Raw genomic sequence first — 72,089 nt, 5'->3', positions numbered from 1 at the left:
CATAAAAATCAGATGACATGTAAGGGGTGACAGAAACTGGTGTATGCCCCCACCCCTTTAAACATGTCCCAGTTCACTGTTTGTATATTGTTGTGTTTACTATGCCAATACAAGTGTGGCTGTGTATTTATATATTACCTTTGTGTATATGAAGTTGTAGGGAAAGTGCAGTTCTAAATTTAGCCACCATATGGGGGCACAGAGATCATTGCACTGAAGACAATATAGTACTAGCATGTAAATAGTTAATTATACGAGGGGCACGGTGGATAAGGCAGGAAGGACTTCCTGATAGATCTCAGTCGGGGCTGGGTGCCCGTAGAGAACAGAAGGACTCCTTTGCCCTTGGTTAACGCCGTGCCACATAACGTTATGAAGGTCAAGGCCTGGCCATCTATTATCTAGTAGAACAGCAGCAGTGGAAGCAGTGCAGAATAAGTGGGTCTGCAGTTGCCGCCAGAAGACTAAGCAGTACGGGCAAGTCATCCAGGATGTGGCAGCATATCGCATGGGCGGATTCCCTCAGGAATGATGCGAAGCGGCCGTGGGGGCCTTCAAACGGATTAAGCCTGCACAGGGTAGACACTGAGGATACGGAAGGTACGGTCCGTCCTGGAAGCGAGCTTACTGACAGGAACAGAAACGCAGGGAAAGAGACAAAAATTGTGCACTGTGGATCCTGATGTAACCATCGTAAAGAATATGGATGTGCTGCGTACAGGAATAAGAAAAGGTTCTAATCCCACCTTTGACAACATCTGCAAGGAGTTTGTATGTTCTCCCCTTGTTTGCATGGGTTTCCTCTGGGTAATCCGGTTTACTCCCACATTCCAAAGACATACTGATAGGGAATTTAGATTGTGAGCCCCAACGGGGACAGTGATGATAATGTGTGCAAAACTGTAAAGCGCTGCGGAATAGGTTAGCGCTATTTAAAAATAAAGATTATTATTATTATTATAAAGCTGTTGTTGTTATGGTTGAGCTGGACTGTGTAGCTCTTTGTGCAATACCGTCTTCAAGGAACCTATGGAAGCACAGAGTGGACCCTGAAGGTGCAGAGACACAGGACGCAGGTACGCAGCAGAATGGACACAATTGTATTGTGAGGGGAGGCCAGGGTGCGATCCAGAAATTGCCCTCAGCCATGACTACCTCTCTGGCCCAACCTTACAGACACTCGGATTTTTTGCGATCCGGTTAAAAATATATACGCTCATCTGCATGAGCCCTTATAGAGATAGTCCAGCACTATGCTGGAATAAGAGACAGGCACTAGATACACCTTAAAGGGAACTTGGGACCATAAACAAAATTAATTATTTATCCAAAGGATGGGTGATGAATGCTTGAGATCTCAGGTCATGATCCCCCAATCATACATTTACCATATACCCAGTTTCTAGATGCTCATCGCATAACCTCTTTCCTCCTAAAGAAAAGACTTATACACCCTCTCCCTCTTGGATTAGTTGTATTCCCCATGAATGATATCTCACCGTTTCTCGATCTGTACTAGTTAAGCTACATAAGGAGAAGTCCACTCTAATAATTGGGACGTGCTCCTTGATTCAAGGCTGGAAAACACCAGAGCGATTAGTGACATCCACGGGAATCATTTCCTCTTGTTGCCTGCCAGGAAGAAAGTACACAGTATTTGCTGGAATCGCTTACCTTACGCAGGAAAAAACGTGGCTGCCAACAAATTAATTTTTCAAATTAACGACGTCTATTCGTAATATATTGAGACAACTGGGGACTTGACAAGGATCCATCTATCTACCGGGTGTCCTCGGGTTAAGTCTGATGTGTTTTGGTACCTGCAGACCAAAAAACACTCTCATAGTTGAGAGCCTGCACCACTTTCCCAACAAAACGAAATGACTAGTTTGTCACGTCACGAAATCTCATATTCCCGCTGCGGTCGCCCTCATTTGGAGAGCATCAATGAAGATGAAATACATTCTTGCCTGTGGATATGTTTACACATTGCATACATTAAGGGTAACATAGTAAGGTAGAGCTAGAGGAAACTCAGCTTTTAATTCAATCCATTTCCACAGAGCTATGTGCCAAAAAGAGCTACAGTCATAACACAGAAACATTCTTGTGTTGTTGTTACTGCATTTTCTATGGAGACAAAGGGACCACCATAAACATCCGTCACCACTGAAAGTGGTAGATGGTGGACAATAAGGGTTGGGCAGAAATTAAGCATTTATAAAATGGATAAATTTTGGGTGCAGGATGAAATTGTGATTGTTCTTGTGGGAGACAATGTTACATTGACTAAAGCACCACCATAACCATCCATTACTACTGAAGGTGGTAGATGGTGGACAATAAGGGTTGAACAGGGAGGAACCATTTATAAAATGGATGAATTGCGGATCCAAGATGAAATTGTGGTTGTTCTTGTGGGAGATTATGCAGCGCCCCAGAGTCCTGGTCATTGCAGTAATGTCGCTCTGCCACTAAGGGGAGTGATGTTATGTCTGATTGCACTAAAGGAGTTCACCTGACCAGGTATCACAAGCACACATTACACTTCACACTCCGGCCACCAGGGGGAGCAAAAGGCACTATGTATTAGGCCACTCCTCACACTGGTAAAACTGGGGTCGGATAGGGAGTTAGGACAGAACGCAGCCTGGGAGAGCTCCAGGGAGGACCTGTCAGGGGTGGGTTCCTGACATCACCTAAGCAGACATAGGGGGCAAGCGTGGAGAGGGGCTTCTCTAGGGTCCCAGAATAGCTCCGAGCCTTCCCGTCAAACGGGTGCATCCTATCCAGATAAACTTGGGGGACGGAGAGAGAGAGAGAGAAAGAACGAACACGAGAGTTGTGAGGACTATCCCGAATGCTCAGCAAGGAAGAACTACAACTCACAGGCGCTAGTGGTAGGCACTGATTTCCACCTGCAAAGGGAACTCTGGATATGCCTTCGGACCGGCCGAACTCAGCCAGCCCTGTTAACAGTGCTCTGGATTGAGGAACCCGAAGTCTTCAGTAAAAGGTAAAGAGACTGCAACCCTGTGTCCTCGTTATTAACTGCGCCTCACATCATCGCCACCTACACTACTGGGAAGCCCTGGGGACACACTTCACCTGTGGGAAGGTATACCATCTGGTTGCCATTCCATCACCCCAGCGGACCCCTAAGCAGCGTCGGTCACCCTGACCGAATACCACAGGTGGGGTCACGAACCCTTGACAAACTATCATCACCCCTTGCATTGGACGCCCCTTAGCAGGGTCACGGACCGGGTCCAGCCACCATGACAACCCCAGCACCGAGAAAGAGAGGACCGGTACTGAGTAACCTGTGGCCCTGTGTCTGGGGGCGCTCCAACTTGGCGTCACGAACAGGATGTACTTAAGCCTGAAGAATCAGGTCATGTGTGCCTTGGAACTGTGATTGAATTGTGCTTGAACTGTGATTTATTGCAAAGTCTGTGTATTGCTATTTGCTGCCAAAATTCCCGCCAAAACCGCCGCCATTGCCGTGCCACGAGGAGCGCAGGAGAAGAAGAAGGGCGTGAAGTTGTGGGCGTGAACGAACTGAGAAGCGCGAAAAGTAATGACCGCCCAGTCTAAATATTTCTGTACCTTGAGGACGTGTCTGTCAGCAGCTGAAATCCGCCTCCTGATCCTCAATGGTGGGCGGAGACCAAAGAAACAAAACCGCCCACGAAGGAGAGAGCGGGAAAAGGACAAGGAGGGAAAAGAAGTGAGCCACGTGGGAGACGCCATGGCCAGCCGCCCGGGATCGGAGCGTGGGGTCGGAGCCGAGGACTCCCCCAGCTACCCAGAGAGATACCGCGGCCAGGCGTCACCTGTTGGCCCCGACTTCCTGCAGGCCGGAGTGGACGAGCTCAGCGATCAACTCCGGCGGACGCAGCTGAGCACTGAGGTAGGGTGGAAGGAGACCGTCATCGGGGGCCTCACCAGACGTCTGTCGGCAGCCTCGTCTGGTCCGGAGCAAGAAAGAAGTTCCAGCGCTCCAAAGCCAGAAAGCAGGGCCCTGCGGAAAAGCGAGATACTGCAAACAGAGATGACAACGCCACAGCGCAAGGCCCCGCAGTCAGCATTCCAGATCCGAGCGGAGACGGAGCAGGCCGGCACCGGAGGGACCGCATCTGAAGCAGGTGTCATGCCGCTGCTGCCGCCGCCTCTCCCCACTGCAGCTCGCCGGGTGCGCGCGCGCGTCGCATTCAGCTCTGCGCGTGCGCACATCTGATTCCTCTGTTGGCGCTCTTTCCTGTCCTCTCTGTCATCCTGGAGGACTGTAACCCGGAAGTAGCTTCAACGCTGCTATGTAAACTGCTTCCTGCTGCTCCTCTGTGCCTGATGTTTATTTGTGTTTACAAGTGCTTCTGGTCGCCTGTGGTCTCTGCGCGTTCCTAGCTCTCTGATCTTGGGTCTCCTCCTCTCTCTGCAGTGCCTGCCTGTTTCCTGTGTTCCTGCCCTGTTCCTTCAGTTCCTTTTCCTCTGCGGTACCTGCCCGGCTCCTATATCCTCTCCTTGCTCCCATCAGCCTCATTGTCTCCATATTGTCCTGCCAGCCTCCGTATCTCCGTAGCGTTCCCATCTTCTCCTTCGTCTCAGTAGTTCCTTTCTGTTCCCTCTGTCCCTTTTTGCCTACAGTGTACCCGTCTTTCTCAGTCGATCCTCCAGCTTCCGTGGCGATAGTCCCTCACGGGCCTGCCCCTAACTCTCCCTGTATAGGGGGCGGTCCACCTGGTCAGCTCGTCCGAGAGGGGTTCGTCGTCACGGTCCAGAGGGTCCACTCTCCCTTTTCCCTGTTTGAATCTACACACTCAAATAGGACTGCACTCGGGTGACATCCGAGTGCAGCCAGATTCTTACAGCATCACAGCAGGTATGAAGAACGACCCTGCCCCAGTGACAGAAGACCTACTGGTAGACCCCGTAGCAGCGCCACCCGCTGCCATGACTAAGACTAACTCTGAACTGACAAATCCTAATACTACTACCACAGTGGGCATTATTGCCGCTACTGAACCTACTACCAAAATTGACATTCGAACCCAGATTATACCTGAAAAACCGATTAGTGACATTGATACCGCATCGGATGAGAAGTCGAACACAGATCTTCCCAGGCCAGGAAGTGTTCACTACCAACTGATGCCTTGCAACATACCATCGCAGAAATAAACCTCAAAACCCCAACAAATGTCAATAGTTAACTGTTTGTTTCCTGCTCTTTTGATGCTTAGACCCGTTTAAGGGTTAACTCTTTGGGATCCCTTTGTTGACCCGGGATCCCTATTGTTTCAAGTTTTGCTATTTTTCTACTAAAGACTGCCGAATCATGGATGGTGAATGATTCACAAACTGCTTTTGTAAATAGTTTGCACCTTCTTAAAGGTGCTCCCTACTGGTTTTACAAAGGAAGAAGACTTTGCGAAGAAACTGTTCCTGATAACGACGTGAAAGTTTCTCTTGTCTTAAAAGTTTATGAGTGACTTGTTGATTGATTGCACTACCTCAGAAAAGACTGATTTTTCCTCTTAAAGGGAATGTTTACTTGTTGCACTTGATAATGTTACCTTAAGTAGAAAGATAGTAATAATGTTTACATGTAGCTAGAGAGCTAGTAAGTGAACCCGTAGGGGTTAGTCAGTCCTCCTGAGAGCCATAGAGAGATGGTTTGCCGTGGACCTAGAAGAAGGGATGCAGTAGGCCCAGACGAGTAGCTAGGCAGGCCTGCATATGTGAAGCCGAAGACGTAAAGAGAATGTTAGCTTTGTACCATAGTGTTTTGTAGTAAGCCTTAGTGGGTTCAGCCTATACGCCCTTAAAGGAGAAGTTAAATTATTGTTCAACGATTTGCACTTAGTAGAATACCTGGCTGGGTAATAGGAAAATTATTGATAGTCAATAGATTAGAAAGTTATTTAAAATGTTTCAATATGTTTATGTTTGTAACCTTCAAGTGACCTCACCTCCCATAAAGGGAAGCATTGTTATATTTACTCATTCATAGCAATTCAAAATTTTGTATGTCTTTTTCCTAACATGTATTGCTGTTCTTCTTTTCCCAGTCCGGGAGTACTGGATTTAACCGGGGGGGAGTGCAGTGCCCCAGAGTCCTGGTCGTTGCAGTAATGTCGCTCTGCCACTAAGGGGAGTGATGTTATGTCTGATTGCACTACAGGAGTTCACCTGACCAGGTATCACAAGTACACATTACACTTCACACTCCGGCCACCAGGGGGAGCAAAAGGCATTATGTATTAGGCCACTCCTCACACTGGTAAAACTGGGGGTCGGATAGGAAGTTAGGACAGAACGCAGCCTGGGAGAGCTCCAGGGAGGACTTGTCAGGGGTGGGTTCCTGACAGGGGCCTAGCAGAAAGGATAGAGAGTGACGGAACCGCACCTGCACTACCTTGCGGCGGTATCCCAAGGAAGGACACGAAGAGAAGGATATTGTGGAAAAGTGAGAAACGAGATCAAAGCACAAAGGAGAGTCAGTAGGAGTCGTGCCCCGAGAACGGCAACATCCTACTGAGGCACGTAGCCGGTGACCGGGACACCGAGGGAGTAACTGACTTCAAGCATTACTTCAAATACTGCAGGACAATTTATTATAGGTTGGCTGTCTACCTTACATCACCTAAGCAGACATAGGGGGCAAGCGTGGAGAGAGGCGTCTCTGTTGTGAATTCTGCTCCTGGGCTCCCTCCGGTGGTTGTAAGTGGCACTTTTGTGAGTTCTGCTCTTGTGCTCCCTCTTGTGGGTTCAAATGGTATGGCTGCTGCTTGGAGTTAGCTGTATTCAGCTGCCTCCACTTATCGTCTCCTCTCTCGCCTATTTAAGCCTGGTTGTTCCTTCAGCTAGTGCCACTTGTAAATGGTTCCTGGTTGGATTCACATCTCTTTGGAGTTCCCTGTTATCCTGACCAGTTCAGCAAAGCTAAGTTTTTGCTTACTTTTTCTGTCCATAGTTTGTGGACTTATCCATTCTGTGCTTTCTTTGTTTGTCCAGCATTTTCAGTTTGAATTATTTTCTGCCTTGCTGGAAGTTCTGGGAAGCAGAGTGACCTTCCACACCTTTAGTCAGGTGTGGAGATTTTTTGTTTACTCTGCGTGGATTTTTGTAGTGTTTTATACTGACCGCACAGAGTTCCATCCTGTCCTATCTATCAAGCTAGACTGGCCTCCTGTGCTCATCCTGGTTTCATTCTGTGTATGTCTGTTTCCTCTCCACTCACAGTCATTTTTTGTGGGGGGCTAATCTATCCTTTGGGGATTTTCTCTGAGGCAAGATAGTTTTCCTGTTTCTATCTTTAGGGGTAGTTAGCTCTTAGGCTGTGACGAGATGCCTAGGGAGAGTTAGGAGCATTCCACGGCTGCTTCTAGTGTTGTGTTGAGCTTAGGGTCTGCGGTCAGTACAGTTACCACTTCCCTCAGAGCTCGTTCCATGTTGCTCCTAGACCACCGCATCATAACAGTACAAGTGGCCAAAAATGAATTAATTGCATCTCAAAAGAAGGAAAAGAAAGTTCTGAACCATTTTTTTTTCTGTGCTCTAGTTTGTCCTTTTTTTTTCCCTCTTGATATCTGGGTGGTTCAGGATATATGCTTTGGCATGGATGTTCAAGGTTTGTTTTCTCGTGTGGATCAACTTGCTGCAAGAGTACAGAGCATCCAGGACTATGTTGTCCAGACTCCGGCTTTAAAGCCTAGAATTCCTACTCCTGATTTGTTTTTTAGGGACAGATCCAAGTTTTTGATCTTTAAAAATAACTGCAGATTGTTTTTTGCTTTGAAACCCCATTCTTCTGGTGATCCCATTCAACAGGTAAAAATCATCATATCCTTGCTGCGGGGTGATCCTCAAGACTGGGCTTTTTCTCTTGAAGCAGGGGATCCAGCATTATTGAATGTTGATGCATTTTTTCAAGCGCTCGGATTATTGTACGACGAACCTAATTCTGTGGATCATGCAGAAAAAACCATGTTAGCCCTGTGTCAAGGTCAGGAAGAGGCAGAATTATACTGCCAGAAATATAGGAAATGGTCTGTGCTCACTAAATGGAATGAAGAGGCTCTGGCTGCTATTTTCAGGATGGGTCTTTCTGAAGCCCTTAAAGATGTTATGGTGGGCTTTCCTACGCCTGCCGGTTTGAGCGAATCTATGTCTCTAGCCATTCAGATCGATCGACGTCTGCGCAAGCGCAAAGCTGTGCACCATATGGCAGTATCCTCTGAGCAAAGTCCTGAACCTATAGGATAGGATTTTGACTAGAATAGAACGGCAGGAATTCAGACGTCAGAATAGGCTGTGTTTCTACTGTGGTGATTCTGCTCATGTTATCTCTGATTGCCCTAAGCGTACTAAGAGAGTCGCTAGGTCTGTTACCATTAGTACTATGCAGCCTAAATTTCTCTTATCTGTAACCCTGATTTGCTCATTGTCGTCCTTTTCTGTCATGGCATTTGTAGATTCAGGCGCTGCCCTGAACTTAATGGACTTAGAATTCGCCAGGCGCTGTGGTCTTCCCTTACAGCCTTTGCAAAGCCCTATTCCCTTGAGGGGTATTGATGCTACACCCCTGGCCAAGAATAAACCTCAGTACTGGACACAGATGACTATGTACATGGCTCCAGCACATCAGGAAGATTGCCATTTTCTGGTGTTGCATAACCTGTATGATGTTGTTGTACTAGGTTTCCCATGGTTACAGGAACATAATCCGGTGCTGGATTGGAAAACTATGTCGGTGACTAGTTGGGGTTGTCAAGGGGTACATAGTGACGTTCCTTTGATGTCAATTTCCTCTTCCCCCTCTCCTGAGGTTCCTGAGTTTTTGTCAGATTTCCTGGATGTATTTGATGAGCCCAAGTCCAGTTCCCTTCCTCCGCACAGGGACTGTGATTGTGCTATTAACTTGATTCCTGGTTGCAAGTTCCCTAAGGGCCGACTTTTCAATCTGTCTGTGCCGGAGCATGCCGCCATGCGGAGTTATGTTAAGGAGTATTTGGAGAAGGGGCATATTCGGCCCTCTTCGTCACCTTTGGGAGCGGGTTTCTTTTTTGTTGCTAAGAAGGATGGCTCCTTGAGACCCTGTATTGATTATCGTCTTCTTAATAAAATCACGATCAAATTCCAATACCCCTTGCCCTTGCTTACGGATTTGTTTGCTCAGATTAAGGGGGCTAGGTGGTTTACTGAGATTGACCTCCGAGGGGCATATAATCTTGTTCGTATTAAACAGGGTGACGAATGGAAAACTGCATTTAATACGCCCGAAGGCCATTTTGAATATCTTGTGATGCCATTTGGGCTTTCTAATGCTCCATCTGTGTTCCAGTCTTTCATGCATGATATTTTCCACAATTATCTTGATAAATTCATGGTCGTATATTTGGATGATATTTTGATTTTTTCCGATGATTGGGAGTCTCATGTGAAGCAGGTCAGGATGGTGTTCCAGATCCTTCGTGATAATGCTTTATTTGTGAAGGGGTCTAAGTGCCTATTCGGAGTTCAGAAGGTCTCTTTTTTGGGTTTTATTTTTTCTCCCTCGTCTATAGAAATGGATCCTGTTAAGGTCCAAGCTATTCATGAGTGGATCAAACCCACATCTGTGAAGGGCCTTCAAAAATTTTTGGGCTTTGCTAATTTTTATCGCCGTTTCATTGCCAACTTTTCCAGTGTGGTTAAGCCCCTTACTGATTTGACGAAGAAAGGCGCTGATGTAACGAATTGGTCCTCAGTGGCTGTTGAGGCCTTTCAGGAGCTTAAACGCCGATTTACTTCTGCCCCTGTGTTGCGTCAGCCGGATGTTTCTCTTCCTTTTCAGGTTGAGCTCGACGCTTCTGAGATTGGGGCCGGGGCTGTTTTGCCTCAGAGGGAATCTAATGGTTCTTTGATGAAACCGTGTGCTTTTTTTCCAGAAAGTTTTTGCCTGCGGAACGCAATTATGATGTCGGCAATCGGGAGTTGTTGGCTATGAAGTGGGCGTTTGAGGAGTGGCGACATTGGCTTGAGGGTGCTAAACACCGCGTTGTGGTCCTGACCAATCATAAGAATCTGATTTACCTCGAGTCGGCCAAGCGGCTGAATCCTAGACAGGCTCGATGGTCCCTGTTTTTCTCCCGTTTTGATTTTGTGGTCTCGTATCTTCCGGGATCTAAGAATGTTAAGGCTGATGCCCTCTCTAGGAGTTTTTCGCCTGATTCTCCTGGAGTCCTTGAGCCGGTTGGCATTCTTAACGAGGGGGTGATTCTTTCTGCTATCTTCCCTGATTTGCGGCGTGTGCTTCAGGAATTTCAGGCTGATAGGCCTGACCGCTGTCCAGTGGGGAAGCTGTTCGTTCCTGATAGATGGACAAGTAAGGTTATTTCTGAGGTTCATTGTTCAGTGTTGGCTGGTCATCCTGGGATTTTTGGTACCAGAGATTTGGTTGCTAGGTCCTTTTGGTGGCCTTCCTTGTCGCGCGATGTGCGTGCTTTTGTGCAGTCCTGTGGGACTTGCGCCCGGGCCAAGCCTTGCTGTTCCCGCGCTAGTGGGTTGCTTTTGCCTTTGCCGGTCCCTGAGAGGCCCTGGACGCATATTTCAATGGATTTTATTTCGGATCTTCCTGTTTCCCAGAAGATGTCTGTTATCTGGGTTGTTTGTGACCGGTTCTCTAAAATGGTCCATCTGGTACCTTTGCCTAAGTTGCCTTCCTCCTCGGATCTGGTTCCATTATTTTTTCAGCATGTGGTTCGTTTGCATGGCATTCCGGAGAATATTGTCTCTGACAGAGGTTCTCAGTTTGTCTCTAGATTTTGGCGGGCCTTTTGTGCTAGGATGGGCATTGATTTGTCTTTTTCTTCGGCATTTCATCCTCAGACTAATGGCCAAACTGAGCGAACTAATCAGACCTTGGAGACCTATTTGAGATGCTTTGTGTCTGCTGATCAGGATGATTGGGTGGCCTTCTTGCCGTTGGCCGAGTTTGCCCTTAATAATCGGGCTAGTTCAGCTACTTTGGTTTCACCTTTCTTTTGTAATTTTGGTTTTCATCCTCGTTTTTCTTCTGGGCAGGTTGAGCCTTCTGATTGTCCTGGTGTTGATTCTGTGGTGGACAGGCTGCAGCAGATTTGGACTCATGTGGTGGACAATTTGACGTTGTCTCAGGAAAGGGCTCAACGTTTTGCTAACCGCCGTCGGTGTGTTGGTCCCCGGCTTCGTGTGGGGGATTTGGTTTGGTTGTCTTCTCGTCATGTTCCTATGAAGGTTTCCTCCCCTAAGTTTAAGCCTCGGTTTATTGGTCCTTATAAAATTTCTGAAATTATTAATCCGGTGTCTTTTCGTTTGGCTCTTCCAGCCTCTTTTGCCATTTATAATGTTTTCCATAGATCTTTGTTACGGAGATATGTGGTGCCCGTTGTTCCCTCGGTTGACCCTCCTGCCCCGGTGTTGGTTGAGGGGGAGTTGGAATATGAGGTTGAGAAGATTTTGGATTCTCGTTTTTCGAGGCGGAGGCTTCAGTATCTTGTCAAGTGGAAGGGGAATGGCCAGGAGGATAATTCTTGGGTTGTTGCCTCCGATGTCCATGCCACCGATTTGGTTCGTGCTTTTCATTTGGCTCGTCCTGATCGGCCTGGGGGCTCTGGTGAGGGTTCGGTGACCCCTCCTCAAGGGGGGGCTACTGTTGTGAATTCTGCTCCTGGGCTCCCTCCGGTGGTTGTAAATGGCACTTTTGTGAGTTCTGCTCTTGGGCTCCCTCTTGTGGTTTCAAGTGGTATGGCTGCTCCTTGGAGTTAGCTGTATTCAGCTGCCTCCACTTATCGTCTCCTCTCTCGCCTATTTAAGCCTGGCTGTTCCTTCAGCTAGTGCCACTTGTAAATGGTTCCTGGTTGGATTCACATCTCTTTGGAGTTCCCTGTTATCCTGACCAGTTCACCGCACACTCTATGTGTATATTTGCAAGGTGATGGAAAGTTTATTAACAAGTATAATTATAGTACAAGGAAAGCGACCAGAAGTAACTATGACGTTTCGGCCCAACCAGGGCCTTAATCTTTGAAAATTATTTCCTCTTTGAGGATACTTACTATGCCCAAGTTTGCGGGACCGCTATGGGCTCGAACGTGGCTCCGGCCTACGCCAATGCATACATGGATTACTTTGAAACCCAGCACGTCTATACACATGAGTTTTTTACCCAACATGTCCTTGACTATTGTAGGTACATAGACGATATTTTTTTGATATGGACAGGGCCATCCAGCACCCTCAATATATTCTACTCCACCCTTAACTCCACTTTCCAAGAGCTTAAGTTTACCATTCACACCCACGAAGCCCAAATAGCCTTCTTGGATACACTAATACTGAAGGATGCTAGTGGATTCCTTAAAACGGATCTCTACACTAAACCAACAGACTGCAACAGTTTGTTACTATATTCTAGCTGCCACCCAACCACTACCAAAAACAGTTTGCCGAGGTCTCAATTCAAAAGAGTCTCCCGCATCGTCACGGACCCAGGGACGCGACAAATTCGACTCAAAACTATGGCACAAAAGTTCAGCGACAGGAACTACCCCTCGACCCTCTTAACACAAGAGCTTAATAGGTCCTCCAGTCCGCCCACGAGTCCTACACCACGTCAATCCCTGGAAAGGATACCGTTTGTACACACTCATCATCCTTTCATGACCAAGGTGTACTCTGTAATAAAAAAGCACTGGCCCCTCCTTGGCAGAGCCCATCCAGAAATCCCATCCTTCAGAGCACCAGCACTCATGAGCATGAGGAGACCTCCCAATATTCGTGACCAAATAGTCAGGGCAGATATGGGTAGCACACTTCGTGTACCAACTCAGCAATTTTTAAGCTCACGCCGCAATGGAACTTTCCCATGCTTGAATTGTGCCGCCTGCTCCAATGTGATAAAATCGGATAATGTAACACACCCAAGGACAGGGAAATCCTACCCCATTCGTGGCTTTTTTACGTGCAGCTCTAATTTTGTTATCTATGTCATTAAGTGCCCCTGCGGACTACTTTACGTCGGCGAGACCACACAGCACATACGGGATAGAATCGCAAGCCACAAGTCTACCATCAGGTGCAATAAAATCTGGCTCCCCCTGCCTGACCACTTTATGAAAGCCAGACACACAGTGGCTCAACTTAAATTTCAGGTTCTTGAACATGTACCCCGTCCTAGACGAGGCGGTAACCACATCAAATGTCTAAAATCCAGGGAAACCTGGTGGATATACACGTTGGACACCCTTGCACCTAGGGGCTTAAATAGGGAAATAGATTGGTCGGTTTAATCTAGTTCTCTAATTTCTTCCTTTTCCTTACAGATCCGTTGAGTCTCCAGGCGAGTTCCTTAGAGGTACACTACCCATTAATTTCTTAATACCTACACCACACACATCACCTACAGTGGTATCCTCTCCCCAGCCCCTTCTTTTCTCCTATGGCTACTTTAACCAGAGTCAGTCTACCACCTAGCTCCCTCTAGGCTACATTTCAAGGTTTCCCTACATTAGCCCTTTCCCCACCCGTACTTCCCATGCCTTCTCAGACAGCCTCAGTATTCTTTTTATTAATATACGCCGCCTTATTTTGTCAACAGCCACTGACACGCATTAAATTAGCACCCTAACATCTTTAATATGACGTTATACACCTATAACATATTACCCTGTTATCTTCCATATTATATTCGCCAACATGCCCCCCGTGGCTTTTTTCTGGCTTTTTTCTGGCACTTTAGACAGTATTTACCCCCACCCCTGGTTGCCCACATGGACACAGATACCCCGCAGCAGCCGCTGACATGTAAGGCGCTCTGGTCTCTTAGCAACCGGATTCTCACTGAATCGCCGGCTGCGCATGCGCAGTTGCACTCCCGGACCGCCCGCGTCACTTCCGGTGCCGCAGGTCCTACTTCCGGTTTGCGCTTATAAATCATTACAGCGCCGGCCACGCTACATACCGGCAGCAGGGCGCGGGAGCGCCGCTTAATACCACTATACACCAGGTAACCTACACCCCTATACATTGCCAACCGGCACTGCTATATTACTTCAACTATAATAGATTTATGTCCCTTACACATGCCCATCTCCTGTGTCTCCATAGCATCCACCCAAGGGCTGATATTGCGTTATTACACGCACCACTATCTGGCATTCCAGGTACATCTCATATCCTCTCACACACCTTATCCTCTATGTACCTCCCCTATCTCATGTGTCTATATCCTTTTTCCTGCAGTGTGTAGCTTCGTCCACAAGGACCTTCTCCTCCCCTACTATAAACATAGTAAAGGTAATGTTTTTTTACTCTGTACCCTCGATATTGATTGTCATAAGGTCTGGTTTCCGGATACCTTAGTCTAGCCTTGTGAAAAAGCTTTCTCTTCCCCTTTCTGTTTGGGGAACATATGTGGTGTTTCTATATATGCATGTAACATGCTATGTCACTGCTATTGTAATTTTCTCCATTTGGAGTTTACCCATTCTCCTATTTATGCATTCCAATGTCTCTTTTTTCCAGGCTGGGAACATTATTGGTTTTTTTGTTTTGTTCTGCAATATGATTTATTGTATATATCTTATGTTTATTTTGTTTTTTTGTTTTATTTTCTTTAGCGATTATATGATTAAGGCCCTGGTTGGGCCGAAACGTCATAGTTACTTCTGGTCGCTTTCCTTGTACTATAATTATACTTGTTAATAAACTTTCCATCACCTTGCAAATATACACATAGAGTGTGCGGTGTACTATATTTTATCATATACGTAGGGCTTGCACAGCCCACTATACCAGCACCTCGCTCCCCCATTAAACCGAGTGCGCGCCAATTTTTGTTTATATCCTGACCAGTTCAGCAAAGCTAAGTTTTTGCTTACTTTTTCTGTCCATAGTTTGTGGACTTATCCATTCTGTGCTTTCTTTGTTTGTCCAGGATTTTCAGTTTGAATTATTTTCTGCCTTGCTGGAAGCTCTGGGAAGCAGAGTGACCCTCCACACCTTTAGTCAGGTGTGGAGATTTTTTGTTAACTCTGCGTGGATTTTTGTAGTGTTTTATACTGACCGCACAGAGTTCCATCCTGTCCTATCTATCAAGCTAGACTGGCCTCCTGTGCTCATCCTGGTTTCATTCTGTGTATGTCTTTTTCCTCTCCACTCACAGTCATTTTTTGTGGGGGGCTAATCTATCCTTTGGGGATTTTCTCTGAGGCAAGATAGTTTTCCTGCTTCTGTCTTCAGGGGTAGTTAGCTCTTAGGCTGTGACGAGATGCCTAGGGAGAGTTAGGAGCATTCCACGGCTGCTTCTAGTGTTGTGTTGAGCTTAGGGTCTGCGGTCAGTACAGTTACCACTTCCCTCAGAGCTCGTTCCATGGTGCTCCTAGACCACCGCATCATAACACATCTCTAGGGTTCCAGAATAGCTCCGAGCCTTCCCGTCAAATGGGTGCGTCCTATCCAGATAAACTTGGGGGACGGAGAGAGAGAGAAAGAACGAACACGAGAGTTGTGAGGACTATCCCGAATGCTCAGCAGGGAAGAACTACAACACACGGGCGCTATTGGTAGGCACTGATTTCCACCTGCAAAGGGAACTCTGGATGTGCCTTCGGACTGGCCGGACTCAGCCAGCCCTGTTAACAGTGCTCTGGATTGAGGATCCCGAAGTCATCAGTAAAGAGGTAAAGAGACTGCAACCCTGTGTCCTCGTTATTAACTGCGCCTCACATCATCGCCACCTACACTACTGGAAAGCCCTGGGGACACACTTCACCTGTGGGAAGGTATACCATCTGGCTGCCATTCCATCACCCCAACGGACCCCTAAGCAGCGTCGGTCACCCTGACTGAATACCACAGGTGGGGTCACGAACCCTTGACAAACTATCATCACCCCTTGCATTGGAAGCCCCTTAGCAGGGTCACGGACCGGGTCCAGCCACCGTAACAACCCCAGCACCGAGAAAGAGAGGACCGGTACCGAGTAACCTGTGGCCCTGTGTCTGGGGGCGCTCCAATTATATTACATTGACGAAAGAACCACCATAACCATCCATCACTACAGAAGGTGGTAGATAGTGGACAATAAGCGTTGAACAGGGAGGACATTGATAAAATGGTTGTATTGTGGGTGCAGAGCAAAATTTAGTTTTTCTCATGGTAGATTATAAAATGGTGACATAGAAACCACCACTACAGTGGGTCACCACTAAAGGTGGTAGATGTTTATGATGGACAATAAGGGTTGGACAGATAGGAACCAGTGATAAAATAGTGACAGACATGATGGACAAAAAGTATATATGATGACATAATAGAGGATATACTGTATACAGGCTAACACGCAAGAGGCATATTACTGAGGATTTGATGAGTTGAAAACAGGCAAATAAATTATATGTCAGTCATTTATATGGTCACAATTCAGACCTCATAGACTGCCATGTGGTCATACAATTTTTCCCATTACTTCATATGGTGGTTTTCATCCCTCACTAGAGTACAGACCCGCAGGGACCTTGTGTGCTTCCACAGAGGGTAGGTATAGTACACCATGAAGTCCTATGCATATTTGCCATCTTCTAGATCCTGAAGTGTTCTTTATTCTTAAGAGAACCTGTCACTTGCCATAAATATGTTGTTGTTTTCTTTACCTGACGTAAATGCTGCTGTTCTCCTGAATCTAATGTTAATATTTTGTGCCTGTGTCTCTCCATTCCTGAGATAGAGCCCCTTCCTTCTTGCATGTGGAGCGCCCCCAAGGGCTAGTGGTACTCGGCACCTGGTCCTTCGGTTCTCAAGGGGGGTGTCACAGTGGCTGACCCGGTCCGTGGCCCTCGGGACGTCCGTGTATAAAGGGGTAAAGGTCTTTAAAGGGATATGTTCGTGACGCCACCTGTGGTATTCGGTCAGGGTGACCGACGCTGCTTTACGGGGTCCACTGGGGTGATGTTATGGCAGCTAGATGGTATACCTTCCCACAGGTGAAGTATGTCCCCAAGGCTTCCCAGTGTGTAAATGGTGGGTGGTGTGAGGGGCAGTGAAGAACGAGGACACAAGGTTGCAGCCTCTTTACCTTTACTGAAGGCTTCAGCATCCACAGTCCAGAGCACCAGATCACAGGGCAGGCAGAGTCCGGCCGGTTTGGAGGCAAATCCAGATACCCCTTATCCAGGTGGAAATCAGTAGCCTTCCTCTAGCACCTGGGTGTTGTAGTACCTTATTGCTGAGCCTCTCATAAGGTCCTCACAACTGTTCTAGATGTTCTAGATGTTATGTCTCTTTCTCTGTCCCCGGATGGATAGGACAACCCGTATGACTGGTAGCCTGAGGCTTTTTACAGGGACTCTAGCATGCCCCGGCCTCTGAGGGGTGCCACCATGCCTCCTGGGTATGGGGTGGATCAGTAACGTGAAATTAGCTGTCCTGCCGGTCTCTGGAGCAAGGCATAAAGGACTGTTGCTCCCTCAGTGTTCCGGCTACCAGATCCTGCGCCTCAGAAGGAGGCAGCCTGTGCAGGGCAGAACTCCTTCTGGTTTCCACTCCTTTTGCTTTGACTTCGTTTCTCACCCTCTACAATACAGTTCTCTGATCGTGTCCTCTCTTAGGATGCTGCCGCACGTGGGGCAGGTGCAGCTCTGTGTCCTTCTGTCTAGGCCTCTGACAGGATCCCACCCCTGTCATGGACCCACTACCTGAGCGGAGCTCAGATAGCAGCTGCCTGAGTGAAGCTCAGCCAGCATCTGCCTAACTTCCTATCCAGACCACCAGTTTTACCTCATTGTGAAGAGTGCCCTAATAAATAGGAGCATAGCTCCCCCTGGTGGACTGGAGTATGAAATGTGTTGCATGTTTGTGATACCTAGCAAAGAGATCTCCTTTATTGCCTCCAAACGTAACATCACTCCCCCCTAGAGGAGAATGATATTACTGCAACGACCAGGACCATGGGGCGATGCACATGTAAATCTAGTATTTTAGCCTACTGGAAGTGGTCCTCAAGAATACACTGAAGAGTTAATAAACACACCCACTTGTCTAAAAAGAATCGATTTTTGTAACCAGAAGAGGAGACCATGTTTCATCGTTGCAAAGGAGCCTGAACAAAAAATGAAAACACTGGAGAGCCTGGAAAAAAAAAATCTACATACATAGCTCCCAACCGTCCCAGATTCAGCGGGACTGGACAGATTTGAGGGGTCATTCCTGCCACATTAGGGTTTATCCCGGCTTCTATTACTCAACTCTCTTCTCTCCGACGTCTTCATCGTACCTCCTCCTCCACAGGGGGCAAGGCCGTATCTCTGCTCCTACATAAGTTAAGCTGTTCCCCTTCTTCTCAGGTCTCCTTGAGACTCAAACTCACCACTCCAGCTTTAGCCTACGAGCAGAGACAGACTGCTATATTTCTTGTGCGAGAATCGCATCATAACCTCGTACTGGCTGTTGGCTCTCCTGACCTGTGCTTGACAGCTGCATAGAAATACATCATACTGTCTTGCTCAGGTCAGGAGAGGTGCCGGGCCAGTCCATGCAATGCGATGCGATTCTCACACGAGATATACGGCAGTCTGGCTCTACCCTACCTAAAATGATACAGATAGGATAATTTGGTAATCTTGAGCCGTATTGCAGGAAATGAACCCAGAAGCAGCTTATACAGGTACATACAGATACATTGTACATAACAGTGTATTTCTATGTCCTTTGTATACTAGAGGAGAAGAATAAGTCACATTCTTTTGTTCCTATAAGACTACTAAAATTATAAAAAACAATTACAAAAATGTCAATTTCTCTTTATTTGAGTCTCCCCAGATCTTGAACCCACAACTTATGTAATTGTAGGCAGGCGCTAAAGCTACTGAGCCACAGACTCCAGTAATTCCTCGTCATTCCTGCTCCCCCGTGCCGTGATTATGCTACTATCACCGTAAGTGTCTTTAATAAAGGATTTGGACACGCTACCTTCGGTGAGTGCTGCCGCATTTTCTTCTGTGTACCATTTAGGAGTTAGCGCTTGTGTGTTTTTCCTATGAACGTAAAAAACTGCAGCTGCTTTATTAAGTGCAGAATTAAAACTTTTCTGTACTTTAAAACCACATTCAAAAACGCTGCTTCACATCTGCACCAAAAATGCATCAAAGAAGAGAGAAAATGAATTAAAAATTGCAGCAAAGATGCAATAATTAGAGAAGATTGTTATTGTGTAGTTTGGTGCGAATCTTGCAGAAAACAAAAAACACCGTATTTCTGCTAGGTGTGAACATGGCCTTACAGACACAAAATAGCCGGATATCGTATAGTGACGCTACATAAAAATGAGAACAAAAACTAAATCAAGAGGTCCCAACCAGAGATGAGCAGGATGCACAGATGATGTCGCTACGGCCCTGGGTGATCAAAAGCCGCGGCGGGGATGCCGGAACGTTGGAGATCCGCGGCCTTCCGTCCAGCCGCTAGGTATCACTAACCTGCACTGGACTCCCGTGAATTGATCCATTCATCTCTAGTTCCAACTGTCCCGAATACAGCGGACAGTCCCAGATTTGGGTGTACGCCCTGCAGTCTTGGGCATCTGCTGAATGTCCCTTTCTGCTACCGCCCCTCTGACATCTCCTCCTGCCGGGGGAGAAAGAAATGGTAAATGGGCGAGGATTAGGATGTGGCCAAAATTTGTTCCTCTTTCTGTTTTTCAAAAGGTGGGAGGTCTGTAATTGCGGCAAGGGACAGGTCCTTTATCAAACACCATTTCAGTGGTAAAGATTGAGCAGTTTGTATTTGTATTTGTGGCAAATGTGACACACTCTCTATCGTTATCTAAATGGACATTTCTTCGTAATCCGCCTCATCATCAGTATTTTGTTTTCTATTTCTTTAATCCAGCATTACGTAGAACTAGAAGTTGACCTGCAATGCCCTCACCTACATTACTACCAAATAAAGATGTCTTCTCAAAGCGGCAACATGAGTCAGACTAATTAAAACTTCCTGTTGTCAAAGATCCTCCAAGCACAAGAGGTGTTTCAGGATGTGCCGTATCACTCCGGAGGGCAATCTTCTGTATTGTTCTGTAAGGTTATAACAGCCGCAAAGTGCAATGTCTATTTACATCTCCATGGCCTCTTCCTCTCAGGATGATCATTCCAATGTCCAGCCAAGATCCTTCAACCAAAAGTGGCAGTACTGTCCAAGGGTGGAAATACTGATAATATTTTACACTGCGTTACTCCTCTACTTCTGCCCTAAATACCTATGCTTAGGATGCAAGGACACAAGTTGGCCAATTTATCTGCCACAACAATGGGCACACCATGGTAGATGGGACCAATCTTACCTCTTCTGGACCAAAGCCTACATATTTAAAGGGCAGGTAGGATCCAACACTAATTAAAAACAGCCTTGGTTGCATTTACACATCAGTTTTTTTTCCATAAGAGAAAAAAACAGACCAAGTTTCATCCGTGATTTTCATCAGCGTTTGGTCCAATTTTCAACATTTTTTGAATGTATGTGAAAAAACTGTCACCACCTTCTAGCAGTCTGTGAAATCGGACAGCACAGAGATGTCAACAGAGTGCTGTCTGACTTTTTTACATGGACCTATAGACTTGCTTTATAGGGGTACGAATGCAGTTCATGAAAAACAAAGATAGCACTCATACACAGAAAAGTGATGGGTAAATGAGGCCTAGGAGCGCAGTCAGATGGCTGATGGTGAATTATGAGCTGTATCACTGCTATATAGACACGATTTGCTGTTGTACTTCATCTTTGGTATATAATTGCAGTCACAGCAGCTCGCACCTGTTCACATTTGACTAATTTTGCCAGTAAGTACAGAGTCAGTTTTTTTTTTTTTTGTAAGATAAAATTTTTTCCTTTTGCTAAAACTTTTTAAATGGTAAGGCAGGACTTCAGCAATTTATAGAAAAGTAAAAAACAGCTACTTCCTCCCACAACAGCACCACACTTGTCTGTAGGTCATGTGTGGTATTACAGCTCAGTCCTATTCCGTTCAATAGCCCTGAGTTGCAATATTAGGCAAAAACCTGTAGATGAGTTTCTGTTTCCTGGAAGACATGTTTTTCTAATCCCGTTAAACCCTTTGAAAGGGTCTTGTAAATCCCCTTTCGGCTGCCCACAAACATTATATTATTTTTAGGCAGATCAAATAATAAAGTAAAACTTTACAATCAATAAAAACTAAGAAAAATGTTAAAGCTTGAATGATGAATGCTATGGGTATTGATACAAATCCTAAACAATTACTCAGGCCACTAACGTCAATTTTTAGAGCCATGGTCATTTCTAAAGGGACAAGTTAACGAGAATGCAAGCTCCATACAGCGGCATAAATCTGAGGTTCCTTTATTGTTTAGGGTGGAAATACAAATTTGCTGCCTGTTACACTTTTTCTTGAAGACAAAGCTGAATTTCACATCGCAAAACTTTAACAATCCCATCTGATAATGATGAAATCCATCAAAGCAATTTCATGCCGTTGGTTGATAACAGACCGTGCCGCTATGTACAATATGCAGCTGCTGGAAATCATTTCCAGACTTTATTTGGGTCTAATCCTGGTTAGTAATGCTCCGCAATCATAAAGTACAAATCCTGCTGTCATTATCAAAATTTCATAATCTACTATATAATTGTATAAGGGTCACTTCCGTCTGTCTGTCTTTTCTGTCTGTCACCGATATGGATTGGTCGCGGCCTCTGTCTGTCATGGAAATCCAAGTCGCTGATTGGTCGTGGCAAAACGCCCACGACCATTGCCACGACCAATCAGTGACGGCCACAGTCCGGCGGCAATATGGCCGCTCTTTCCTCCCCGCAGTCAGTGCCCGATCCGTACTCCCCTCCAGTCATCCAGTCAGCCCTCACACAGGGATAATGCTAGCGTTACCGGAGCTCCGGTTACGCAGCTATTAACTTTGTGTGACCAACGTTTTACTATTGATGCTGCGTATGCAGCATCAATAGTAAAACGATCTAATGTTAAAAATAATAAAAAGAATAAAAAATCATTATATACTCACCTTCCGCTGCCTTTCCCGCTCCTCGCGACGCTCTGGTGACTGCTCCATGCAAGCGGCAGGTTCCGGTGGCAAGGATGGTATGCGAGAAGGACCTGCCATGACGTCACGGTCATGTGACCGCGACGTCATCACAGGTCCTGCGAGAAGGATCTTCCGTGACGTCACGGTCATGTGACTGCGACGTCATCACAGGTCCTGCCCTCATACCAATCCTGGGACCGGAATCTGCCGCGTGCACTGCAGACAGGCGTCAGGACTACAAGGGACCCTCAGGACTACAAGGGGCCCTCGGAAGGTGAGTATATGTTTCTTTTTTATTGTTTAACATGTTACATATGTGGCTGGGCAATATACTACATAGCTGGGCAATATACTACGTGACTGGGCAATATACTACGTGTCTGTGCTGTATACTACATGGCTCTGTGCTGTATACTACGTGGCTCTGTGCTGTATACTACATCGCTGTGCAATATACTACATGACTGGGCAATATACTACGTGGCTGGGCAATATACTACATGGCTGGGCAATATACTATGTGGGCTGTGCAATATACTATGTGGACATACATATTCTAGAATATCCGATGCATTAGAATCGGGCCACCATCTAGTAGAAATACAAACACTTAAAGTGGATCTGTCACCAAATCTGACAATACAAACTACAATGTATATATAGTACAGTACTTGAATAAATAGATCTGGTCAATGTATTTACTTGGAAAATCCACATCAGTATGGCCTCCTTGTCCTGATATTAAGATGAGCATTTTACGAGTCTCTTTAAAGAGTGATCTAATGAGTACAAGTGAATTATTCGCTACACACCTATTGTGCTAACAGCAGCAGACTGTACTGAGCAGTGTGAGATCTCAGCAGCAAGAGGGAAGAGGGACACTGAGAAATGGCCAGTCAGGCTGGGTGAGCAGGGATTTAGCCAGAGGCGTATCTAAGGGGGTTAGGTGGAGTATATGCCCTGGTTTCAGCCGGCAGGGGGGGGCACCATGTTGCCCCAGTGGCTGCACTTTTCCACCCCCATAGTGAGAGTTGGCCACTCTCTCAGAGTGCAGCACAGCAGTTCCCAGTGATCAATTGTACTCGCGTCTGAGCTGTGGCTGTGAAAAGTCATCATGGAGTCTGTACAAGATGAAGAAGAAAAAAAAAGACAACAACTCCAATTAGAGACAACCTTGGTGTAAATATTTTTGTGATACTCACTGATTTTCATATTTTTATTGGTTAGCGGCATTAAATGGGTGGTCCAAATTTGTAATGAGTCTGCAGTCATGTGACTGCAGACTTCTGAATTCTCTCAGTGCGTACTGCTTGATGTCAGGATTCTCTGGTGATGGCGATTTGCATACATGTGGTCACGTGCCGACTAGACATGCGCTGCCTCACTCAATGAAAATGAATTGAGTAAAGCCAGACACGTCTAGTCGGAATGTGGTCAGAGGTATACAAATCTCATACTTGTGCTGACATGACCATCCACTTTTGCCACTGGCAAGGGGGAATCCTAAAAGTGTGCAGTACATGTGCTGTGAGAATTCAGAAGCCTGCAGTCACATACAGTGACTGCAAACTTTCATCTCAAACCTAGACGAGCCCTTTAATTATAAAATGAAGCCCTGTAGCAATCCAATCCTAACAATGTGTAATATGCTCACTGACAGGATTCAGCTCAGCTTGCAGGTTTCAGCAGTCATCGCATGGCTGATTTTAACACTTAAGGTCACTGCTTCTCTCAGTTTTTCACTAAAAACTCAGGCTCAGTGAGATTGATCAGTAATATGAAGTAGCTAGCAATTGAGTTGCAATTACAATTTTTTTTCTTTATTTTTAATGCACTAGAAAGTAGCTCCAAGACAGTACAATATTTTTTGAAAAAAAAAATTAAATCAATGGCAGTTAGAGATGTGTATTTGCTAGTCACAAGCAAATGTACTGCATTTTTCTTGTACAATTTTATTCTATGAAGGGAAAAATAATTGATTTTTAACCACAGGGTGGCGCTCATAGCAATCTGGCATCAACAACTATAGAGGTCTTCAGGAGACCTCTGGTTGTAATGCTGATGCACCGATGACCCCCAATCCCGTGATGGGGGTCAGCAGTGCGTGTATTTCCGGCCTGATGGTCGGAGGCGCTTGTTAAATGCCGCTATCAGACATACCTGTCTGTCCCTAGTTGTTATTGTCTGTTCTCCAAGTACCCTCACTTGTCTTCCCTTCGTTTGAGGTCCATGCTGTCAGACTCTACATCCCCTTCTCCATGAGAGTGGCGGTGGTGTATCGTCCTCCCGGCCCCTCTCATCAGTTCCTGGATCACTTTGCCACCTGGATTCCACACTTTCTCTCTTGTGACACCCCCACCCTCATCATGGGTGATTTCAATATCCCCATTGCTTCTCCCCTCTCCCCATCTGCTTCTCACCTTTTATCTCTAACCACCTCTTTCGGCCTCTCGCAGCATACTAACTCTCCAACACATGAGGATAGAAACTCCCTTGACTTGGTATTCTCCCGGCTTTGCTCACTTGACAATTTCACAAACTCCCCTCTCCCGATCTCTGACCACAACCTTCTTTCATTCTCTATCAAGAACTGCCATCCCGCTCAGGTCACCCCTACTTTCCACACTTATAGAAACATTCAGGCCATTAACACCCAGAAACTTATGAAGACCTTGCAATCCTCATTGGCCCCAATCTCCTCCATCTCATGTCCTGATTCAGCTCTGAAGCATTACAATGAAACCCTGCAAAGTGCCCTGGATGAAGCTGCACCTCCTATACATAGAACAACTCAGCACAGATGGCGACAACCATGGCACATGCTGCAAACACGTTTCCTGCAGCGGTGCTCCAGGTGCGCAGAAAGTCTGTGGAGAAAATCTAATCTGCCCGAAGATTTAATTCATTATAAGTTCACGCTAAAAACATACAATTCTGCCCTTCACCTCTCCAAACAAACCTATTTCAATACCCTCATCACCTCCCTGTCCAATAACCCTAAACGTCTCTTTGACACGTTCCAGTCCCTACTCAACCCAAGAGTGCAGGCCCCAAACACGGATCTCCGCGCTGACGATCTGGCCAATTACTTCAAAGAAAAAATTGACCACATTCGACAGGAAATAATCTCCCAATCTCTTCATACCATGCACTGTCCTCCCTCCCCCACTGCATCTAGTTCACTCTCTGATTTTGAACCAGTTATAGAAGAAGAAGTAATCAGGCTCCTTGCATCTTCTCGCCCAACCACTTGCACCAGTGACCCCATTCCATCACATCTCCTCCAGTCCCTTTCCCCGGCTGTCACCTCTCACCTAACAAAAATATTCAACCTTTCTCTCACTTACGGTATTTTTCCTTCCTCATTTAAGCATGCCATCATACATCCATTACTTAAAAAAACAACTGTGCCGCTAATTATAGACATGTCTCTAATCTTCCCTTCATCTCCAAACTCCTCAAACGCCTGGTCCACTCCCGTCTTACCCGCTCTCTCTCAAATAACTCTCTTCTCGACCCTCTTCAATCTGGTTTCTGCTCTTTACACTCTACTGAAACTGCCCTCACTAAAGTCTCCAATGACCTACTAACAGCTAAATCTAATGGTCACTACTCCATGCTAATTCTCTTGGATCTCTCCGCAGCATTCGACACTGTGGATCATCAGATCCTCCTCAATATGCTCCGCTCCATTGGCCTCAAGGACACCGTTCTCTCCTGGTTCTCCTCCTATCTCTCTGACCGATCCTTCACTGTATGTTTTGCTGGTTCCTCCTCCTCTCACCTTCCCCTTACTGTTGGGGTTCCTCAAGGATCAGTCCTAGGCCCCCTCCTCTTCTCTTTGTATACTGCCCCTATTGGACAAACAATCAGTAGATTTGGGTTCCATTACCATCTCTATGCTGACGACACCCAATTATACACCTCTTCTCCTGTTATCACGCCAACCTTTTTAGAAAACACCAGTGATTGTCTTACCGCTGTCTCTAACATCATGTCCTCCCTCTATTTGAAACTTAACCTGTCAAAAACTGAACTCCTCGTGTTCTCTCCCTCTACTAACCTACCTTTGCCTGACATTGCCATCTCCGTGTGCGGTTCCACCATTACTCCAAAGCAACATGCCTGCTGCCTTGGGGTCATACTTGATTCCAAGCTCCAAAGCAACATGCCTGCTGCCTTGGGGTCATACTTGATTCCAAACTTTCATTCACCCCCCACATCCGATCACTGGCTCGCTCTTCTTATCTGCATCTCAAAAACATTTCTAGAATTCGCCCTTTTCTTACTTTCGACTCTGCAAAAACTCTTACGGTTTCACTTATTCATTCTCGTCTGGACTATTGTAACTCTCTACTAATTGGCCTCCTTCTCACCAAACTCTCCCCGCTCCAATCTGTCCTGAATGCTGCTGCCAGGATCATATTCCTCACCAACCGTTACACCGATGCCTCTACCTTGTGCCAGTCATTACACTGGCTACCCATCCACTACAGAATCCAGTACAACACTATTACCCTCATCCACAAAGCACTCCATGGCTCAGCACCACCCTACATCTCCTCTCTGGTCTCAGCCTACCACCCTACCCGTGCCCTCCGCTCCGCTAATGACCTCAGGTTAGCATCCTCAATAATCAGAACCTCCCACTCCCGTCTCCAAGATTTTACACGTGCTGCGCTGACTCTTTGGAATGCACTACCCAGGTTAATACGATTAATCCCCAATCCCCACAGTTTTAAGCGTGCCCTAAAAACTCATTTGCTCAGTTTGGCCTACCGCCTCAATGCTTTAACCTAACTATCCCTGTGTGGCCCATTCAAAACAAACAAAAAAAAAAAACATAATCAGGTTCCTTAGATCATGTTCTCATACACTTCATGCAGTTAATAGCTCTCTGTGTCTGTACTGCTACATACTTAGGCCGTTAACTGGTTCATGCAGCTTTACATGAACACCTGAGCCTTACACTATGGCTGGTCCGACTAACTAAAGCAATTTTTCCCATCCACCTCTCGTGTCTCCCCTTTTCCTCATAGTTTGTAAGCTTGCGAGCAGGGCCCTCATTCCTCTTGGTATCCATTTTGAACTGTGATTTCTGTTATGCTGTAATGTCTATTGTCTGTAAAAATCCCCTCTATAATGTAAAGTGCTGCGGAATATGTTGGCGCTATATAAATAAAATTATTATTATTATTATTATTCTTCTCTGGTGCTCCCTGTCATCTCACCATCCGACCCTTTGTCTATTCAGTCGACCCACCCCCTCGTATCGGCTGTCGTGGTATTTAACCCTCTTGGGCCTGCGCCTAAGACTCCCTGTATAGGGAGTGGTTTCACTAGGTCTGCTCATTCAGGGGTGGTCTGGTATCACGACCCAGAGGGTCCACTCAAGGAAGCGTTACACTAGAGGCAGCTACCTGTTGGAACAAACAAGGGTTAGGGTCCCCATTGCATCTGCATAAGCTATCTCTGTAGTACTCTTATTTATTATTGATTTGCATAGATCAAAAGATTAGGCAACATAAATACATAAATGCATTTTTTAAACCTTCAGATTAATAAATATAAAATTATTATTTTTCATTTTTTTTTACCACATTGAAAAATGGATCGAGGAACGTGCATATCTGCACCGTTTTCACTGTGAGAAAAAAAATGTTTTACCGCTCCGTGTTGACTTTGATATAAGACTCTATTGAGGCACAGATGATAAAACTTGTAAACGTGAGTCAGTAAATTATAATCACCGTCCACATGAGCTTTTACAAGATACGATGCAGAATCATTGTTCTGGAAATTTATGGAGGCCTCTGGAGAAGAACGCGTTTGGTTCCTACACAAAATGATCATTGTACTGAATCATAAATTAGAATTTGTAGAGAATTTTGGGAAATAAGGAAATTGCTAGGATGATATAATAATCAAATCCCATTGAAATCTAAGTTGCAAACAGACTAGGCGAGTACAGATTGAATAGTATTAGCCTTATAGTATTTGTTAGCGTTGGTGCTAATTGATTTGTATGACCCGTTCCATCAGCCATGACAGTTGACTGTAACTGCTGTGCGGGAGTTGTGACAACTGCCTGTCACCTGACAGCATCCGGGGATTTTCTTTTGATTAGTCGGCCTGGAGTGACATCACAAGTGAATGATGCTGTAACGATAATGTCATGCCAGGCCGGCTGATGAAAAGAAGAGCGCAGATGCTGTCAGATAACAGACAGTTCTCACGCCTACCATCCAGTGATCACAGATTATTGATGCGGTCAATGACCATGCCCTGCAAAGTGATTTGCACCAACTCTAGTATTTTTGTCTTCTTTGTCTTTGGACAGCAGAGGGCGGTGGCCACAGAGGAAGGTGGTGACATCCTGCTGAATGAAGGCAGATGCATAACAATGTTGAACTTATTCACACCTTTTATTCTGGTTGGTTATCTAAAACTTATGTCCGTGATTGTAGTATTGTCTAAGAACAGTGTGACATCAAGGATCAAGGCTGAGGTTCACATCAGGGGGCATGGCTGAGCTTCACACCAGGGTACATGGCTGAGCTTCACTTCAGGGTACATGGCTGAGGTTCACATCAGGGGGCAAGGCAGAGGTTCACATCAGGGGGCAAGGCTGAGGTTCACATCAGGGGGCAAGGCTGAGGTTCACATTAGGGGGCATGGCTGAGCTTCACATCAGGGGGCATGGCTGAGGTTCACATCAGGGTGCATGGCTGAGCTTCACATCAGGGGGCATGGCTGAGGTTCACATCAGGGTGCATGGCTGAGCTTCACATCAGGGGGCATGGCTGAGGTTCACATCAAGGTACATGGCTGAGCTTCACATCAGGGGGCATGGCTGAGGTTCACATCAGGGTACATGGCTGAGGTTCACATTAGGGTGCATGGCTGAGCTTCACATCAGGGTACATGGCAGAGGTTCACATCAGGGGGCATGGCTGAGGTTCACATTAGGGTGCATGGCTGAGCTTCACATCAGGGTACATGGCTGAGGTTCACATCAGGGGGCATGGCTGAGGTTCACATCAGGGGGCATGGGTGAGGTTCACATCAGGGTGCATGACTGAAGTTCACATCAGGGGGCATGGCTGAGGTTCACATCAGGGGCCATGGCTGAGGTTCACATCAGGGGGCATGGCTGAGGTTCACATCAAGGGGCATGGCTGAGGTTCACATCAGGGGGCATGGCTGAGGCTCACATCAGGGTACATGGCTGAGGTTCACATCAGGGGGCATGGCTGAGGTTCACATCAGGGGGCATGGCTGAGGTTCACATCAGGGTACATGGCTGAGGTTCACATCAGGGGGCATGGGTGAGGTTCACATCAGGGGGCATGGGTGAGGTTCACATCAGGGGGCATGGCTGAGCTTCACATCAGGGTACATGGCTGAGCTTCACTTCAGGGTACATGGCTGAGGTTCACATCAGGGGGCAAGGCTGAGGTTCACATTAGGGGGCATGGCTGAGCTTCACATCAGGGGGCATGGCTGAGCTTCACATCAGGGTGCATGGCTGAGCTTCACATCAGGGGGCATGGCTGAGGTTCACATCAGGTTACAGGGCTGAGGTTCACATCAGAGGGCATGGCTGAGGTTCACATCAGGGTACATGGCTGAGGTTCACATCAGGATACATGGCTGAAGTTCACATCAGGGGGCATGGCTGAGGTTCACATCAGGGGGCATGGCTGAGGTTCACATCAGGGTACATGGCTGAGGTTCACATCAGGGTACATGGCTGAAGTTCACGTCAGGGGGAATGGCTGAGGTTCACATCAGGGGCCATGGCTGAGGTTCACATCAAGGGGCATGGCTGAGGTTCACATCAGGGTGCATGGCTGAGGCTCACATCAGGGTACATGGCTGAGGTTCACATCAGGGGGCATGGCTGAGGTTCACATCAGGGTACATGGCTGAGGTTCACATCAGGGGGCATGGGTGAGGTTCACATCAGGGGGCATGGCTGAGGTTCACATCAGGGTAGATGACTAAGGTTCACATCAGGGGGCATGGCTGAGGTTCACATCAGGAGGCATGGCTGAGGTTCACATCAGGGGGCATGGCTGAGCTTCACATCAGGGTACATGGCTGAGGTTCACATCAGGGGTCATGGCTGAGTTTCACATCAGGGGGCATGGCTGAGGTTCACATCAGGGTAGATGACTAAAGTTCACATCAGGGGGCATGGCTGAGGTTCACATCAGGAGGCATGGCTAAGGTTCACATCAGGGGGCATGGCTGAGCTTCACATCAGTGTACATGGCTGAGGTTCACATCAGGGGGCAAGGCTGAGGTTCACATCAAGGGGCATGGCTGAGGTTCACATCAGGGAGCATGGCTGAGGTTCACATCAGGGTACATGGCTGAGGTTCACATCAGGGGGCATGGCTGAGGTTCACATCAGGGGGCATGGCTAAGGTTCACATCAGGGGGCATGGCTGAGCTTCACATCAGTGTACATGGCTGAGGTTCACATCAGGGGGCATGGCTGAGGTTCACATCAAGGGGCATGGCTGAGGTTCACATCAGGGAGCATTGCTGAGGTTCACATCAGGGTACATGGCTGAGGTTCACATCAGGGGGCATGGCTGAGGTTCACATCAGGGTACATGGCTGAGGTTCACATCAGGGGGCATGGGTGAGGTTCACATCAGGGGGCATGGCTGAGGTTCACATCAGGGGGCATGGCTGAGGTTCACATCAGGGTAGATGACTAAGGTTCACATCAGGGGGCATGGCTGAGCTTCACATCAGGGTACATGGCTGAGGTTCACATCAGGGGGCATGGCTGAGGTTCACATCAGGGTAGATGACTAAGGTTCACATCAGGGGGCATGGCTGAGGTTCACATCAGGAGGCAGGGCTGATGTTCACATCAGGGGGCATGGCTGAGGTTCACATCAGGCGGCATGGCTGAGGTTCACATCAGGGGCCATGGCTGAGCTTCACATCAGGGGGCATGGCTGAGGCTCACATCAGGGGGCATGGCTGAGGTTCACATCAGGGGGCATGGCTGAGATTCACATCAGGGTAGATGACTAAGGTTCACATCAGGGGGCATGGCTGAGCTTCACATCAGGGTGCATAGCTGAGGTTCACATTAGGGTACATGGCTGAGGTTCACATCAGGGGCATAGCTGAGGTTCACATTAGGGGGCATGGCTGAGATTCCCATCAGGGGCCATGGCTGAGGTTCACATCAGGGTACATGGCTGAGGCTCACATCAGGGGGCATGGCTGAGGTTCACATCAGGGGGCATGGCTGAGGCTCACATCAGGGGTCATGGCTGAGGTTCACATCAGGGGTCATGGCTGAGGTTCACATCAGGGTACATGGCTGAGCTTCACATCAGGGTACATGGCTGAGGTTCACATCAGGGGGCATGGCTGAGGTTCACATCAGGGGGCATGGCTGAGTCTCACATCAGGGGTCATGACTGAGATTCACATCAGGGTACATGGCTGAGCTTCACATCAGGGTACATGGCTGAGGTTCACATCAGGGGGCAAGGCTGAGGTTCACATTAGGGGGCATGGCTGTGCTTCACATCAGGGGGCATGGCTGAGCTTCAAATCAGGGTGCATGGCTGAGCTTCACATCAGGGGGCATGGCTGAGGTTCACATCAGGTTACATGGCTTAGGTTCACATCAGAGGGCATGGCTGAGGTTCACATCAGGGGGCATGGCTGAGCTTCACATCAGGGGGCATGGCTGAGGTTCACATCAGGGGGCATGGCTGAGCTTCACATCAGGGTGCATGGCTGAGCTTCACATCAAGGGGCATGGCTGAGGTTCACATCAGGGTACATGGCTGAGGTTCACATCAGGGTACATGGCTGAAGTTCACATCAGGGGGCATGGCTGAGGTTCACATCAGGGGCCATGGCTGAGGTTCACATCAGGGGGCATGGCTGAGGTTCACATCAAGGGGCATGGCTGAGGTTCACATCAGGGTGCATGGCTGAGGCTCACATCAGGGTACATGTCTGAGGTTCACATCAGGGGGTATGGCTGAGGTTCACATCAGGGTACATGGCTGAGGTTCACATCAGGGGGCATGGGTGAGGTTCACATCAGGGGGCATGGCTGAGGTTCACATCAGGGGGCATGGCTGAGGTTCACATCAGGGTAGATGACTAAGGTTCACATCAGGGGGCATGGCTGAGGTTCACATCAGGAGGTTTGGCTGAGGTTCACATCAGGGGGCATGGCTGAGCTTCACATCAGGGTACATGGCTGAGGTTCACATCAGGGGTCATGGCTGAGCTTCACATCAGGGGGCATGGCTGAGGTTCACATCAGGGTAGATGACTAAGGTTCACATCAGGGGGCATGGCTGAGGTTCACATCAGGAGGCATGGCTGAGGTTCACATCAGGGGGCATGGCTGAGCTTCACATCAGGGTACATGGCTGAGGTTCACATCAGGGGGCATGGCTGAGGTTCACATCAAGGGGCATGGCTGAGGTTCACATCAGGGAGCATGGCTGACGTTCACATCAGGGTACATGGCTGAGGTTCACATCAGGGGGCATGGCTGAGGTTCACATCAGGGTACATGGCTGAGGTTCACATCAGGGGGCATGGGTGAGGTTCACATCAGGGGGCATGGCTGAGCTTCACATCAGGGTACATGGCTGAGGTTCACATCAGGGGGCATGGCTGAGGTTCACATCAGGGGGCATGGCTGAGGTTCACATCAGGGTAGATGACTAAGGTTCACATCAGGGGGCATGGCTGAGGTTCACATCAGGGGGCATGGCTGAGGTTCACATCAGGGGCCATGGCTGAGGTTCACATCAGGCGGCATGGCTGAGGTTCACATCAGGGGCCATGGCTGAGCTTCACATCAGGGGGCATGGCTGAGGTTCACATCAGGGGGCATGGCTGAGGTTCACATCAGGGTAGATGACTAAGGTTCACATCAGGGGGCATGGCTGAGGTTCACATCAGGGGGCATGGCTGAGGTTCACATCAGGGGCCATGGCTGAGGTTCACATCAGGTGGCATGGCTGAGGTTCACATCATGGGCCATGGCTGAGGCTCACATCAGGGGTCATGGCTGAGTTTCACATCAGGGGTCATGGCTGAGGCTCACATCAGGGGTCATGGCTGAGATTCACATCAGGGTACATGGCTGAGCTTCACATCAGGGTAGATGACTAAGGTTCACATCAGGGGGCATGGCTGAGGTTCACATCAGGAGGCTTGGCTGAGGTTCACATCAGGGGGCATGGCTGAGCTTCACATCAGGGTACATGGCTGAGGTTCACATCAGGGGTCATGGCTGAGCTTCACATCAGGGGGCATGGCTGAGGTTCACATCAGGGTAGATGACTAAGGTTCACATCAGGGGGCATGGCTGAGGTTCACATCAGGAGGCATGGCTGAGGTTCACATCAGGGGGCATGGCTGAGCTTCACATCAGGGTACATGGCTGAGGTTCACATCAGGGGGCATGGCTGAGGTTCACATCAAGGGGCATGGCTGAGGTTCACATCAGGGAGCATGGCTGACGTTCACATCAGGGTACATGGCTGAGGTTCACATCAGGGGGCATGGCTGAGCTTCACATCAGGGGGCATGGCTGAGGTTCACATCAGGGGGCATGGCTGAGGCTCACATCAGGGGTCATGACTGAGATTCACATCAGGGTACATGGCTGAGCTTCACATCAGGGTACATGGCTGAGGTTCACATCAGGGGGCAAGGCTGAGGTTCACATTAGGGGGCATGGCTGTGCTTCACATCAGGGAGCATGGCTGAGCTTCAAATCAGGGTGCATGGCTGAGCTTCACATCAGGGGGCATGGCTGAGGTTCACATCAGGTTACATGGCTGAGGTTCACATCAGAGGGCATGGCTGAGGTTCACATCAGGGGGCATGGCTGAGCTTCACATCAGGGGGCATGGCTGAGGTTCACATCAGGGGGCATGGCTGAGCTTCACATCAGGGGTCATGGCTGAGCTTCACATCAAGGGGCATGGCTGAGGTTCACATCAGGGGGCATGGCTGAGGTTCACATCAGGGTACATGGCTGAGGTTCACATCAGGGGGCATGGCTGAGGTTCACATCAGGGGCCATGGCTGAGGTTCACATCAGGCGGCATGGCTGAGGTTCACATCAGGGGCCATGGCTGAGCTTCACATCAGGGGCCATGGCTGAGGTTCACATCAGGCGGCATGGCTGAGGTTCACATCAGGGGCCATGGCTGAGCTTCACATCAGGTTGCATGGCTGAGGCTCACATCAGGGGGCATGGCTGAGGTTCACATCAGGGGGCATGGCTGAGTTTCACATCAGGGTGCATAGCTGAGGTTCACATTAGGGTACATGGCTGAGGTTCACATCAGGGGCATGGCTGAGGTTCACATTAGGGTACATGGCTGAGGTTCACATTAGGGGGCATGGCTGAGGTTTACATCAGGGGCATAGCTGAGGTTCACATTAGGGGGCATGGCTGAGGTTCCCATCAGGGGCCATGGCTGAGGTTCACATCAGGGTACATGGCTGAGGCTCACATCAGGGGGCATGGCTGAGGTTCACATCAGGGGGCATGGCTGAGGCTCACATCAGGGGTCATGGCTGAGTTTCACATCAGGGTACATGGCTGAGGTTCACATCAGGGTACATGGCTGAGCTTCACATCAGGGGGCATGGCAGAGGTTAACATCAGGGACCAAGGCTGAGGTTCACATCAGGGGGCATGGCTAAGGCTCACATCAGGGGGCATTGCTGAGGTTCACATTACAACTGATGTAAATCAGGACTGGATTAAAAATGACATTGAACCGGTCTTACATTACAATTCTGGTGAAAAAAATTTGATGAATTAAGGCCCAAGTGTGTTTATGCAATGTGAGCATCCCTTATTCATAGATATGGTGATGTGTACCTCAAATACTACAATCTAACACTCAGAGAAGAATATGTGTCCCTAGATTGTATGATTGCCGCTGGTACAGATGCAGGTTCATTAAATCCGTCAATGCAAGCATTAGTAATATTTTCAAGCAATGACTCGTAAACATAGCTATTCATCCTATTATTCACTGTACAAGCTGTTTGAGTACTCCAAAATATTTTGATAATACAAATAAGATTTAAATAATCAGGACTGCAAATTAAATAGTTAAATAGTAGGGATGAAAGAAGACACACATCCATCAATTTCAACCAAGCCACCATTGCATGGCAGAAGAGTCACATGTTCTGTGATCTTGCCAATGCATCTCATCCTTGACCAGATTTTTTAATGCCTTCTGTTAATTTTGAAACATGAATCCAAACACCAACTATATGACCCCAATGACTTTTTGGAAGTGTTCCTTTGAGTTTTTCTTGTCTTGTTTGTGGTCATTGTCACGTTCTGTTTACCTTCTTTGGGATTAACATAGCACAAATTTTTAGTATGGTCAGCTTTTGTCCTGCTCTTCACTCTCAACATGTCCTAATCTCCAGTTTGCCAAGTTCACAGTAATGATTTCTGATGTGAGATATCCAGCTACCTAATAATTTTGCTGAGGCTTTGTCAAATTGCAATGCACGTTTCAGTGTCTTGAGACACGTTTCAGTCGTGTATGTGTAAATATTCTTGTACGGCTCAACTGTAGACATGAGCGAAGCTGGACGGATACCTAGAGTCCGGTACTGAACCCCGAACATGGATTTTTTTAATGTACGTCCGGTTTCTTGTTCAAGATCGCCAGTGCATGGCTCCCCTGTCCCATCTCTGTATGCATGGCTCCCCCGGTCCCATCGCTGTATGCATGGCTCCCCTGTCCCATTGCTGTATGCATGGCTCCCCTGTCCCATCTCTGTATGCATGGCTCCCCTGTCCCATCTCTGTATGCATGGCTCCCCCGGTCCCATCGCTGTATGCATGGCTCCCCTGTCCCATTGCTGTATGCATGGCTCCCCTGTCCCATCTCTGTATGCATGGCTCCCCCGGTCCCATCGCTGTATGCATGGCTCCCCCGTCCCATCGCTGTATGCATGGCTCTCCTGTCCCATCTCTGTATGCATGGCTCCCCTGTCCCATCTTGTATGCATGGCTCCCCTGTCCCATCTCTGTATGCATGGCTCCCCTGTCCCATTGCTGTATGCATGGCTCTCCTGTCCCATCTCTGTATGCATGGCTCCCCTGTCCCATCTTGTATGCATGGCTCCCCTGTCCCATCTCTGTATGCATGGCTCCCCTGTCCCATTGCTGTATGCATGGCTCCCCTGTCCCATCTCTGTATGCATGGCTCCCCTGTCCCATCTCTGTATGCATGGCTCCCCCGGTCCCATCGCTGTATGCATGGCTCCCCTGTCCCATTGCTGTATGCATGGCTCCCCTGTCCCATCTCTGTATGCATGGCTCCCCTGTCCCATCTCTGTATGCATGGCTCCCCCTGTCCCATCTCTGTATGCATGGCTCCCCCGTCCCATCGCTGTATGCATGGCTCTCCTGTCCCATCTCTGTATGCATGGCTCCCCCTGTCCCATCTCTGTATGCATGGCTCCCCCGTCCCATCGCTGTATGCATGGCTCTCCTGTCCCATTGCTGTATGCATGGCTCCCCTGTCCCATCTTGTATGCATGGCTCCCCTGTCCCATCTCTGTATGCATGGCTCCCCTGTCCCATTGCTGTATGCATGGCTCCCCTGTCCCATCTCTGTATGCATGGCTCCCCCGGTCCCATCGCTGTATGCATGGCTCCCCTGTCCCATCTCTGTATGCATGGCTCCCCTGTCCCATCTCTGTATGCATGGCTCCCCCGGTCCCATCTCTGTATGCATGGCTCCCCCGGTCCCATCGCTGTATGCATGGCTCCCCTGTCCCATTGCTGTATGCATGGCTCCCCTGTCCCATCTCTGTATGCATGGCTCCCCTGTCCCATTGCTGTATGCATGGCTCCCCCGGTCCCATCGCTGTATGCATGGCTCCCCCGGTCCCATCGCTGTATGCATGGCTCCCCCGTCCCATCGCTGTATGCATGGCTCCCCTGTCCCATCTCTGTATGCATGGCTCCCCTGTCCCATTGCTGTATGCATGGCTACTCCGGTCCCGTCCCATCGCTGTATGCATAGCTACACTGGTCCCATTGTTGAATGCATGGCTCACCCCCTCCCGGTCCTACTCCTCCTTGTGCTGACCATTTTACAGCCATTTTCTAGCACTGAAGTTCAGGTCCCCGTTGATTTAAATGGGGATCGGAGTCTGGATTCAAGTTCGGGTCCCAAACCGGATGTTTTAAAAAGTCCGCCAAAATCTGGCGAACCCAAACATCCACTGGTTTGCTTATTACTACTTAGCAGAAAATATGATGTAAAAAAATTAGAACTCAATAAGTAGGAAAGTCGCCGATTTACGAAACTTCCCTCCAGAAACATATTAACTCTTGTGGACTCCAGTCCAATTCATGGAGTTGGGCAATAATATTGTGCAGCTTCTAAATGGTTCTTGTAGGCCGATGGAGATATTTCAATGGTGGCTAACATTCAAAGATAGAAGCCTCTATGGGATTAAAGGATTTTGGAGATTTTTTGGCATTTTTCAAAATAAATACTCCCTAGGAGTTCATGTACAGAAAAAAACATTAAAAATACCACTCCTTAAGAAGAGCACCCCGTTATTGAGACCAGATTTCCATCTACTTCCCAACCCTTAAAGAGATATTAAATGGAAAACATTTGTTTTCCATTTAATATCTCCTTTTACATTGGTGTAACAGACTAAACAGGGTTATCTAAGTCCGTTCACCTCGTAATACTTTGTGTTCGTTCAGAATCCTGCCATGTATAATATGTTGCTGACGGAGCTGTAATCTGGCTTTATTAGGCCTTTCCTTCATCAGAAACCATTCTCAACTTTTGCCATAAAAAAGATCAGCAAGTCAATAATACAATCAATAAGGAAGAAATAATGAACTTACAATGAACATTGATGTCCGTCCAATTACATTTTACTAGATCTACAATTGTAAAAAATACTGTACGGAACTCAAGATGAGCGAATTAAATCAGGTGTAATTGAATTCTCGAATTTTACAAAAAAATATGCAAATGGTAAAATGTAGATTATTAATAATTCTCTGGTTGCCATTTCTGAACTGTAAAGAGCCAACTAAATTTTAAAAAAATACTTAAACTCACTGTTCACCTCTTCGGCTTCTCCATTCCTCACCGTCATATGTCCGGGCCTCGTTGCATCTTCTGATCTTCACCGCTCATGTTAAGATCCCGTGACACTGAGCTGGGACTTCAGGCTCTCATGTTGTGCAGGGCGGTCCAAGCCACGGTGCTTCTCATAATATCATGGCATTGAGGAGTTTCGCACTCTTGCGCAGAAACCTCCTGAGCCTCATTAGAGCCGGAAGTCCCAGCTCAGTGTTGGGGGATTTCAACACGAGTGGCGCAGATCAGAAGACGTGACGAGGACCGGACGAGTGATGGTAAAGAACATAGGCACAGGAGAGGTAAGTGGTGAGGTGAGTATAGGGATTTTTTTAGAATTACGTTTATTATGCTCTAGGGCAGGCCTAGGGCAAAGAGCGGCCCGCGGGCCACTTCCGGCCCTCTGGCTGTCTCAGTCCGGCCCACGGACCGAGATAACCGTGGAGCTGGAAATCAGAAGTCCACGGGCCGCACGGTGCCTGCCCACTCGCTGTCTCCATGTGCGGCTCTGTGCTGAGCTCGCCGCTGACTCCTTTGGTGGAGGAGGGGCCTCCGGCCACTTCCTCCACCAATCAGCGTGTGAGCGGAGGCAGAGAGAGAAGCAGAGCGCCAGGGAATGGGACCGAGGTGAGTATCTGGTGTTTTTTTCCTCATGTGTATGGGCTGTTTGAGTGGGCATGGGGAGGCTATGAGGGTGTGACATGGTGCACATGGCGGGGTGACATGGTGCTGCACATGGGGGGTGACATGGTGCTGCACACATGGAGCGACATGGTGCTGCATATGAAGGCAACATGATTCACATGGGGATGCTATGGGGGGCGACATGCTACACATGGAGAAGCTATGGGGGCGACATGCAGTGTATATAGGAAGGCTGTGTGGGGGCTCATGCAGTATATGGGGAGGCTGTGTGGGGCTCATGCAGTATATGGGGAGGCTGTGTGGGGCTCATGCAGTATATGGGGAGGCTGTGTGGGGCTCATGCAGTATATGGGGAGGCTGTGTGGGGCTCATGCAGTATATGGGGAGGCTGTGTGGGGCTCATGCAGTATATGGGGAGGCTGTGTGGGGCTCATGCAGTATATGGGGAGGCTGTGTGGGGCTCATGCAGTATATGGGGAGGCTGTGTGGGGCTCATGCAGTATATGGGGAGGCTGTGTGGGGCTCATGCTGTATATAGGGAGGCTGTGTGGGGCTCATGCAGTATATGGGGAGGCTGTGTGGGGCTCATGTAGTATATGGGGAGGCTGTGTGGGGCTCATGCAGTATATGGGGAGGCTGCATGGGGCTCATGCTGTATATAGGGAGGCTGTGTGGGGCTCATGCTGTATATGCGGAGGCTGCGTAGGGCTCATGCTGTCTGTAGGGAGGCTGTGTGGGGCTCATGCAGTATATGGGGAGGCTGTCTGGGGCTCATGCAGTATATGGGGAGGCTGTGTGGGGCTCATGCAGTATATGGGGAGGCTGCATGGGGCTCACGCTGTATATAGGGAGGCTGTGTGGGGCTCATGCTGTATATGGGGAGGCTGCGTAGGGCTCATGCTGTCTGTAGGGAGGCTGTGTGGGGCTCATGCAGTATATGGGGAAGCTGTCTGGGGCTCATGCAGTATATGGGGAGGCTGTGTGGGGCTCATGCAGTATATGGGGAGGCTGTGTGGGGCTCATGCAGTATATGGGGAGGCTGTGTGGGGCTCATGCAGTATATGAGGGGGCTGTGTGGGGCTCATGCAGTATATGGGGAGGCTGTGTGGGGCTCATGCAGTATATAGGGAGGCTATGTGGGGCTCATGCAGTATATGAGGGGGCTGTGTGGGGCTCATGCAGTATATGGGGAGGCTGTGTGTACTAGGAAAAAGGGTCAATTCCATGAGTATTACTCCTCCTGCTCTGGAGTGAAAGGTACAAGAGCAAAAATTTGAATTTTCAATTATTTAGCACCTTGTTCTTAAAAATTACATAACATAAATGGAAATGGGGCCAGGACAGTGTATGACACTGGTTTTTGCCTAACTCTTGTCAATTAAAGTGGTTATCGGTGACTTTGGGCTAAGATCTTACTGGTGGCTAACTACCTGCATGTCCGATCCTACGATAATCTCTCTCTCCTAACGATGATTCTCCTGCTTCCAGTGAAGATATGTTGACAAAGCAGCTACTTCTCTTCCGTTCTGATCAACAGAATGTCACCACGTTTGTCAAGCGAAATTTTACCTATAATCCATGCAAACCAGCCAAGTTACTTCTACAGTCAAAAAAAAGTCACCCAATTTAAAAAGGTCCTATACCTTTCTCATACATTTGCATATATGGATAGCATGGGACCCTGTTTTCATATATTTCATATATTTATTGTCTATTGAAAGAATTTGTCTGTTTTTTAACTCCTGTGGATTCCCCTTATGAGCTTCTGTATTACCCTCTGGAAAGATCTTTCTCCTTAGCAGGCATTTTCCAAATCTTTAAAGTCAATGTTAGGGTACGTGCCCACCATCAGGAATAGCAGTGGTTTGGACGCAGATCATGCAACACCCCAGGAAACCGACTGTTACAGTGGTGTTGATTTCCTTTCGGGGAGGGTGATGCCATGCCTGGAGGCAAGGGGGACCCCATTAGCAGGTGCATACACATGCAACATATTCTGATTCCAGGCCAGCCGGGCTCTGAACCCAGATTCAGGGGAGCTTCCCTAGATATGTATATTCTGGCTTGGAGGAGGAGTTAGTTAGTCTGGAGAGACAGTGGAGGAGAGTGGAGTGAGAGCTGAGCTGAGGCCATGCAGCCACATGTTGGAGAGAAGCATAGGAGAACAAAGGAGCAGGAGGAGAGCTGTGACTGGGCTCCCTCCAAGCTGAAGTGCAGGAACCTGGCATCGGGAGCCCAAGGCTGTGTAGTACTTTATGCCCCACAGCAGAACCAGAGGGCAGAAGACTGCAGGTTGTTGCCCACATCTACGCCTGAAGGTACAGCATCACATAGAGCCCGGGTTGTGATACAGACCCTGTAAAACGGCTCGCGTTGCTGACCATGCAGGTGCTATCTTAGGACAGGGACAGAGAGGACCTTGACAGAAACCACAGGCAGCAAGGGACTCACCTTAAAGTGCGAGAAGGAAGGCTTATGAACCTCACCCGAGAGAGGGATCCATCATTGCCTCCAGGCCGACCGGACCTCACCATCACTTGTTGCTGGTACACTGGACTGTCGCTGTCGACCATCAGTAAACCAGGTAAAGAGACTGCAACCTTGAGTCCTATATTTATTTCTGGCACCACATCATCTTTGCCAAACACAGCGGGAGCATTGGGGACCCCAGCTTCACCTGTGGGAAGCCATACCATCTTTGCTGCAGTGCCATCACTCCCCAGAGGACCCCTTTTAGCAGTGTCAGTCACCTCTGACCGAATACCACAGGTGGCGTCACGAACATTTATCATTTTACAAACCCTATTACAGACCGTCCCTTTTTCTTGGACGCCCAGGGCCATGGACCAGGTCGCTGCCATGTGACTTCCCCTTTAATATCCACCGGACCCAGTACCGAGGCTGGGCACTTCAAACTTGGCATCACGAACAGGATGGACCGACCAGATAAATTGGGTCCTGTGCACCATGGACTGTGTTGAATTGATTAATGGCCATCATTGTTGCACCACGAGGCGGGTAAAGAACATAGCAGATGCGCTGTCATGGGTGGAGCACATGGAAGGGGGTGAAAGCTGGATCCATCCACTGCAGAGACTTTAATGCCAAAAGAACATGTCCGTCAGGAGGTCAGATCCGCCTCTGCAGATGGCCAGAGGGAAAGTGGAGCAAGGACCGCCCACGAAAGGGAGAGAAGGAGGAAGGCGCGGGAAAGTGTGGCTGCATACTACCCGGTTGAAGCAATGGCAAGCAGCGGTAAGGAGTCGCAGAAGCAGATGGAAGGAGAAGTGGACGTCCCCAGTCAGCCAGAAAAAAAACGGACCAGACGACAACCTTGGATCCAGAGCTCCTCGGCGCAGAGATGGAGGAGCTGTCCCAACAACTCCTGTGGACCCAGATGGCAGCGGTAACCGCATGGAAGGAGTCCCTGCAAAAGAAGGTGATGACCGTAACGCACCAGACCTTGCCACCAGGGCTCACAACCCCAGAAGAGCCGGAAAGAGAGGCACTGCTGAAGAGGATGGTGGCGCCTATGAAAAACCTGGAGCCCGCACCCTTGACTCCAGCGGAACCAAAGAAGGACACACCGTTGGAGGAGTTGACAACACTGCAGGAACAAACCCTGCAGCCAGCACACCTAACCCCAGCAGAGGTTGAGAGGGAGATCGGCACTGGAGAGACAGGTATGGAAACTGCCCCAGTAGCTGAGGAAACCCTGGTGGGACCCTTAGAACCCCCGCCAACCCTAACGCCCATCCAGGTAGTAACAACAGTAACCTGGGACCACATGGAAGACCTGGGGGTATACTCACAGACCCGCTGGTACCTGAACCCTTGTCCCTGGGGGCATACAGGCAAAATGAAACCATATACTGGAGGCACCCTAAGTCAGACCTGATGGAATTCCCAGAAGAAGCCCAAGCAAGAGCAAGCCAAGTAGAGATTGTGAAGAAGGAGGAATACTGCTGGCAGCAGATCTTAAAACTAGTGGCAGAGGAGAAAGAGGGCAGAACCAAGTGGGAGGCATTGGAGGAGCGCAATATGCTGGATAAAGCCCAGTCCCACAAAGCTAGACTCGCGGCGGATCAAGGTCAAATAAGACAAGGAACTGTGGTATCATTTAACCTGGACAGAGGATGGGGGTTCATCAAAGAGCATGGAAAGCATACAGAACTCTTTGATAACCGTAGAGACCTTGAGTCACACCTCTTAAAAGGACACCCATACTGTGACTTTTACCCAGGAAACAAAGTAACATTTAACCAGCATAATGGTGAAAGTGGATATTATGCCCTGAGCGTAAAGAGATGCCCAGGAAAGCATGCCAATCCAGATGTAGCCACTGAGAGTAGGGTACATACCCAGGCTACACAGACCCCTGTTGCTGGACTGTTTTCAATTGAGTCACCTGTTTTGACTAGAGTTGAGCGACCTTGACCTTTTTAGAGTCGAGCCGGGTTTTGCGAAACCCGACTATGTCCAAAGTCGGGTCGAGTGAAATCGGCCGATTATGACGTAAAGTCGGGATCGACCGAAACACGAAACCCAATGCAAGTCAATGGGGCAGCATAGTCGGCAGTGAGTGGGGGCCAGGAAAACACCTAGAGTGGCCATTTTAATGTCAAAACCATCCATTCTTCTTAATGAAGCTTGTCAAGCGTAATTTACCTTATAATAATTGGAAGGCATTTGAAATTGGGGGTCATTTGGCTAAAGTTGTGGGGGGTAGGGCTGGTTCAAGTAATTAGTGGGCCCAGGAAATCTGGACCACGTCACGGCAGTGGAGCAGGGAGAGGTAAGTATTTCAACTTTGCAAGTGCTGTGAACCTGAGCAAGCAGGGGGGGCCCACTCGTTGGCATTGGCACTGGCACAGGGCCCCTCAAAGTACAGCGGTGTGTTTGCACGGCGGGGGCGCCTCCCACCGGCAGCAACACTTTTGCGTACTATGAGAGGCCCTGTGCCAGTGACGTCGCCAACTAGTATTCCTCCCCCCACCTGATGAAGGAACCTGCACTTTCATCTGCACCTTCCTCTTTGTCCCCGTGTAAGGTGGTATGGTATGCGGGAAGAGCAACCTGACTTTCAGCAGGGTCACAATGTTGTTGTGTAGCGTGCACGGGGAATGTTGCGTTATGGGTCAATGTACCAGCAGACTCATCTATCACTGGCTGGGCAATGGGCACGATGAAGTGGAAACACAGATATAGGCCCAAAGAAGAAAGTGGGCTAAATGCAGTTCAAAATTGGTAACACAGGAATAACCAGGGGGCATTGCAGTGGAGGACAACTGGAATGAGAGGCTGACACAGAGAGTAGGGCCAAATCAGTAAGTAGTCGAAATGCAGTTCAAAATTGGCAACCGTAGTAAACAGGCGGCACAGCTTTGTTCAGTGGAGGAGAACAGCAAGGAGTGGCAGACACCGATAGTAGGCCCCAAACCAACTAGTACGCCAAATGCAGTTGTTCCATTTAACCACAATTTAATGAGAGCCTGAAGATAGAAGCTCAGGAAAGGCAACCTGGGGAACACCTTGGAGTGTAACACACCATCTCTCTCCACCCCATACCCATTTTGTATGGCCTAATGCAGTGTACTTTTCTACAACTACTAAACGAGAGTCGGAAGACCGAAGCAATGGCAAGGAAACCTGGGGAACACCTTAGAGTGTAACACACCCTCTCTCTACACCCCATACCCAATTTGAAGGCCTAATGCAGTGTAGTTTCCAAGAACTACTAAACGAGAGCCGGAAGATCGAAGCTCAGGAAAGGCAACCTGGGGAACACCTTGGAGTGTAACACACCCTCTCGCTACACCCCATACCCAATTTGAAGGCCTAATGCAGCGTAGTTTCCAACAACTACTAAACGAGAGCCGGAAGATCGAAGCTCAGGAAAGGCAACCTGGGGAACACCTTGGAGTGTAACAAACCCTCTCTCTACACCCCATACCCAATTTGTAGGCCTAATGCAGCGTAGTTTCCGACAACTACTAAACGAGAGCATGAAGATCGAAGCTCAGGAAAGGCAACCTGGGGAACACCTTGGAGTGTAACACACCCTCTCTCTACACCCCATACCCAATTTGTAGGCCTAATGCAGCGTAGTTTCCGACAACTACTAAACGAGAGCCGGAATATCGAAGCTCAGGAAAGGCAACCTGGGGAACACCTTGGAGTGTAACACACCCTCTCTCTACGCCCCATACCCAATTTGTAGGCCTAATGCAGCGTAGTTTCCGACAACTACTAAACGAGAGCCGGAATATCGAAGCTCAGGAAAGGCAACCTGGGGAACACCTTGGAGTGTAACACACCCTCTCTCTACACCCCATACCCAATTTGAAGGCCTAATGCAGTGTAGTTTCCAAGAACTACTAAACGAGAGCCGGAAGATCGAAGCTCAGGAAAGGCAACCTGGGGAACACCTTGGAGTGTAACACACCCTCTCGCTACACCCCATACCCAATTTGAAGGCCTAATGCAGCGTAGTTTCCAACAACTACTAAACGAGAGCCGGAAGATCGAAGCTCAGGAAAGGCAACCTGGGGAACACCTTGGAGTGGAACACACCATCTCTCTACACCCCATACCCAATTTGAAGGCCTAATGCAGAGTAGTTTCCAAGAACTACTAAACGAGAGCCGGAAGATCGAAGCTCAGGAAAGGCAACCTGGGGAACACCTTGGAGTGTAACACAACGTCTCTCTACACGACGGAAGGGCTGATTCTTAGGAAGGAAGGCTGTTGGAAATAAGCATTGCGCGTCCGAGGGTGATTATATTCTTATTAGGTATATACTCACCCTCGGACGCGCCCTGCTTCTTTATTTGGAATGAATGTTTATTTGCAATGTGGTGTTGACTTTCTCTATTATTTTGGTAATTAATGATTTTATTATTTTCATTATTTTGCATCTTCTCGGCAATAATATAAAGAAGACGCGACAGGACAACACTCGGTGGATGCCATATGTGTGTTTTCAATTTAAAAAAACTTTCAGTTAACTACTTGCAGGAGAAAGTAATTGTAGCTGGTGGCCATTTTTAGTACTGTACCAGATTAGAGTTGTGTGTTTGTTTTTAATGTTAAAATGTCTGCATTTGATATCTCACCAGTATTTTCTTTTTTATAAGCAAAATACTTATTTTTATATTTTCTGATGTTGGTTCCAGGGGTACACGGCCAGCAGTGCCCTGGTCAGTGTAGTAGTAGTTGAAAGAATGGACCGCAGACAGGCATCGAAGGCCTAAAATAATAACACATGGCTGTAGGCAATTTTAAATTGGTTCCAGGGGTACACGGACAGCAGTGGTGTGGTCAGTGGAGGCCTAGTGGAAGGAGTGACCGCAGACAGGCATCGAAGGCCTAAAATAATAACACATGGCTGTAGGCAATTTTAAATTGGTTCCAGGGGTACACGGACAGCAGTGACCTGGTCAGTGTAGTAGTAGTTGAAAGAATGGACCGCAGACAGGCATCGAAGGCCTAAAATAAAAAAATTGGGCTGGCTGTAGGCAATTTTAAATTGGTTCCAGGGGTACACGGGCAGCAGTGACCTGGTCAGTGTAGTAGTAGTTGAAAGAATGGACCGCAGACAGGCTTAGAAGGCCTAACATAACAAACTTGGGCTGGCTGTAGGCACTTTTAAATTGGTTCCAGGGGTACACGGGCAGCAGTGGTCTGGTCAGTGGAAGTCTAGTGGAAGGAGTGACCGCAGACAGGCTTCCAAGGCCTAACATAACAAACTTGGGCTGGCTGTAGGCACTTTTAAATTGGTTCCAGGGGTACACGGGCAGCAGTGGTCTGGTCAGTGGAAGTCTAGTGGAAGGAGTGACCGCAGACAGGCTTCCAAGGCCTAACATAACAAACTTGGGCTGGCTGTAGGCACTTTTAAATTGGTTCCAGGGGTACACGGGCAGCAGTGGTCTGGTCAGTGGAAGTCTAGTGGAAGGAGTGACCGCAGACAGGCTTCCAAGGCCTAACATAACAAACTTGGGCTGGCTGTAGGCACTTTTAAATTGGTTCCAGGGGTACACGGGCAGCAGTGGTCTGGTCAGTGGAAGTCTAGTGGAAGGAGTGACCGCAGACAGGCTTCCAAGGCCTAACATAACAAACTTGGGCTGGCTGTAGGCACTTTTAAATTGGTTCCAGGGGTACACGGGCAGCAGTGGTCTGGTCAGTGGAAGTCTAGTGGAAGGAGTGACCGCAGACAGGCTTCGAAGGCCTAACATAACAAAATTGGGCTGGCTGTAGGCACTTTAAATTGGTTCCAGGGGTACATGGGCAGCAGTGTATGGTCAGTGGAAGTCTAGTGGAAGGAGTGACGGCAGACAGTCTTCGAAGGCCTAACATAACAAAATTGGGCTGACTGTAGGCACTTTTAAATTGGTTCCAGGGTAACACGGCCAGCAGTGGCCTGGTCAGTGTAGTAGTTGTAGAAAGAAGGGACCGCAGACAGGCTTCGAAGGCCTAACATAACAAAAATGTCAAAACAATGGTATTGTCAGTGCCAGGCATTGAAGGATGTCAGCGGCTAGACTACACATTGGTGAAGCTGTGAGAGATAATTTTGCTAGTGGTAGAGCACTGTTTGAGCTGGGGGGGGGAACTGTCTTGTGGCCGGCGGTACAGGCACAGGGCCCCTCATATTACAACGGTGTGTCTGACGTTGGGTGCGCACCACCACCGCCAGAGACACTTTATTGTACTATGAGGGACCCAGTGGCAGTGCCGTCGACCAAAAGCGGCCACACCCACCTCTTCAGACAAACAGCACTCTCAAGGGTCCAAGCGCAAAGTGGCGATAGCACGGCCCCGTGTGGGGAGTTTGGCCATTTCGTGAGGTGGAAACATGTCGTATGCTGGACAATCAGGTGAAGAAAATTACGAGATTGGAAAAGTCATTCAGAATATTCCACAGGCAAGACCTTTTCATAGGAAAGCTAGGTGTCAGCCGGGCAGGGTGGGGCAAAAGATTTTGAAATCCAGTTGTGGTTCATTTTAATGAAGGTTAGATCATCTACATTTTGGGTAGCCAGACGAGTCCTTTTTTCTGTTAGTATTGAACCTGCAGCACTGAATACTCTTTCTGATAGGACACTAGCTGCCGGGCAAGCAAGCTCCTGCAATGCATATTCTGCCAATTCTGGCCAGGTGTCTAATTTGGATGCCCAGTAATCAAATGGGAATGACGGTTGAGGGAGAACGTCGATAAGGGATGAAAAATAGTTTGTAACCATACTGGACAAATGTTGTCTCCTGTCACTTTGAATTGATGCTGCAGTACCTGTCCTGTCTGCGGTCATAGAAAAATCACTCCACAACCTGGTCAGAAAACCCCTCTGTCCAACGCCACTTCTGATTTCTGCCCCTCTAACACCTCTGGTCTGCTGGCCCCTGGAGCTCGTGTGAGAACGATCACGGGCGCTGTGTGCAGGGAATGCCAGAAGCAAACGGTCAACAAGAGTTGATTGTTTTGTTGCTAATATTAGTTCCAAGTTCTCATGTGGCATAATATTTTGCAATTTGCCTTTATAGCGAGGATCAAGGAGGCAGGCCAACCAGTAATCGTCATCGTTCATCATTTTTGTAATGCGTGTGTCCCTTTTGAGGATACGCAAGGCATAATCCGCCATGTGGGCCAAAGTTCCCGTTGTCAAATCTGCGGTTGTGCTTGGTTGAGGGGCAGTTGCAGGCAAATCTACGTCACTTGTGTCCCTCAAAAAACCAGAACCCGGCCTTGCCACGCCACCAATTTCCCGTGCCCCCGGGAAAGCTTCCTCATTAAAAATATACTCATCCCCATCATCCTCCTCATCCTCCACCTCCTCTTCGCCCGGTACCTCGTCATGTACACTGCCCTGACCAGACAATCGCTGACTGTCATCAAGGCTTTCCTCTTCCTCTGGTGCAGACGCCTGATCCTTTATGTGCGTCAAACTTTGCATCAGCAGACGCATTAGGGGGATGCTCATGCTTATTATGGCGTTGTCTGCACTAACCAGCCGTGTGCATTCCTCAAAACACTGAAGGACTTGACACATGTCTTGAATCTTCGACCACTGCACACCTGACAACTCCATGTCTGCCATCCTACTGCCTGCCCGTGTATGTGTATCCTCCCACAAAAACATAACAGCCCGCCTCTGTTCGCACAGTCTCTGAAGCATGTGCAGTGTTGAGTTCCACCTTGTTGCAACGTCTATGATTAGGCGATGCTGGGGAAGGTTCAAAGAACGCTGATAGGTCTGCATACGGCTGGAGTGTACAGGCGAACGGCGGATATGTGCGCAAAGTCCACGCACTTTGAGGAGCAGGTCGGATAACCCCGGATAACTTTTCAGGAAGCACTGCACCACCAGGTTTAAGGTGTGAGCCAGGCAAGGAATGTGTTTCAGTTGGGAAAGGGAGATGGCAGCCATGAAATTCCTTCCGTTATCACTCACTACCTTGCCTGCCTCAAGATCTACAGTGCCCAGCCACGACTGCGTTTCTTGCTGCAAGAACTCGGACAGAACTTCCGCGGTGTGTCTATTGTCGCCCAAACACTTCATAGCCAATACAGCCTGCTGACGTATGCCAGTAGCTGCCCCATAATGGGAGACCTGGTGTGCAACAGTGGCAGGTGCGGATGGAGTGTTTGTGCGACTGCGGTCTGTGGACGAGCTCTTGCTTCTGCAGGAGGACGAGGAGGAGGAGGAGGAGGGGGTGCGAACGGCTACAGACAACTGTTTACTAGACCGTGGGCTAGGCAGAACTGTCCCAAACTTGCTGTCCCCTGTGGACCCTGAATCCACCACATTTACCCAGTGTGCCGTGATGGACACGTAACGTCCCTGGCCATGCCTACTGGTCCATGCATCTGTTGTCAGGTGCACCTTTGTGCTCACAGATTGCCTGAGTGCATGGACGATGCGCTCTTTAACATGCTGGTGGAGGGCTGGGATGGCTTTTCTGGAAAAAAAGTGTCGACTGGGTAGCTCGTAGCGTGGTACAGCGTAGTCCATCAGGTCTTTGAAAGCTTTGCTTTCAACTAACCGGTAGGGCATCATCTCTAACGAGATTAGTCTAGCTATGTGGGCGTTCAAACCCTGTGTACGCGGATGCGAGGCTAAGTATTTCCTTTTTCTAACCATAGTCTCATGTAGGGTGAGCTGGACTGGAGAGCTGGAGATCGTGGAACTAGCGGGGGTGCCGGTGGACATGGCAGACTGAGAGACGGTGGGAGATGGTATTGTTGCCGCCGGTGCCCTAGATGCAGTGTTTCCTACTACGAAACTGGTGATTCCCTGACCCTGACTGCTTTGGCCTGGCAAAGATACCTGCACAGATACAGCAGGTGGTGCGCTAAATGGTGGTCCTACACTGCCGGAAGGGATGTTGCGTTGATGACTAGCTTCATTGGCCGAGGGTGCAACAACCTTAAGGGACGTTTGGTAGTTAGTCCAAGCTTTCAAATGCATGGTGGTTAAATGTCTATGCATGCAACTAGTATTGAGACTTTTCAGATTCTGACCTCTGCTTAAGGAAGTAGAACATTTTTGACAGATGACTTTGCGCTGATCAATTGGATGTTGTTTAAAAAAATGCCAGACTGCACTCTTTCTAGCATCGGATACCTTTTCAGGCATTGCAGACTGAGCTTTAACCGGATGGCCACGCTGTCCTCCACCAGGTTTTGGCTTTGCCACGCGTTTTGGGCAAGATACGGGCCCGGCAGATGGAACCTGTGGCGATGTTGATGCCTGCTGCGGCCCCTCCTCCTCCTCTGCTTCAGAACTGCTGCCGCCTGCACCCTGTTCCCCCAATGGCTGCCAATCGGGGTCAAGAACTGGGTCATCTAATAACTCTTCTTGTACCTCCTGCGCAACTTCGTCTGTGTCACCGTGTCGTTCGGTGGTATAGCGTTCGTGATGGGGCAACATAGTCTCATCAGGGTCTGATTCTTGATCAGCACCCTGCGAGGGCAATGTTGTGGTCTGAGTCAAAGGACCAGCATAGTAGTCTGGCTGTGGCTGTGCGTCAGTGCACTCCATGTCAGATTCAATTTGTAATGGGCATGGACTGTTAACTGCTTCACTTTCTAAGCCAGGGACGGTATGTGTAAAGAGCTCCATGGAGTAACCCGTTGTGTCGCCTGCTGCATTCTTCTCTGTTGTTGTTTTTGCTGAAGAGGACAAGGAAGTGACTTGTCCCTGACCGTGAACATCCACTAACGACGCGCTGCTTTTACTTTTACCAGTTTCACGAGATGAGGCAAAAGAGCTAGAGGCTGAGTCAGCAAGATAAGCCAAAACTTGCTCTTGCTGCTCCGGCTTTAAAAGCGGTTTTCCTAATCCCAGAAAAGGGAGCGTTCGAGGCCTTGTGTAGCCGGACGACGAACCTGGCTCCACAGCTCCAGACTTAGGTGCAATATTTTTTCCCCCACGACCACCTGATGCTCCACCACTACCACTACCCTCATTACCAGCTGACAATGAACGCCCCCGGCCACGACCTCTTCCACTAGACTTCCTCATTGTTTTAAAAACGTAACCAAACTAACGTTATTTGTTGCAGTCACACAACTTACACGGTGAGCTATAACTTCAGTATGATTTAGCTACCCCTTTACAGGTTGGTGAGACCACAGCGAAAATCAGGCCCAATGTTACACACTCTTTTTTTGGTGGCTGCAAATTAGAGAGATGCCCCACACGCAGGACTGTCACTGAAGCACAAATGTTAATATTAATGTCACACTATTATTTTTTTTTTATTTTTATTTTTTTCAGGAACACTTTAGAAACCCCCCAAAAAAAAAAAAATAGATTTTTGCAGGGAGAATTTAGAAAACAAATGTAACAAACTATATGCTTTCTATGGGCCACTGAGTGAGAGATGACGCACACAGGAATCAGGAGTGGCACACAAGCCCAGAGGCCAATATTTTTCTACCAATGATTGATGGAGTTATTTTCTCTGGTAGATTTTGGAACCCAAATCAAGGAAAAAAAATGTAGGCTTTCTATGGACCACAATTGGAGAGAGAGAGAGAGAGAGATGGCACACCCAGGAGTCAAGACTGGCACACAAGCAGAAAGGCCAATATTAATCTCCCACTGTTTTTTTTTTTTTTTTTTTTTTTTTTTTTTCAGGGAGACTTTAGAAAAAAAAATAATAAAAAAAATATGATTTTATCAGGAAGAATTTAGAAACCAAATAAAATAAAATGATTTTTTCAGGGAGAATTTATAAAACAAATAAAAACAAAAATAGGCGTTCTATGGCCCACTGACTGAGAGATGACGCACACAGGAGTCAGGAGTGGCACACAAACCCAGAGGCCAATATTTTTCTACCAATGATTGATGTAGTTATTTTCTCTGGTAGATTTTAGAACCCAAATCAAGGAAAAAAAATATAGGCTTTCTATGGACCACAATTGGAGAGAGAGAGAGAGAGAGAGAGAGAGAGAGAGAGAGATGGCACACCCAGGAGTCAAGACTGGCACACAAGCAGAAAGGCCAATATTAATCTCCCACTGTTTTTTTTGGTTGTTTTTTTTTTTTTTTTTTCAGGGAGACTTTAGAAAAAAAAATAATAAAAAAAATATGATTTTATCAGGAAGAATTTAGAAACCAAATAAAATAAAATGATTTTTTCAGGGAGAATTTATAAAACAAATAAAACCAAAAATAGGCGTTCTATGGCCCACTGACTGAGAGATGACGCACCCAGGAGTCAAGACTGGCACACAAGCAGAAAGGCCAATATTAATCTCCCACTGTTTTTTTTGGTTGTTTTTTTTTTTTTTTTTTCAGGGAGACTTTAGAAAAAAAAATAATAAAAAAAATATGATTTTATCAGGAAGAATTTAGAAACCAAATAAAATAAAATGATTTTTTCAGGGAGAATTTATAAAACAAATAAAACCAAAAATAGGCGTTCTATGGCCCACTGACTGAGAGATGACGCACCCAGGAGTCAAGACTGGCACACAAGCAGAAAGGCCAATATTAATCTCCCACTGTTTTTTTTTTTTTTTTTCAGGGAGACTTTAGAAAAAAAAATAATAAAAAAAATATGATTTTATCAGGAAGAATTTAGAAACCAAATAAAATAAAATGATTTTTTCAGGGAGAATTTAGAAAACAAATAAAACCAAAAATAGGCGTTCTATGGCCCACTGACTGAGAGATGACGCACACAGGAGTCAGGAGTGGCACACAAACCCAGAGGCCAATATTTTTCTACCAATGATTGATGTAGTTATTTTCTCTGGTAGATTTTAGAACCCAAATCAAGGAAAAAAAATATAGGCTTTCTATGGACCACAATTGGAGAGAGAGAGAGAGAGAGAGAGAGAGAGAGAGAGATGGCACACCCAGGAGTCAAGACTGGCACACAAGCAGAAAGGCCAATATTAATCTCCCACTGTTTTTTTGGTTGTTTTTTTTTTTTTTTTTTCAGGGAGACTTTAGAAATAAAAATAATAAAAAAAATATGATTTTATCAGGAAGAATTTAGAAACCAAATAAAATAAAATGATTTTTTCAGGGAGAATTTAGAAAACAAATAAAACCAAAAATATGCGTTCTATGGCCCACTGACTGAGAGAGAGAGAGAGATGGAACGCTTAGTACTGGCACACAAGCCCAAAGGGCAATATTAATCTCCCTTTTTTTTTCCAGGGAGAATTTCTGAAACCCAAAAAAAAAATAAAATAGGCTTTCTATGGCCCACTATTTGTGAGAGAGATGGGACGCTCAGGACTGGCACAGATGGCACGCTCAGGACTGGCACAGAAGCCCAGAGGCCAATATTAATCTCCCTTTTTTTCTGGGAGAATTTATAAAACCAAAAAAATATTTAAATAGGCTTTCTATGGCCCACTATTTGTGAGAGAGATGGCACGCTCAGGACTGGCACAGATGGCACGCTCACAACTGGCACACAAGCCCAGAGGCCAATATTAATCTCCCTTTTTTCAGGGAGAATTTCTAAAACCCAAAAAAAAAATAAAATAGGCTTTCTATGGCCCACTATTTGTGAGAGAGATGGGACGCTCAGGACTGGCACAGATGGCACGCTCAGGACTGGCACAGAAGCCCAGAGGCCAATATTAATCTCCCTTTTTTTCTGGGAGAATTTATAAAACCAAAAAAATATTTAAATAGGCTTTCTATGGCCCACTATTTGTGAGAGAGATGGCACGCTCAGGACTGGCACAGATGGCACGCTCACAACTGGCACACAAGCCCAGAGGCCAATATTAATCTCCCTTTTTTCAGGGAAAATTGATAAAACAAAAAAAAAAATTAAATAGGCTTTCTATGGCCCACTATTTGTGAGAGAGATGGCACGCTCAGGGCTGGCTGGCACAGATGGCACGCTCAGGACTGGCACACAAGCCCAGAGGCCAATATTAATCTCCCTTTTTTTCTGGGAGAATTTATAAAACCAAAAAAATATTTAAATAGGCTTTCTATGGCCCACTATTTGTGAGAGAGATGGCACGCTCAGGACTGGCACAGATGGCACGCTCACAACTGGCACACAAGCCCAGAGGCCAATATTAATCTCCCTTTTTTCAGGGAAAATTGATAAAACAAAAAAAAAAATTAAATAGGCTTTCTATGGCCCACTATTTGTGAGAGAGATGGCACGCTCAGGGCTGGCTGGCACAGATGGCACGCTCAGGACTGGCACACAAGCCCAGAGGCCAATATTAATCTCCCTTTTTTTCTGGGAGAATTTATAAAACCAAAAAAATATTTAAATAGGCTTTCTATGGCCCACTATTTGTGAGAGAGATGGCACGCTCAGGACTGGCACAGATGGCACGCTCACAACTGGCACACAAGCCCAGAGGCCAATATTAATCTCCCTTTTTTCAGGGAAAATTTATAAAACAAAAAAAAAAATTAAATAGGCTTTCTATGGCCCACTATTTGTGAGAGAGATGGCACGCTCAGGGCTGGCACAGATGGCACGCTCAGGACTGGCACACAAGCCCAGAGGCCAATATTAATCTCCCTTTTTTTCAGGGAGAATTTATAAAACCAAAAAAAAAAATAAATAGGCTTTCTATGGCCCACTATTTGTGAGAGAGATGGCACACTCAGGACTGGCACACAAGCCCAAAGGCCAATATTAATCTCCCACTGTATTTTTATCAGGGAGAATTTATACACCCCACAAAAAAAAATACAGAAAAATGAAAAGGCTTTCTATGGCCCACTATGTGAGAGAGATGGCACACACAGGGATGGCACTCTAGCAGAAATGCCAAATTGCCAATCTTAATCTCCCACCAAAAAAAAAAAAAAAAAAAAAAACAGGGAATGTCCTACAATTACTATCTCCCTGCCTGCAGTAATCTCAGCCAGGTATGGCAGGCAGCTACTATCTCCCTGCCTGCAGTAATCTCAGCCAGGTATGGCAGGCAGCAATAAGGAGTGGACTGATGCACAAATGAAATAAAAAGTGTGGACAAACAAAAAAGATAGCTGTGCAGAAAGGAAGGAACAAGAGGATTTGTGCTTTGAAAAAAGCAGTTGGTTTGCACAGCGGCGTACACACAGCAATGCAGCTATCAGGGAGCCTTCTAGGGCAGCCCAATGAGCTACAGCGCTGAGGGGAAAAAAAAAAAAAAAAAACTTCCACTGTCCCTGCACACCGAGGGTGGTGTTGGACAGTGCAAATCGCTGCAGCACAAGCGGTTTTGTGGTTAATGGACCCTGCCTAACGCTATCCCTGCTTCTGACAAAGCGGCAGCAACCTCTCCCTAAGCTCAGATCAGCAGCAGTAAGATGGCGGTCGGCGGGAACGCCTCTTTATAGCCCCTGTGACGTCGCAGACAGCAAGCCAATCACTGCAATGCCCTTCTCTAAGATGGTGGGGACCAGGACCTATGTCATCACGCTGCCCACACTCTGCGTTTACCTTCATTGGCTGAGAAATGGCGCTTTTCGCGTCATTGAAACGCGACTTTGGCGCGAAAGTCGCGTACCGCATGGCCGACCCCGCACAGGGGTCGGATCGGGTTTCATGAAACCCCGACTTAGCCAAAAGTCGGCGACTTTTGAAAATGTTCGACCCGTTTCGCTCAACCCTAGTTTTGACATATAGAAAGGAACTTCCTCAGTCAGGAAGCAGTGGACACCAGGACCTACCTTGGAAAAGTAAAAAAGGAACAGAGATACCTGGTTTAAAAATGTTTGATTATGTTTATTAATGTTCATTAACGTTTAAAGGACAGTAGGGTAATGAATAGTGTTGAGCATTCCGATACCGCAAGTATCGGGTATCGGCCGATACTTGCGGTATCGGAATTCCGATACCGAGATCCGATACTTTTGTGGTATCGGGTATCGGTATCGGATCCATAGGGATGTGTAAAATAAAGAATTAAAATAAAAAAATATTGATATATTCACCTCTCCGGCGGCCCCTGGACATCACGCTGGTAACCGGCAGGCTTCTTTGTTTAACCCCTTAGTGACCGAGCCAAATTTTTGAAATCTGACCAGTGTCACTTTATGTGATAATAACTCTGCAACGCTTCAACAAATCCCAGTGATTTTGAGATTGTTTTTTCGTGACACATTATACTTTATGATAATGGTAAATTTAGTTCAACATTTTTTGTGTTTATTTATAAAAAATATAAAAAATTTGAGAAAAATGTTAAAAAATTAGCAATTTTCTAAATTTGAATGATTATCCCTTTAATCCAGATAGTCATACAACAGCAAACCATTAATAAATAACATTTCCCACATGTTGGCTTTACATCAGCACCATTTGTAAATAGTTATTTTATTTTGTTAGCATTTTAGGAGGTTTAAAAATGTAGCAGCAATTTTTCATTTTTTCAAAGAAATTTACCACATTTATTTTTTTAGGGACTTATCCATGTTTGAAGTGACTTTAGGGGTCCCATATATTGGGAAACCCCCAAACGTGATACCATTTTAAAAACAGCACCCCTAAACATATTGAAAACTGCTGTCAGGTAGTTTATTAACCCATCAGGTGCTTTACAGGAATTAATGCAAAGTGACATGACAGAAATGAAAATGTGTATTTTTACCACCTAAATGTTGCTAACTTCTAAACAGATTACTATAGCCGTCAGACTCTAAGGCCACTATTTGGTCATGAATTGCCATCGCAAACATCAGGACAACAAAATCATGATCTGAGGGCACCAATTGGGATAAAGAAGAAGCCCCCACACTCTGTTAACCATTTATAATGATGTAGTCACTATTGACAGCAGCATCTAAGGGGTTAAACAGATTTAGAAGGTGCAAATACTGATCATGGCTGATACAGCAAGTTGTCAGCTATAGTGTACAACCAACAGATGCTGGATTGTCATCTGTATGGGGAGGCCATTCTCTTATATGTCAGGTCAGTTAAAAGGCGTATTGGCGGTCATTAAGGGGTTAATATGAGCGCCTTTAGGACCTGCGAATGACGTCGCGGGTTCTGATTGGTCGCGTGCCGCTCATGTGACCGCCACGCGACCAATCAGAAGCCGCGACGTCATTCTCATTCACTAAACTCCTAATTCTAGGAATTAAGGACCTGCGAATGACGTCGCGGCTTCTGATTTGTCGCGTGGCGGACACATGGGCGGCACGCGACCAATCAGAACCCGCGACGTCATTTGCAGGTCCTAAAGGCGCTCATTTTAAACAAAGAAGCCTGCCGTTTACCAGCGTGAAGTCCAGGGGCCGCCGGAGAGGTGAATATATCAATATTTTTTATTTTAATTCTTTATTTTACACCTTAATATGGATCCCAGGGCCTGAAGGAGAGTTTCCTCTCCTTCAGACCCTGGGAACCATAGAGGATACCTTCCGATACTTGGTGTCCCATTGACTTGTATTGGTATCGGATATCGGTATCGGCGATATCCGATATTTTTCGGGTATCGGCCGATACTATCCGATACCGATACTTTCAAGTATCGGATGGTATCGCTCAACACTAGTAATGAATGGTGCATACCTAAAAAACTTTCCCCTGTAAATAGTTGGCACCTCTTAAGGTGCACCCCATTGCTTTTACCATGCGCTGGTAGCGTGTGTAGAACCGGGTTTGCCCTGTTTGCTTTCTAAGACTGAAGAAAAACCGTTTGGCGTGGCCAAAGACAAGGTCTGGATGTTACGCCTTGCAGCCGCTGCTATTTCCTGATCGTGGGCAAAGGGAATCTGTCAGTTAGATCAACCCCCTTCCCTAAAAGAAACATTTATGGGCACACAGGTGTTTGAAATATAAATCTATCAACTCCTTTATATCTCCTATCTATTATTATTATTATTTATTATTATAGCGCCATTTATTCCATGGCACTTTAAATGTGAGGAGGTGTATACATATTAAAAACAAGTACAATAATCTTAAGATTCTTAAACAATACACATCACGACTGGTACAGGAGAAGAGAGGACCCTGCCCGCGAGGGTTCACAGTCTACAAGGGATGGTTGAGGATACAGTAGGCGAGGGTAGAGCTGGTTGTGCAGCCGTTTGGTTGATCTGTGGTTACTGCAGGTTGTAGGCTTGTCGGAAGTCTGGTTGGAACCCTGTGACCCTCCGCCACTATGCACACTAGGTAGGTTTTAACATCAGAGAGTGTAGTTACTGTTCAACTGGGTACACCTTGCCACGGTGGAACAGCTTTATGCTTTTTTCTATCAAAAACAGTGTTTACCAAGTACCCTTTGTTAATTTGTTAATGCACTTGCTTTTTACTTATTTATTTTCATTAGGGTATATGCACATATTGTTTTTTTCTTTGGCTTTGTTTGTTTCCATGGCCAGTATGAACATGCCCTTACATCATGCATGTTTTTAAGTCATACTCTGGCTCAGTTTTCATTTTTTCTTTTTGCTTGAAGAATGAGACAAAGTCTTCAGCTGAGATGAGTGGAGAGGGAGAAGGTGCTGGAGGACAGAGGAGAGAATTGAAGGTGGTGAATAGCTGTTTAGGGTTGTGAGACAGGAAGGATATGAGAGATGAGAAGTAGGTTTGTTTTGCTGCAGCGAGTGTGGCCTTCAAAGTAGTGAGGGACTGTTTAAATGCGGTGAAGTGCTCGTTGGAGTGGGATCTTTTCCATCTCTGCTCAGCAACCCTGGTAGCCTGTGTCAGTTCTTTGGTCAGGTTGGTGTGCCAGGGCTGTCTGTTGATTTTGCGACCTTTGGTATGTGTGAGAGGGAAAACCGATTGCAGAGCTGCAGCTATTGTGGTGCTATATAAAGCAGCTGCGGCATTCACTTTGTGTAGGGAACTTATGTCTGTAAGAGGGAGGAGGGATTCAGACAGTGAATGTACATCGAGGTGTTTAAGACTTCGACAAGGGTGTGCGAGTATGTGGAGTGGGGTATGTGGACATACTCGTGTATAGAAAAAAGAAGGTAAGTAGGTTGTGGTCAGAAAGAGGTAGAGGTGAGTTAGAGAGGTTAGATACAGAGCAGAGGCGGGTGAAGTTGACATCCAATGTGTGGCCATCTTTGTGAGTGGCTGCAGAAGACCATTGATTGAGGCCAAAGGAGGAAGTGATAGATAGAAGTTTAATGGCAGCTGAGAGAGAATATTCAATGGTGATGTTGAAGTCACCCATGATGATAGTGAGGATGTCAGTGGAAAGGAAATTAAGTAGCCAGGTGGTGAAGTGGTCAAAGAAGGTGTTGGCTGGCCCTGGGGTGCAGTAAATGACAGCCAGTTGGAGGGGGAATAGATGCGCACAGAGTGCACCTCAAAGGACCAGAGGGTGGCAGTGGGATGTGGGATTGGGGTCAAGGAGCAGTCATCTGACAGGAGAAAACCAACTCCTCCACCATGCTTGCTGCTTGGGCAGGGGGTGTGGTAAAGGTGGAATCCACCATACGAGACTGCAGCAGGAAACGCTGTGTCAGAAGGGGTGAGCCAGGTTTTGTAGATGGCAAGGAAGGAAAGTTTGTTAGTAATGAAAAGATCATGGATGTAGGAAAGTTTGTTGCAGACAGAGCGAGCGTTCCACAGAGCTCCTGTTAGTAGGACTGAGGAAGCGGGGGCTGGGCAAATGGGTGTAAGGTTAGAGAGGTTACGAAAAGTTGTGATAGAGCATGGATAGGAGGTAGAAATAACAGTAGGAATGTGGTGAGGAGGACCAGGATTTGGAGCAATATCACCGGCAGTGAGGAGGAGCAGAGAAAGTGTTAGCAGGTGGGAGCAGGAGAGGACATGAGATGGCTGTCTGTGTTTAGAGACAGAGGATTGTATGTTAAGGAACAGTTCTGAGGATGAGGTGAGATGGATGGGGAGGATGGGGAGGATGGGGAGGATGGAGGGAGAGATGAACAGTTCCTTACTTGGCGTAGGGATTAGGGGGATTAGCAGAAAGTGAAGGACTATAGGTGTGAGATTGAGAACAAACAGAAACATTGTTTACAGTGACTGTATCCAGTTACCTTCAGTTCTTTTCTGGTTCAGTTCTGGAATTAATTCTGAGCTTCACACTTGTATGATACACTTATGTGATACAAGGGGCAGACTGACGTCTTGGCAACTTTTGCCATGTAACATATGAGCAACAAAGTGCATTCAGGTGTGAAACCGAGGGGAGTTGTCTATGCTCATCTTGGTGAGACAATTAGGAGTGAGCCATATGTATATGATCAAGGCAGAGTAAATAAAGTCATAAATAACAATTGGGGGCATTGCAGGGGTCAATTGTAAAGCATATCAAGATTTGCAACAGGCTGAGGTAGGAAAGATACGTGTGGGAAACTGTTGCTGTACTCCTTAAAAATTTGCATTTTAAATCATATGCACATGAAGTGTTAAGTGCTCTGGGCATGAAAAACTTAACGACCCACTGCCTCCCGAGGTTATTTCCCCACACAGCACCATCCTCATTATCTTTCTGTGTGAAATCATGTCCCAGGTAAGTAAATCAGACAGTTAGCTGTAAAGCAAGCTGAAATGGATAGTAATGTTATGGAAATAAACTCAGGGGCAGTGTCACACCCAGAGCACTCAATGCCTCACTTGCATATCAATTAAATGTTAATTTCTTGGGAAGGCAGCAACAGATAGAAGAAAAAGATAAAGATTTTGATAGATTTACATTTTAAACACCTGCACGCCTATACATGTGGTTTAGGGGAGAGGGATTATATTACTGACAGATTTGGTTTCAAGAAAAAGGTAGATAAGATGTTTGGGTCTCCATTTTGAGTTTCCATGCCCTCAACTTTGTCTCAATGCGGTAATTCAAAACAGACTCACTCCCAGAACACTACATGGGACCAACAAAAATATATTATCACTTGAAATGTCTGATGATTGTGTTCCTTAAATATATACATCTAAAAATAACCATGAGAATAAGTAATATGCTCATATTTCTCGGACGCCGTATGACGTACCTTTCTGCGTAGCAATGAAATCTGACCCTTACCTTTCATTTCTTTGAAATTTTGAAGACAAACGTTCATATTGATGGAATACTACATGTGAGAAGGACGCCAAACCATGTTGTTTTAATCAGACTCCGAAATGGACCCACATGTGAAGATTTGGCACCCGTCACCTCATCTTACAGCAACAAAAAAGATTTACATAAATATTTTCTAAACGTTAAACCAAACGTCTTAGGTCATAGAATATCTTACCAAGAAGTCTCTTCTGGAGCTATATATTTAATATAATACTTTCCCATTACCCTCCTAGCACTATACCTGTTTGTGAGCATTAGTTGTTACATCTTGGGGCTAGTGACATTCTAAAAATCGAAATTAGAATGAAAAATTGATTTCAATTTGTTATTTTATCCAATGTGGTTGGTTGTGTCAGTTAGTTGATTCTGACTTATGAAAATCATTCTTTGTGTTACACCCATTTTGTGGAACCACTGTGCCACGGTCTGGGTTGAGCCTGGAGGGGCTAACTAAGCGCGCACCTGACTCTTTGCTAGAGTCTCTGATAGTGGGGTTAGACTTGGCTCCAGTTAGCACGATGGTACGGCACAAGCAGGATAGTAACACGGGATGGCCACAATACGTGATCACACTGTACAGAGTCTGGATAGCAGACAAGAAGGCCACCGAGACTAGTTCAGACTGTGCAGTTTCTGGATGACTGACAGGACGGCCCTAGGACTAGTTTAGAATGCCAGCGAAATGCATGTTAATCGAAGCAGTGCCAGATAAGATAAAGCTGATAAAGAGACCCAACAGCAGGCAGGCAAATATAAGCTAACTTTGCACAAATGTTGAACAGGCAAATCCCAGCAGGTGGAGGTGCCTTAAGTAGCAAGTAACTCTCAGCTATTGGAAGGGGACACTTCAGGATAGTACACACTGTCTCTGTAAGAAACAGAAAGCATGCATGCGCATGCCCTAAATGCACTGCCAGGAGTTTTGCCAAACATGTACATACCCTTGGGAGCAGGAGTGGAAGAAGGAGGTGCAGACAAGCTGCCAGGGCAGTGAGTAAGTAGGGTGGGAGCAGAGTTATCTTGAAGATCCTGGCTGCTCCATCCAACTACAGTTAAAGAAGAACTCAAATCAAAGTTTTTATCCCCTTAAAATATTGCAATCATATTATACGGCACTCTATACTTACAATTGCTTATTTTGTCTCTCTACCCAGATAATTCTTCTCTTTTCTCTGCTCTATGTAGAAACAGGAAGTCTCTTATCCCTGCATAAATTATTTCCCTCTTCAATTCCTGACCCAGCTGCTCCCTCCTCCTGCAGCCAGGAACTTTTGCACTGACTCATGAGTCATGCAGGAAAAATAGACTTCCTGTTTCTACATAGAGCTTAGAATGACTCAGCAAGTCAGTTTTTAATAATGTGATGTTATAGACCAAATATGATGATTGCAATATACTAAGGGGATGAAAACTTTGATGGGAATATTTTAACTTATTCTCTAATGCACAACTGGGGACTGGAAGAGTATAGGATAAAAATTATTAAGGGACCGTTTACATGTATTGAACAAATGTGTGTTCAGAAATTAGTAGTTTACGATCAGCCAATGAATTATCAAAACACTTATTTATTGGATTTCTACAACAATCCTATAGACAAAGAATGGAGCAGAGATCAACCATATGCAACTCCTCACATGATGGGTTTCTGGACAATCTTGTTCCCAGGTTCCAGAGCTCTGATCATGGGATCTCAAGTGGTTCCTAGGGTCGAGCCCCCATCGAACATCAAAGAAACCTCTATCGTATAAATATGGGCTAATTCAATATTTTAGTAATAACTTTTTAGTGATTGTTTAGTTCCCATATAGTTTGCGTCAGACAATGTAAAGAGTCATAAACGAGCACAAATTGACTTGTTGTTAGGTTCACCAGGTGAGATGGTTCCTCTAAGCCCCAGGTCTCGTTTTGCATATGGACTTCAGGTTTTCATGCAGCAAGTTGGCAGGCGAGTGGCAGGGAGGACTAGGGCACACACAGGGATTTCAGGAGCAGCAGGACGGATGAAGTGGAATCAAGCAAGGATGGGATCAAGTAAAGAACAATATGCATAGAAGGTGGAACACACCAAACATAGAGGTCTAGAGAAGTGTTCCGCAACTCCAGTCCTCAAGAGAAACCAACTAGTGATGCAATTATCACCTGGGCAATACTAAAGCAATCATGAAAACATGATCTCTTGGAGGGTCTTAAAGACTTGGAGTGAGGAACACTGGTCTAGAGACTCAGTACCAAGACACAGGTGTGCGTCAATGGGCCTTAAATAGATCTTTGATTTTATCATTGATTCGCAATGGCAACCTGGGAAACCTGACCTGGAGCACAACAGAAGGTAGCAGACCCAAGAGAAGGGAGCTAAATCCGGGACAGGTATGTAACAGTTATAGGCACTCGTCACAGGCAGAAATCTGGGGTTTAAACTCAGCTAATCAGAAAAATGACCACTGTGTATCAGGGGCTCGAGTACTAAACCCATTGTCTAACTGGCCCACCAGAGTAACAGAGAATTCTCCAATGGACTTTGTCTTTATCTATGACAAAAGGAAACCCCATTACTCATGTCTTATGGGTTGATCCTGTGATAACTTGATATATGATATGATCTTTGTGACATATGACATAAAAAAAATTATAGGGGACACCCAATTTAGAAAAACACTACAGGAACAGTGATCACCTCTTCTTTCTCCCACCGATGCATCACTGATGCTCCAGTGGTCCTCCCATTGTTCGTTTCTAGCACTCAGCAGTTGCACACCATGCTACTGACATCATAGTCTTCTCATTACTTACCAGTCAAATTAAATGTACAAATGTAAACATTTTCTATTGATCCAAGTGGAGAATAATCAAATCTGATGCAGACAAAACCTTAGAATGCTATTTGGCCAGATTTGCCTTGAATACCGACAAAGGTTAATCCATCACCTGCGAAAAGTGAGAACAAAGACAATTAAAAGGATGCATCACAGAACTAAAGTCACTCCAGATATCTCCAAAATCATTAGCGCACAAAAGTCTGATTATTTTGAAAGGACATTTCCTTATTGATTAATAGATTTCATTTCAGGGAGGCATAGCAGAAATAACTAAATTCCATTCTTCATGCCATGCCCTGGACTGTGAGGAGACCTGAGCAACCACACAACTCCCTCACATTGCAAATGACACATAGGAATATTGATGCGTATGTACACGGTTACCAGGCTCAGCTTACACTTTATGGCTGCTGCTCAAAAATGAGTGTCCGAATGAGTGATGGATCACAAATCAGCATCAGCAATGTGAAAGTGATCCATCGTGAGGAGGAACTTAAGGTCAAAGTCTCCATGAAAAATATCTCCATTTCCCAGAGGTAGAAGAAAGAGATAAGGACACAAATACAGTTAGGGCCAGAAATATTTGGACAGTGACACAATTTTCGCGAGTTGGGCTCTGCATGCCACCACATTGGATTTGAAATGAAACCTCTACAACAGAATTCAAGTGCAGATTGTAACGTTTAATTTGAAGGGTTGAACAAAAATATCTGATAGAAAATGTAGGAATTGTACACATTTCTTTACAAACACTCCACATTTTAGGAGGTCAAAAGTAATTGGACAAATAAACATAACCCAAACAAAATATTTTTATTTTCAATATTTTGTTGCAAATCCTTTGGAGGCAATCACTGCCTTAAGTCTGGAACCCATGGACATCACCAAACGCTGGGTTTCCTCCTTCTTAATGCTTTGCCAGGCCTTTACAGCCGCAGCCTTCAGGTCTTGCTTGTTTGTGGGTCTTTCCGTCTTAAGTCTGGATTTGAGCAAGTGAAATGCATGCTCAATTGGGTTTAGATCTGGAGATTGACTTGGCCATTACAGAATGTTCCACTTTTTGGCACTCATGAACTCCTGGGTAGCTTTGGCTGTAAGCTTGGGGTCATTGTCCATCTGTACTATGAAGCGCCGTCCAATCAACTTTGCAGCATTTGGCTGAATCTGGGCTGAAAGTATATCCCGGTACACTTCAGAATTCATCCGGCTACTCTTGTCTGCTCTTATGTCATCAATAAACACAAGTGACCCAGTGCCATTGAAAGCCATGCATGCCCATGCCATCACGTTGCCTCCACCATGTTTTACAGAGGATGTGGTGTGCCTTGGATCATGTGCCGTTCCCTTTCTTCTCCAAACTTTTTTCTTCCCATCATTCTGGTACAGGTTGATCTTTGTCTCATCTGTCCATAGAATACTTTTCCAGAACTGAGCTGGCTTCTTGAGGTGTTTTTCTGCAAATTTAACTCTGGCCTGTCTATTTTTGGTATTGATGAATGGTTTGCATCTAGATGTGAACCCTTTGTATTTACTGTCATGGAGTCTTCTCTTTACTGTTGACTTAGAGACAGATACACCTACTTCACTGAGAGTGTTCTGGACTTCAGTTGATGTTGTGAACGGGTTCTTCTTCACCAAATTAAGTATGCGGCGATCATCCACCACTGTTGTCATCCATGGACGCCCAGGCCTTTTTGAGTTCCCAAGCTCACCAGTCAATTCCTTTTTTCTCAGAATGTACCCAACTGTTGATTTTGCTACTCCAAGCATGTCTGCTATCTCTCTGATGGATTTTTTCTTTTTTTTCAGCCTCAGGATGTTCTGCTTCACCTAAATTGAGAGTTCCTTTGACCGCATGTTGTCTGCTCACAGCAACAGCTTCCAAATGCAAAACCACACACCTGGAATCCACCCCTGACCTTTTAACTACTTCATTGATTACAGGTTAACGAGGGAGACGCCTTCAGAGTTAATTGCAGCCCTTAGAGTCCATTGTCCAATTACTTTTGGTCCCTTGAAAAAGAGGACGCTATGCATTACAGAGCTATGATTCCTAAACCCTTTCTCCGATTTGGATGTGGAAACTATCATATTGCAGCTGGGAGTGTGCACTTTCAGCCCATATTATATATATAATTGTATTTCTGAACATGTTTTTGTAAACAGCTAAAATAACAAAACTTGTGTCACTGTCCAAATATTTCTGGCCCTAACTGTAAGTCATGTAGCGGGAAGATATTAAGTCCATTCTGATATCTTCATTAAACTTTATATATTTAACTACCATATATTGACAATCAGAACCAATTGGGCTCCTGTAAAAAAATATTATTGTTATATGGTGATCCATATCTATGTTCTCAAATCAAACACCACCCATGCCAAAGTCCAATTTTCATTCAGAAGGAATATATCCTCCATTAGAGACGAGCAGATCGCACAGCGGAGGAATTTGAGTCAAATCTTCTGAATTTTGAGGTTTCATGCGAATTTGAACATTTTGAGATTTGATTTGCAGTTCGCATTAAAAAAAAAAATTTAAAATATCACCCGGCACCATTTCCCACACTCTTTCTGCATCAGACAACAGGCAAACATCATTTTGTGTAGAAACACAGGCCTCCCCATAATGTCACACAGCTATAACATTTAGCGGATTATCATACATTGTACAGTGATCAGTACCTCGGACATCACAGATCAGCGGTTCCCAGTTGAACACAGTTTCTACAGCAGAGTCATTTTCTATCTCCAGAGTCACTGGATAAGTTTCTCTTTCCTGTAGAGCAGAGATGTCAAACTCAAATACACAGTAGGCGGAAATTAAAAGCTTAGACAAAGTTATGGGCCAACTTGATATTTAATAAAGTAAACTTGTGAGCATGATTTTACTCAGTAACCTACAGAGAGTCAGGTAGGTGCCGTTATACTGATTACAATGATACCTTGGTTGTTGTTTAATCTGTATTTGTAGTTTTCAGTTAATGCTGCACATAATATAATGGGCACCGGATAGTGATCGATACAGAAAAATGCGTCCCATATCATGCTCTATACAGTATAATAGACCCACATAGTGCTCCATACAGAGTAATAGGGACCACATTGTGCCCCATACAGAATAATGGCCTCATATAGTGCTCTATACAGTATCATGACCCAACATAGTACTCCAAACAGTATAATGACCCCACATTGTACTCCATAAAGTATAATGGGCCCCACTTAGCGCTCCATACAGTATAATGACCACACATTGTGCTCTATACCTTACAATGGACACCACAAAGTGCTCCATATAGTATAATTGGCACCAGATACAGAAAAATGGGTCCCATATAGTGCTCTATACAGTATAATGGACCCACATAGTGCTCCATACAGAGTAATAGGCCCCACATAGTGCTCCATACAGTATAATGGCCTCACACAGTGCTCCATACAGTATCATGGCCAAACATAGTGCTCCAATCAGTATAATGATCCCACATTGTGCTCCATACAGTATAATGGGCCCCACATAGTGCTCCATACAATATAATGGTCCCACATATTGCTCCATACAATATAAGGGCCTCACATAGTACTCCATACAGTATAAAGGGCCCACGTAGCGATCCATACATTATAATGGCCCCACATATTGCTCCATACAGTATAATAGGTCCCACATTAAAAAAAAAATACTTACCTTTGCCTGTTCCTCCGCAGCTCATCTTGGTACAGCAGGCATGTTATAATGACATTCATTGTTTAACTTTCCTAAAGATTGTAAGCTTCTATGGTCACAGGGATCCTCTCTCTCCTGTAGAGTGTAAGCTCTTATGGTCAACTGGGTCCTCTCTCTCTAATGTATAATGTAAGCTCTTATCAGGGCCTGTTTTAGATAAAGTGATGCCCTAGGCAAAAGATTAAAGTGGGGTCCCAACTAATAACATATTTCCCCATCACACAGGAACATTTCGGTAATATATACATGTGCTGAGTTCATGCCGTTAAACAAGTGTGATCGACAATATTGAAATCGTTCAACGCTTGTTTCCCGGCCTTTTTGCAGCGGCTGAGGAGGAATGATGGAGACAGAATGACCACTAATAGATCAATCTGTTCCCATACAGTATCATGTTATCAGCAGTACTTCTCCAGTTCACACCGGGAGATGTGCAGCTGAGAACAATGACTTTTGTTCCAGCATAAACAATCCACTCACTCGATGAATAGACAGCATTTTGCTCATTTAGTATAATATAGTCCTCTACATAGTATAATGTACCCCAAGTTATCCATATAGTATAATGCACACCCCATAGTCCTCCATATAGTATAATGTGCACCATAGTCCTCCATATAGTATAATGCACACCCCATAGTCCTCCATATAGTATAATGTGCACCATAGTCCTCCATATAGTATAATGCACACCCCATAGTCCTGCATATAGTATAATGTGCACCATAGTCCTCCATATAGTATAATGCACACCCCATAGTCCTCCATAGAATATAATGTAATGCACTCCTCATAGTCCTCCATATAGTATAATAAGCCCCATAGTCCTCCATATAGTATAATGTAATGCACTCCCCATAGTCCTCTATATAGTATAATACATTCTCCACAGTGTTCAATATGGTATAATGCACACCCCATAGTCCTCCATACAGTTCAATGCACCCCATAGTCATCCATATTGTATAATGCACACCCATAGCCCTCCACATAGTACAATGCTCTCTCCATAGTATAATGCACTCTATAATCCTTCATATACAGTAGTATAATGCTTTCCCCATAGTCCTCCATACAGTATAATGCACTTCCCATAGTCCTCCATACAGTAAAATGTACTGCATAGTCCTCAATAGAAAATATTGCAGCCTCCATATAGCACACATAATATAATGCACACCCCATAGTCCTTGATAGAGTATACAGTAGGGTTGAGCGACCTTGACCTTTTTAGAGTCAAGTCGTGTTTCGCGAAACCCGACTATCTTAGAAGTCGAGTCGAGTGGAATCGGCCGATTATGGCGAAAAGTCGAGTATCGCCCGAAACACGAAACCCAATGCAAGTCAATGGGGGAGCATAGTCGGCAGTGAGTGGAGGCCAGGAAAACACCTACACTGCCCATTTTAATGGCAAAAACATCCATTCTTGTTACAGAAGCTTGTCAATCGTAATTTACCTTATAATAATTGGAAGGCATTTGAAATTGGGGGTCATTTGGCTAAAGTTGTGGGGGGTAGGGCTGGTTCAAGTAATTAGTGGGCCCAGTAAATCTGGACCACGTCACGGCAGTGGAGCAGGGAGAGGTAAGTATTTCAACTTTGCAAGTGCTGTGATCCTGAGCAAGCAGGGGGGTCCCACTCGTTGGCATTGGCACTGGCACAGGGCCCCTGAAAGTACAGCGGTGTGTTTGCACGGCGGGGGCGCCTCCCACAGGCAGCAACACTTTTGCGTACTATGAGAGGCCCTGTGCCAGTGACGTTGCCAACTAGTATTCCTCCCCCCACCTGATGAAGGAACCTGCACTTTCATCTGCACCTTCCTCTTTGTCCCCATGTAAGGTGGTATGGTATGCGGGAAGAGGAACCTGACTTTCAGCAGGGTCACAATCTTGCTGTGTAGCGTGCACCAGGATTTTTGCGTTATGGGTCAATGTACCAGCAGACTCATCTATCACTGGCTGGGCAATGGGCAGGATGAGGAGGAAACACAGATATAGGCCCAAAGAATAAAGTTGGCTAAATGCAGTTCAAAATTGGTAACACAGGACTAACCAGGGGGCATTGCAGTGGAGGACAACTGGAATGAGAGGCTGACACAGAGAGTAGGCCCAAATCAGTAAGTAGTCGAACTGCAGTTCAAAATTGGCAACCGTAGTAAACAGGCGGCACAGCTTTGTTCAGTGGAGGAGAACAGCAAGGAGTGGCAGACACCGATAGTAGGCCCCAACCCAACTAGTAGGCCAAATGCAGTCTAACATTAACAACTACTTAACGAGAGCCTGAAAATGGAATTTCGGGACAGGAAACCAGGAGAACAGCAAGGAGTGGCAGACACCGATAGTAGGCCCCAAACCAACTAGTACGCCAAATGCAGTTGTTCCATTTAACCACAATTTAATGAGACCCTGAAGATAGAAGCTCAGGAAAGGCAACCTGGAGAACACCTTGGAGTGTAACACACCATCTCTCTACACCCCATACCCAATTTGTAGGCCTAATGCAGCGTAGTTTCCAACAACTACTAAACGAGAGCATGAAGATCGAAGCAATGGAGAGGAAACCTGGGGAACACCTTAGAGTGGAACACACCATCTCTCTACACCCCATACCCAATTTGTAGGCCTAATGCAGTGTAGTTTTCTACAACTACTAAACGAGAGTCGGAAGACCGAAGCAATGTGGACGAAACCTGGGGAACACCTTGGAGTGGAACACACCATCTCTCTACACCCCATACCCAATTTGTAGGCCTAATGCAGCGTAGTTTCCAACAACTACTAAACGAGAGCATGAAGATCGATGCAATGGAGAAGAAACCTGGGGAACACCTTGGAGTGGAACACACCATCTCTCTACACCCCATACCCAATTTGTAGGCCTAATGCAGCGTAGTTTCCAACAACTACTAAACGAGAGCCGGAAGATCGAAGCTCAGGAAAGGCAACCTGGAGAACACCTTGGAGTGGAACACACCATCTCTCTACACCCCATACCCAATTTGTAGGCCTAATGCAGCGTAGTTTCCAACAACTACTAAACGAGAGCATGAAGATCGAAGCAATGGAGAGGAAACCTGGGGAACACCTTGGAGTGGAACACACCATCTCTCTACACCCCATACCCAATTTGTAGGCCTAATGCAGCGTAGTTTCCAACAACTACTAAACGAGAGCCGGAAGATCGAAGCTCAGGAAAGGCAACCTGGAGAACACCTTGGAGTGGAACACACCATCTCTCTACACCCCATACCCAATTTGTAGGCCTAATGCAGTGTAGTTTCCAACAACTACTAAATGAGAGCATGAAGATCGAAGCATTGGCGAGGAAACCTGGGGAACACCTTGGAGTGGAACACACCATCTCTCTACACCCCATACCCAATTTGTAGGCCTAATGCAGCGTAGTTTCCAACAACTACTAAACGAGAGCATGAAGATCGAAGCAATGGAGAGGAAACCTGGGGAACACCTTGGAGTGTAACACACCATCTCTCTACACCCCATACCCAATTTGTAGGCCTAATGCAGCGTAGTTTCCAACAACTACTAAACGAGAGCATGAAGATCGAAGCTCAGGAAAGGCAACCTGGAGAACACCTTGGAATGGAACACACCATCTCTCTACACCCCATACCCAATTTGTAGGCCTAATGCAGTGTAGTTTCCAACAACTACTAAACGAGAGCATGAAGATCGAAGCAATGGAGAGGAAACCTGGGGAACACCTTGGAGTGTAACACACCATCTCTCTACACCCCATACCCAATTTGTAGGCCTAATGCAGCGTAGTTTCCAACAACTACTAAACGAGAGCATGAAGATCAAAGCTCAGGAAAGGCAACCTGGAGAACACCTTGGAGTGGAACACACCATCTCTCTACACCCCATACCCAATTTGTAGGCCTAATGCAGCGTAGTTTCCAACAACTACTAAACGAGAGCCGGAAGATCGAAGCTCAGGAAAGGCAACCTGGAGAACACCTTGGAGTGGAACACACCATCTGTCTACACCCCATACCCAATTTGTAGGCCTAATGCAGTGTAGTTTCCAACAACTACTAAATGAGAGCATGAAGATCGAAGCATTGGCGAGGAAACCTGGGGAACACCTTGGAGTGGAACACACCATCTCTCTACACCCCATACCCAA

This window comes from Ranitomeya imitator, chromosome 4, assembly GCF_032444005.1.
Source record: "Ranitomeya imitator isolate aRanImi1 chromosome 4, aRanImi1.pri, whole genome shotgun sequence".
Taxonomy (NCBI): domain Eukaryota; kingdom Metazoa; phylum Chordata; class Amphibia; order Anura; family Dendrobatidae; genus Ranitomeya; species Ranitomeya imitator.
This window is presented reverse-complemented; position numbering follows the sequence as displayed.